This window comes from Enoplosus armatus, chromosome 8 (assembly GCF_043641665.1).
Source record: "Enoplosus armatus isolate fEnoArm2 chromosome 8, fEnoArm2.hap1, whole genome shotgun sequence".
NCBI classification, from domain to species: Eukaryota; Metazoa; Chordata; class Actinopteri; order Centrarchiformes; family Enoplosidae; genus Enoplosus; species Enoplosus armatus.
Genome location: NC_092187.1, coordinates 708,795 through 780,883, shown reverse-complemented (window position 1 = coordinate 780,883; position 72,089 = coordinate 708,795). Strand labels below are relative to the sequence as shown.

Genomic DNA, 72,089 nt, shown 5'->3' with positions numbered 1-72,089 from the left:
CCCCCCCAACAGACACACACAAACAAAAACTTCATAGAGTTAAAAAAAAAAACATGCAGACCCCACATTCATTTCAATGAGACCACTGACTGCTTTGGCAGAATGGGTGTGCCAACGCAGGATCACGGCGTAGACCAACCAATTACACGCAGGTACACATTCCTGGTAGATTATTAACCTGAACAAGGTAATTGCACTGAAAAACAGAAGGGAACTTGGGGAGATCGACCCTTCAGAGAGCTGGAGTCACTCCAGAGGTGTATATCTCCCACAAGAAAGAAAATCTCATTGATAGCTTGATGTTTTACTGAAAAACGTCATATAACTAATTGCAGTTGATACTGTTGCCCTGTTTAGCTTGAGATTTCTTTATTTCCAACATTATCTGTGAACGTATGGAAAAATTGCTGTTTTGCAAAATATCATAAACCTGTATCAGTAGTGGTTTTGGTAATCATTAGACACATCACAAACGTTTGAATTTCACGTTGCCATTTTCCCTCTGCTCTCCAAGTGGCCTCTGTGCGACTGATGATGATGATGATGACTGATGATGTATCCTGTATCCTGTCTGCCTCCCTACCTGTACTGGATCCTTCCTGTAACCGTATAGTTCATAGTGGGTGCTATTGGGACAAAGTCTAAGCAAGAGGGCTAAAGATAAAAATGTTATATAGATAGGGGAGGAGTGGCAGGAAAGAATATTACCTTTCAGAGAGATATATAAGACCCCGGGACTCTCCTCTGTCCTTCACTCTCAGCTGCCAAACCCCACTGTGCCAGGACGGACCACTTCTTCCCCTGATTGATCAGCAATGGAGCCCCTGATTAAACACCAGAGTTCTCAAATTCTTGGTTTCCGTTCAACAGCCATTCCCAGACCTCTACAGGTGGAGAGGGCTTATGCCCACAGCGTTAGCGGAGGGGCAGGTGGCCATGGGACCAGGATCTCAACCGCCACCTATGGCAGACGGGTTGGCAGCAGCTTTGGGGGTGGGTATGACTACCAGTCCTTGTCCTCTGGGTCCACTTCTGGAACCCTGGCCATCACGAACGAGAAGACAACCATGCAGCACCTGAACGACCGCCTGGCTAGCTACCTAGAGACGGTGAGGAATCTTGAGAAGGCCAACAGCAAGCTGGAGATAAAGATCAGAGAGGCCATCGAGAAGAAGGGCCCCTTGGAGGGGAGGGACTACAGCAAGTACAACGCCATCATCACGGAGCTGAGGGCCAAGGTGAGTCAATTAATCATTCATCAGAACCTGAACACAAGAAACCACCTAAAAGTAAAAATGACAATAAATATTCTTAAGAGACCTTTTTTGCAACAAAAAACATGAATTCATTCATTTTGCATGAATGGTTAATTCATATGAATGTACAAAGTGATGCCTCGAGACACACTGCATATATATTTTGTATACAGCCTCGTCATCACTCGTCAGAATATCCTCAACATCTCCAGAAAACACTATGTTAAAAGTCTCCTGAATGAGTAGTCTGTGTGCATAATCATTAGGATGCATTATAAACTAATTGTATCATTAGAAAGGTTGCTGAAAAAGGGAAGAGTGGCTCTACTGCAGTCCACTTTAGATGATGTGGGACACTGTGATTGGCTTATAGACATCCAATCAATTACACTTGAGCATTTGGGTGAAGTTAGATGGCAGTAATCAAGATCTGGACATCCTAGAAACGTTGTGTCCATTGGAATGGACCGGGGGGGAACTGAACGGTCTTCATGCATAACTTTTTATTGACAAAGACCTCAGTGCTCTGTCCACTTGACATCACCTCCTCACCTTGTAAATGTCACATCACGTTTGGGCAAAAGTCATTCCAGGCTGAAGCTGAAAGACCAAGCGAGGCTCTTTTGCATTTCACACACTGAAAATAACAAAGCATTTAATTTCTTTCAGATATTTGACATGATCAAGGGCAACGCGCACCTTGCTATCGCTCTTGACAACGCACGCCTGGCTGCGGATGACTTCAGAGTCAAGTGAGTGTTCAGCTTTTTCACACAAGACGAAACAGGTTGTCCATCCAGCGTGAGCGCATCTCATGAACAGTGTGTTTCGGCAGGATGGAGTATGAGATGTCCATGCGTCAGACAGTGGAGGCTGATGTGGCCAGACTGAGGAAGGTTCTGGACGATACCAACATTATTCGCCTGCACCTGGAGGGCGACATCGAGTCTCTCAACGAAGAGTTGATCAGCCTGAGGAAGAACCATTTGACGGTGAGGGACATTGGTCCCAAATTATTTATATGATGACAACCGCATTCGGCGTAATCGAACTAAATGATAGGATGGTAATTGAAAGAGAAACCTATTCAATAATCAATACTACTGTAAATAGGACTGTAAATACTCAGCTTGTTCCTTAACCTCTTTGCACAGGATAACCCCATTAACCTTGCTCAGGAAATCACTCCCTGACTATTTCCCCCTCAACAGGATGTTGCAGAAATGCGTGCCCAGATCACCCAGGTTGGCGTCCATGTGGATGTTGATGCTCCTAAAGGACAGGACCTGGCCAGGATCATGGAGGAGATGAGGGCTAAGTATGAGAAGATAGCCCTGAAGAACCAGGAAGAGGTCAAAGCATGGCATGAATCTCAGGTAATTCGTCAATGCACATTTGTCACGACACATTTTTGGGTTAACTAGCTGTGTTTGTACAAGTGCAATCTCTAAATGCTGTACGCATTTTTATCATGCCTTTAGATCACTGAGGTGCAGGTCCAAGTGACAGAGAGCACAACAGCTCTGAAGGAGGCAACGAGTGTGATGACTGAAACCAGGAGGAGGTATCAGGCGCTGGACATTGAACTGCAGTCTGTACTTAGTCTGGTAAGAACACTGTGTGCTGGTTTGAACTGCAGATTATACATTCACACCCGGCAACTTCTTTGGGAATTGTTGGACAGTTTGAGAAATACATTTAATTAACTCTTCTTGCAGAGAGTGAGAAGATGGATACCACTCGCACTTCTGTCAGTTAAATATGAAGATACATCCGGGAGGCGGTTAGCTTAGCTTAGCTCGCTAATTCATGTGTTGCATCTCGGTTTGTTTAATCTGTCCAAAAAACAAAGTGTAAGAACAACAGTGGTTTTACGGGGTGTAATGTGTGAGCTTTAGAGGCGCTTGGTTTGCTGTTTTCCTCCTGTTTCCAGTCTTTGTGCTAAGCTAACCGGCTGCTAGCTGTAGTTTCGTATTTAGCATCTAACTCTGCAAGAAAGCCAACAAAAGCGATCGTTCCGTTTCTGAACTGCATCAATCAGTCGCGTAATCAAGCTTTTTCTCCACCTCTTGACAGAAAGCGTCCCTGGAGGCCACCCTGCGTGACATCGAGATGCGTTACAACATGGAGGTGGAGAAGTACAACGCAATCATCCTGAGGCTGCAGGAGGAGCTCACTCAGATCCGCACTGGCATCAAGCACAACACACGGGAGTACGAGCAACTGCTCAATATCAAGGTGAAACTGGAGGCCGAGATTGCGGAGTACAGGAGGCTGCTGGACGGTGGAGCAGACTTAAAGTGAGTATGTAGGAGAGGGGGCAGAAGGTTTGGGTGAAACAGTAAATACTGCATGTGAAAACGTAGCTGAAGCCCTCGCTGAAAGCCAAACAGTCAGCTTTGTTCGTCTCAGGGCCTTTTTTGCAAATTGAATTCAAATGACGTTCATGCAAACATGAAGTGACTTTGATATGGAAAGTAAAAGTAATTCATCTTCCGTCAATACAATACACTTCCCATCACTTACAGCATGTGGACACCAGAGAACTCTGAGACACAAAATATATTTGATAACAAAATAGTGACACCAAGGATCTTATTCCAGTGTGTAAACTAGGACTAAGTTTAATTTTATTCATAATATGTTGTCTTCAACTGCGGCTCTCCAAGTGGCTGAACTCTTGCATAATGATGGCTGAAGTCGTAGTGAGCTTTACTTTCTGTTTACTGTGATTCTTTACACCCTCTTACACAGAGTGAAAACTGTGACGACAGAATGCAAAAAGTTTTACAAAACGTTTCATCTTCTTTGCGAACTCGGAACTCCTTTGGCGTGACAGACACTTAACCAAGGCAACACTAATAACAAAAGAATAACCTTAAACTGATTTGTTTGTTTTTCCAGACTAGAGGATGCAGTTGATGCGAGAACGGTCCAGACCAAAGTGGTAACGGTCACTCAGACTCTGGTGGACGGCAAAGTGGTGTCAGAGAGCAAGGACGTCAAGTCCAGTGAAAAGCTTGCTGTTAATTAAAAACCAACAGAAAGTGCACCATCATGCCTGTGACTGTTTTATTTTTTTATTTTTTTGAGCTTTGTGTTAAGGAGCAAAACAATCATTACAATCAGTTATGCATTCATAGCCTGCTGATTATGAGACATTATTTACAGAATTCCCTTGAAGGAATTTGACGTTTTGTGGAAATATGCTTACGTACGTTAAATATGAAGCGACAGCCAGCAAGTTAGCTTAGCTTACTGGGGGGCGGGGCAACAAAATCTGCAATATAACACACTGATGGAAACATTGATTACGCAATGGCCGTTTGTTTTCAGGATAACGGGCTGTCAGACAAATGGACAAATGGGCTTTCGGTCCAATGGGATGTTTTTCGGACTATGGGCTTTCGGAACAATGACATGGCACCACTATGAGTGTGGGAAATCATTTCAGCTTCTGAGGAATTCACTTTCTGACCTGTAGTTCTTTAGCCTTGTCCCATAATAGGCGGAGGGCCATGTCTGAGCAGTCCTGGGTCTCTGCTCTCTGTTTATTCACATTAGTCACTCATGTTAATGGGCCGTTTATATGTTGTTAACAGAAATAGAAATGTGGCAACAGTAACAACATTTTTTGGACATATTCAATTGCAATATTCCACAGACAGCACCATAAATGATTCAGCCAGTTTCTAATCAAGACTGGTTTCCCAACTGCATCTGACAACAAGGCAACAGTTTCCTAATTTGTGCCAGTTTTCAGTGCAACGTTGTATGCCCTGCTGCTGCTATTGTGTACAGTGTGTGTGACAGTGTGTCTGCTATGAGTGGCTCCTCTTGCCAGTCTCGGGTCCCACTATCTGTTGTTACGGGGGCAAAGTCGCACGACTGTCTTCCCTGAAAAGCCTCTGCTGCAGCTGGGCTCCGCCATCCCCTGCAGCCATATGCGTCATAGTCTGGCCCCCGCTGACAGAAAGCTGGGCAGAAAAAAAAACAGAGAAACTGGGAATTCCACAGAAAGAGTAGAAAAATAGGGATGGCAAGACTGAAAGACAGGAGATGGATGGGGAGGTAGATTTGGAAACAGCAGTGCATGTCTCTACTGCATGCCAGTAATTCCTCAGGCCCCACAGAGAGCTGGGTGAACAATACCTTTCTCTCTGCATGAAGAGAGGAGGCCCTTTGAGGACTCCCTTTGCTTAGTCATTACTCACCAAAAAACTACAACTATTAAATCCATCATCAGAGCCATTTTAGCTTGACTAATCTTTGTAAATACAACGACATTGGCTCTAAAGGCCTGGTCACCCCAGAGAGTGGCACAGTGACTAGAAGCTTGGTGAAGTGGAGACTACTCGCAGGGCCAGTTGGGAAAGAATTACTGTAACTGGCGAGCTAACCGCTAAATAGCTACCCACCTGGAAAAATGCTAGCACTAGTCAGTTACAACAGTTCTCCAAGCTTCTTTCTGTTTTCTCTGTACTGGCCCGTGTTCTCAGGATTGTACATCATTTCAGTCAGTGAAGAGTTGAAGCTCTAATTGTCTGCAAATGCCTTTTTAGTTGGGCAGTTTCTACTCCGACAGGGGAGCGTTAAGCAAAACTGGATGGTGCAACACAGCTAATGCGAAATGATAGCTTCCCTCCATTTCAGATTTACTGCTCTGAGGTCAGTACTGTCAAGGCAGCTTATTGGTTAATGTCACACATTTCTAGGTGAAAGTTCACCTAACGTTGAACTCCATGTAAAGAAAGATTTGCAGATTTACTTTGATTATAGCAACAGTCGTACATATGGCATATGACCATTGTATTAAAAGAGACTTTAAAGATTCTGAGCCTGTACTTTAAATGTCAATAAAAATTAAATAAAACATTACAGTTTACTGCAGCTGAGGCAAGGAAACCCCCTTCCCCAAACTGATCCCAATTCTCCAATTAAAAAGGTTCTTAATCTTGTGATCTGTGAGGGCGGCGACGTGTGATTCTTAACGTGCCACCCACGTGTCTGCAGCCAAGCCACAGATACGTTTCACAGATTGTTACAGGTGAATTGTCGCAAGCTCATTGCATCAAATACGGATGCTTTAAGAGCAGGCCTGCAAAGGGTCATCGGCAGCTATCACGAGTTAAGATAAACAGCTTTAGCTGTAACATGACAGTAGGTCAGAGGCCGACAGTGTAAACAGCCTCTTAATCTCCTTCTCCCTTTTCTCTAGCAAAAAAGTTGACATAGACGAACCATGAATCATCTCTGTCACACACACATATATGTTTCCCTCTACCCAACACATCTGTTGGGTGTGTCTGGTGTGAGTCAGTCAGTCAGCCATCCAGTGCTCCCAACGCTCTGGGCCTCCTCCCAGTGGGAGCAAAAGAGGAGGAGGAGTGAGGGACCGGTGGTGGAAGGAGAAGGGTGTGGTGTGCGGGACAAGTTTGGGGGAGACATGAGGACAGCAGGACTGAGGGGCAGGGCAAAGTCATGGGAAAGGAACCGGAGAGAGATGTAAGCAGTGACAGGAGCAGTCCAAGAACGGATAAAAGCAGCAGCAATTAGCAGAATAAACGCTCTACGCTAGATGCATGTAACAGACTGCCCACAGGAAGTGTTCGTAATCAAAACCTGCGATCAAAATCCAAACAGTGGCGAGCAAACGCTCCGCTCAGTGACAGCTTCACTCCCCAAAATGACTCACGACAGTTACTGTAAGTTTCGCCACTATTTCGAGCTGCAAATGTGCTTAGAATTACGGAGGTCGGTCGAGGGCAGCGAAGGGTCGACAGAGAAAAAGGGGCCAAGGGAGGGTGGGAAAAGTGTGTGTTGGGGGGGGGGGAGAAAGAGTGATAGATGAAAAGAGGGAAAACAGGGAGTGTGGGAGAGCAGACATGTGGAGGATACAGAGGAGGAGGCGCAGAGGGCAGATAAAGTAAGAACAGAACCTGGCAGTCTGCCACCATCCAGCCACTGGTTTTTCTCCCCATTTTTATTTTCCAGTCCTGTGTCGAGAGAGAGAAAGAGAGAAAAAGCCAAAGCTTTCCTCCTAAACTGAAGAGCTGAATTGGCTGAACTTGTTGAGTGACTCATTCGTCTGCTTTCTGTGGAAACTAAGCAAAAGAACTTGGTGACCAGAAAGTCCTAAGCTGTACACCCAAAGGAGTAAGATGATTACCGCCTACCCTCTGCTAAAAATACAGCGGTGCAGCTCTCTGGTGTGGATGAATCCAGTCTGAAACAGCTCTTGCAGAAAGATGAAGAAACTGGATTTCGACGAGTTGAAAGCATCCAGCGTTGCCCGTGATGTAGCAGGCGATTCTTTTTTTTTTCTTTTCAGACGAGTGAGCTTTTTTGGATTCACACACACACACACACACACACACACTCTGAAGCAGTTTCATTAACCTTGACATTTTTTTTTTTCAATGAGTAACCAACTCACATTCCAGAGCAAAGGGTAAATGATTACAACTGCATGTGGGACAGTACTGCTCTGTTCTGACATCAATGGTTGTAAAGTTTAGAAGATGCAGTGTAATAAAAGATGTCCGTTCACCTGTCATGCAGACCAGGGCACAGCTTATATGAGCTTATACCACCAATCCCCACCGGATATCACTAGGGTACATTACATTTCCATAGTTTAATAATTTCATAAGACTGTGTACAAAAGAAACAAACAAAAGAATGTTAAATAGATTTCTACAAAACTACAAATCTTGTTTTGAAACAATATGTCAAAATGCAGACTTCACAAAGTATTTCACTTTCAACAAAATAAAAAGTAAGCAAACTGTCAGCCGTATGAACCTCCAGGGTGGCCCACAGTTTTATACCCAACTGTTATACATGTTGATAACATCACATTGTAATATGCTACAAGTTTAAAATATGGAATACAAGCTACCAAAGCTTAGCTGTCAGCTAAGTCAGAGTAATAATACCTTAGCTGTTTACAAGCAACATGTTTATGAACATGCTAGACATATTTCTAGCATGGGAAAGGGTGGTAGTCTGAAGCAGTAATTGGCTATACATCTAGTTAAGCTCATTATGTTATGGTGCAGAACGCCAGACAACTTTTACAATGTAGCCCAAAATATCTTTAGACCACGGAAAGAATGCTGTTCACGGACGTTTTAACGCAATTCATTAGTTCAAGATTTATTTTCATGAAAAAAATGTACTTTGTCTTTATAATGCTACACTGCCAAGCATTCATATCTCCAGAGAACTGCTGTGATTTGTAGCTGAGATGGTTCTTCTTATTCAGACGTGCACAAGCAATGAATGTCTTTGACTTTATTACTGGCCATTTTTACAGACGTGGCCCACTGCTGTACTCCAGCAATTTAGCATCGCATTCCACACAGTTAAGGAACTCAAAAGAAAAAGCAGAGACCAAGATATCCTGACTTTAGTCTTAAGTATAGAGAGCCCAAGTGAATCTCTCTTCCAGAAGCAGAAAAACCTCGTTTAAAATCTCATTGACTTTCTCAATGAGGCAAATAACTACTCAATGTTTTTAGCTGCCTTTAACAACCAGCATTTCCCATAAGCCCTGGACTTTCGCGGGTCCAACTTGAAAAAAGAGACAGGTCCACTGGTGAAATTTATATAACAGAGATTACAGCTAAAAGTTGGGGAAATTACTTATGCAGACAGCGTTCAATTATATTGGATAAGGGCGGAACCAAGTTACAATGACATGAATACCTGCAGCGCCGGTAGAATTTCCATGGGAGCGGTAGTTTTTTATATGCTAACAAAGTAGTCATTGTTTAATTTAAATCATGAAGGTTTAAATCCCTAATGGCTGTTGCTGTAGTGGATGCTAATTTATCTTAGAATATAAGTAAACCCCAGGAACACGTTTTTTTAAAGAGGCACCTATTATGCTTTTCCTAATTTTCTGTCACATACACAGTGTTACAATGTTGGATATTCCTATTAAACGTTGCCAAATAATGAGGAAAACTTATATAAAAGCAATCCCTGTGAGCCAAAAGCTCAGTCTTCAGACCGCTCAGAACGCCCCGTTTCCTTCTTCATGTCTACTTACGTTTCTGTCTGACGTGACACAGGACACGGATTTCCTCAGATGGTCATCTGCTCAGGGCACAGCAGCGGCAACATGCTCATGAAGAAGAACAAAGGAGAATAAGCAAGCCCATGAAGAAGAGGGACTCGCTCATCCACCCATTCAGTCTGTCTGAGTTATTCGGCTGCTCTGCTCAGAATTACTCTTTACTGCTACTCAGGTTGTTCAGTAAGTCTCACAGAAAGTGCTTTTCCTGTTGAGAAGGAAAGTAGGTAGGTAGTTTCTTGACGGACAGATGGCTTTACATGTTGCTAAAGTCATCGTTAACTACTGCTAACTGTAGCTGCTGTTCGCTAGTTAGCTGTGCATCTAGCAGTCCTCTTAGCCATATATATATATATATATATATATATCTACGCTCTCAGTGAAACTGAGATGACTTACCATCAAAAAAGATTATAGAAATCCACTTTTCGTGTAAAAGTATGTTTTCTGTGGTATTTATTTCTGTGGTGGTTGTTTGTCCCTGGCTTCGCTTTGGGGGATGAGACTAATTGTGCTAATTTTGGTACATTCTTGGATTGCATTTGGTTTGGGCACTATTACATTTTTTGGAATGTAATAGGAAGTCCTACTGTGGTCATCACATTTTGATACGTTCTTCATGACAGCCATGACACTTTGTACAGAGACCTCTGAGTTTCCTTATTCATTCTTTTCGTCTAACACCAGATAATCCACTTACTGCAGGATGTTGTTTGAGAGGGAGCTCTAATTATAGAGATTGTTTGGGAATTTTTTTTTTTTTTTTTTTTTGGCAAGAGGAATTCCATCACAGGAAGGGAGAGTCTGCATTTAAAGAGCTTCAAAGACTGGAATGACCCTCTGTCATAACAGCATGCCCAGGAAGGGTGATACACAAACATAAATGCAGACACACCTGCATACTTCATTTTCCTGCACACTGTCAGCATTCAAAGAGCCTATGTAACATAATCTTGACAAAGCCTTGGCTGGCTTCCCCATGTGAAATCTAAATCTAAGTAAATGAGACAGAGTGAGAACACAAGGGGTGTGACTTTGGGAACTAAACTACTGAGGCTTCTCTCTAAAGGTTTAAAAGAGGAATTAGGTCTCCACACAGTGGATAAGCGCTAAATAACTTCATATACACACAGGCTGGCCCATCAAATTCTCATACCGTAATGGGAAAATGGATAGTTTGTTCAAAATAATGTTTTTTGATATGTAAATCTATTGTTAAATGTATGCAACTGAAAGCTAAATGTCATCAAAAGATACTCATTTAATTTCTGTCCTAGGTCTAAACTGTATAATTCCTAGAACAGTAGCTATTTCATTGTATGTGCATGTTTGTTAAAAACTGCATGACGTGATACACCATTTCGTTTTACTCCTTGTATCGTAAAAATTGGTAGAATTGGTAAGAATTAGCACTTTTACACACTTTATAGCTTCTCTTAGCTAATTGATTTGGTTCACCAGCCTCTACTTGAGGTTCACTCAAAAAACACAACAATGTGAACCTCGTGGTGGCGCTTTAGGAAAAGTCAGGGATCATCGTCACTGAAGTCAGTGGGGACCAAGAATATCTGTACAAATCTCGTGGCAATCCATTCAATAGTTGTTGAGATATTTTGGTGTGGACTAAAGTGGTGACTTTACAGTCCCTATACCCACACCACTAGAGCAAAAAAGCTAAAGAAATATAACAATCTAAACAAAGATAAGAAACATATCTATCATATACAGGCGCCTAGGTATGAAGAACATACATGAAACAAAAGCTGGACGATAAACACACTATAGGGTTGTGGTCTCTCTCTTTGTTGTCTTCACATGAAGCGGCTGTCCTAAACACAGGTGGGACATGCTCAGAGCAACCTAACAGAGAAATAAGTCAGCCGTCAAAGCACACAGTAGGCCGGAGCAACATTATGAGGCTTCGCTGTTGTTGGTGGTCGAGAGAAGATTAGTGAGTGGGCTTGGCCCCACCATTAAAGCACTCAGCACAGCTCATTGTTTGTTGTTCTTTCTAAAAGGCCTTGGTCTTAAAAATACCTCAGCATTCCGTTCATGAAGAAGTACTCTCTTTCAAACCTTTTACTTGCTTATGTATTCTCAGAAAAGAAAAGGCCCTCGGATGCACCCCTGACATCACTGTTTAACCCGGGTGTCTACAGAGTGGGAATACGCTCAAAGACTCAGCAGCAATTAATCTTACTGGCTGGTGGTTGTGCCGCGGTGGGTCAAAGGTTGGGTTCATTCAGGGATCCTGTTGCACCGTGTTTACTTGGTTGCCACGGCAACACAGCGACAAGAGTCCAGTGTCAGAACAAGGACCTTTGGGGTTTGTTTTTACAGAGAGAAACAATCATGCCTAACAGCTGGAGAGCATATGGAGAAGCGAATAGTGAATAATGATGCTTTTACAATCATGCAATTTTGTGATATTACTATTTTTGCAGTTTTGTGTGTCATATATCTCCAAGTGCATTCTCAATATGTGGGCATGTAACTGAACCCATACAGTCTATGTAAGTGCATGTGTGTGAACTACCTTGTGTTTTTGTGTCTGCGTTCATATCCAATTGTGCATGGCGGTCCATCTACAGTGTTAACAGAGGCCAGCCAGTGTCTGTCATCACACCGACACCTCCCCATGACCTCACAAAGTGCAGGGGCGTGACAGAATCGTCACAGCCCTCTGCAGACCAGTCATGCAGGAGAGCTTCTTACCTCCTGAAGTACACACACACACATACACACACACACACTAAAGGACTTCTGCCTTTTAACTCCAGCTATCAGGTACCACTTTCTCCAAAATCCTCGGACGTTGATAGAAATGTGAAAGCTGTGGGATTGTACTGTGTGATTCGCGTGGGACTACCTCAGCTGGATCAAATATTAACATCCATCAACATTTTGTGGTCAACGTCCACCCTTTCCCCTATTCTTTTGCACATCCTCCCTAGTGGAAGTGTTGTCCCCAAGGGAGCTGGTTTTAGCCATGACTAACAGACAGGAAGAGCCGCGGTCTGTTCCTTTCTTCTGTAAGTGTTATACAGTGTAAATACAGGATGTGCTGCTGGATTTCAACAAGTGCCACAAGGCAGGACACACTCTTCTCTGACATGACTTTCATTTGGGAGACAGATGATGGACATATGTGAATAATGGGACTCTGTAGTCGAAAGTCAGTTTACACAGTTGTTTTACCATTTGCAAATATTAGTACTTCACTCTCCTTTGTGTCCGTGTAGTTCCCCACAGGTCTGGTCATTTCAATTTCACAGTATTTGCCTGAGACATTACACAAGGCAAAGCAAATAAAATTCTTAACGTGTCATGCCCTGGTGGGGGGGTGAAATCCACTGTTTGATAAATCCTAATTTAATCATCCGGATCTAAACTATTTTCATGATCCAAATCTCCAAAACAGCCCTTCTCAGACAGTCGGTGCATACCGATGAATTTTGCCAGTGGTAGGTCAAGCAGCAATAACGCAGCTCAGTGCTGAGTCTACAGAGTTCTTCCCAGCAGCTGGCTTATTTGGCCTCCCATTACTGTGATATGACCAAAAAAGGCTTTCGCTGCCTGCTGCTACTGGGAATGCGGCCTTTATCTCTCAACCACATGGAGTTGGACTGTTGCAAAATGCTGCTGAAGGCCAACACAGGAGCTTTGGGGGGGGGGAAAATGTGACAAATGGGATGGGTCGGGTGGAAGGTAACAGTGGTTGCATGTGATGATGTGACCTTTGAAAGCAGGTAGGTAAATGATGACACCTTTTAGACACAGGTCAGGTAATCATTAACTAATCCACTGATTTTTTTTGCAGGACTAACACTGTAAACAAGTTCTTTTATCTGTCCTGGCAAACACGTACAGCCCTGGAGATTACCTTGACATGACAGCTACAGCAGATATAGCCGCAACACATAAAGAGTTTAGCTGGGGTAACACAAACCCAGGCACTGATCTTTTCCTCTGGTCTGGGCTTAATATAATGAGAAACAACTTCAAAAGACTGCGAGACCGAAACAGAGTGAGAAGAAGTGGATTCGAAATTACAGTAGACAGGTTGATCAGCCTCTTAAAGAGCACCAAACTTTTACAGTCTTTGGCCCAAATGCAGTGCTCTTACGTAAGCAGGCTAAAGAGCAGTCTGGTCTTCCTGTGGTCCTAAGGGCCAGCTTTGCGCTTTTGGACTGAGGCTATGTAAGGGAGACTCCTGCAGTGATCTCATTTTAAAGGCATCTTCATTTATTTTTACTTTCTATTTTTTTAGTCGCGTGAGCTCACCAAGTTGACCCTTTAACGTTTCGTCCTGACTTCACCTAATCTGGCGCGTCTCTGTGGAGTTGGCTCACCTTTGCATCCTCACAGAGTTAACACCAAGCTGTCCTTATAAGAACAGAGAGGAGAGCCCGGCTCAGTGATGCTTCACTCTGGGAGAGCGCGAAAGGAATAACTGTAACATATATTCGTCTTTGTCTGTTGCATTTCCTGTTTTTATGTTGACATTAACCTCTCTCCTGTCGTTTCAGGTCCTGCCCTCCTGTTTCTTCAGCCCCTGATTATCCACACCACCCCTCGTATATATATACGCCCCTCGTTCCACTGTTTCACTTGCCAGATTGTCTTTGTTTCCCCAGTGTGTTCATCGCTTTCCAGCTATTTGTTAGTGTTTACTTCCCTGGTTTTTGGACTTTGCTTAGTTTCTTGGGTTTCGTATTTTGCCTGCTCTGTTTGCCAACTGGGCTAATCTCCTGTGTGTGACTGCCTGCTTAGAGTAAAGATTTTGCCTTTTTGAACTCTGCCACATGTGCCGCGTGTTCCTCTGTCCTGCCTCGAGTCATTACGATAACCTCGCATTTAGTCCATTACTGGCGCAAAATGGGACTCCAACCGTGAAGCAGATACGACAGCATTGGCATTTCAACTTTCCAGTTCGGTTCAAATTGACAGACGAAACAGACAAACGCGTATCCACACATCATAGTAATGGTGCCTCTGTTTTTAGCCTGTTTTGGTCCAGACTGAAATGTCTCAACTATTGGATGGATTGCCATGAAATTTGGGGACGTTCGTGGTCCCAGAGAATGAATCCTTAATACTTTGTTAATCCCCCGACTTTTCATCCAGCGCCACTATGAGGTTGACATTTTTTAGGTTTAAGTGAAAAACTGAATCTCAACAACTATGACATTTCATTGTTTGGTGTTGATCAGCATGCTAACATGCTAAGCTATGATGGTGACCAGAGTAATCATTACCTTCTTAACATCAGTTCAAAGCACCACTTCAATCTGCATTAATTTTGGTTTGTGTTAGACTCAAATCAGGGATAAATAAATGAAAGGCTTTAATGGGACATCTAATTCCTCCTTTCTCTGATTCATGTATTTCTTCACTTCCAGCAGAATATGAACTAAACTGACATTTCCGTGAGCCAGACCTCTAGAAAACCTCATGAGACCTGTTAGCTTGCCAAGTTTATGTAAAAAAAAAAAGAGGAAGAGGTTGGAAGTGGAAGACAGAGATGAGAGAGGTGAGGAGGAAAGAGGGGAGGGAGTTTGAGAAAGTGTTGAGATAAGGGAATATATAATCATGGTAGCTGTTCATTAAAATTACTTACTGCCGTCGTAAGCCTTTCACTTGAACCAGTTCACATGATGCGTAATGAAAAGGCAAACATGATGTCTCTCTGAAGGGAATCACTGTAAAGCCAATCAGCAACATGTTGTCAGAGCATGTGGACGTTCACGTACTCGTATTTCACCATACAGTTAGATTTTTAAAGTAACAACTAATTTTTTGCTGAGAGTTAGACGACAAGGTCGATACCACTTTCACATCTGTCAGTTATGTATAAAGCTAGAGATAGCTTAGCTTAGCATAATAAAAAAAAAAAACCCAAGAAGCTTGGTGAAGCAGCAAGTCTGGCTCAGTCCAAAGCGCATAAATACACCAAAACAATGAAGCTCCCTAATGAATACGCTGTGTCTCATTTTTAGCCATCCTAGCGGCCCTAAGAGTGGCGATGTCTGTCTTTCATGTCTTTAAATGCATTCAGGTCAAAATGTTGAATATGTTGAAAATAATCGAATACCTGCAAAACTTTGTTTTTTATTTTGTTTATTTCTAATTAGTAAATGTTGGCATGCTAACAAACTAAGATGGGGAACAATAGCATAATTCAATTAAATTGAACTTTTTTTATATAGGGCCAAATGACAACAAAAGTCATCTCATGACACTTTACAAATAGAGCAGGTCTAGACGGACTCTTTATAATGTTATTACAGAGACCCAACAGTTCCCACCATGAGCAAGCAACTTGGCGAAAACAGGCAGACACCTAACATAGCATGCTGAAGTTAGCATTTAGCTAAAAGCACCGCTAGCAGACACAGACACAGCAAAACCACAAATAGTTGTTTTCACATTTCATAATGGATTTAAACAAACGAGGTATAACATGTTAATGTGTGAGCTTTAGAAGTGCTGGTAAAAAAAATATTGAGCGTTTGTGTGAACCAGGCTCTCAAGCAAACAAGATATAACATGTTAATTAGCTTCCAGTCTTCATGCTAAGTTAAGCTAGTCACCTGCCGGCTCTAACTTCGTAGTTACCATGCTGTATCAATCTTCTCATCTAACAAGTGGGCTACGTTGAACCACGTGCCAGAGCGTTAGCAGGAGCGGCTGCTACAACACTACACTTCCACTATAATCAATGAAACCTGGCTACACCGGGCATGAGAGCGGCGCTTAAGTGGTGGTCACCCTGCCGGCATTTATTTTGCCCCTACCAGCTGGCGGTTGCGTAGTAACTGACATGTAAGTCTGTAGATCTTTACTTACCCATATCATACAAACTCGTGAAAAAGTTGAAGTTTCAAAAACTGAAGACACAATCCCGTTAAGGAAAGCTCGCCGTCTTGTTTTTCCGGTGACTCACGAATTGTATCCTTACTCAACCCAATGTTAGAGTATGTGATTCAAAGCACATTTTAGTGTTCAATTATGAGATAATATGAGATCCTCTCCTCTCATTGTGCAGTAGCCAAGCCATTACATTAATCATTTTGTTTGGGATCCTGTAACTCATATTCTCAGTCATTTTTACTTGGTGATAAATCAGCTGGGTTTATTTGCCCGTTCTGTGCGTGAGGACCAGTCTTCTCTCAAACATGCTCTGTGTTTGCTTGCCTTATGTAACACTGACAGTGGTGCCTTCTGTGTGGTTTCACACGATGATGCTACAGCAATATATCCCCATCAGTAAGCAATAAAGGACACCTGCAGGTTTAAAAGTCTTATGTCTTCTATGTGTGTATACACGCACATGAATTCTACCATACCACACAGGAAGTAGTTTCAGTGGATTACAAGCAGGGCATTAAGAGCTTTCCAGGGCAAAATGAATCGTGTTGAGTCCATAAATCAAATAATACAAAGATCATACTGTATTCTTCCAACCAAACTCTAATACCAAGATATTAAATAAAACCTAGAACAATTTAGCTGATTCATTTGTTCTGAGCGTGCTATAAAATGACAATATCGTTCTTTCACTGCTTGGCCAGAGCGCAGCCTGGCTTGCCTAAAGGGGGTGGGCAAATGTGGTTTGAGTGAATCTGAATTTCTGAAAGCCCTTCAGTTCAAGTGCAGCAAGGAGTCTTTCTGAGCGTCTCCATGCTGAGGAATCTAAGAGACGATGCTGCCAGGAACCACACAGTGGTCGTACTCAAATCAAGCCTGGTTTCACCCCAGAGGGATAATCACCCTGGCATCTGCAGGCAGTGCTGAATGCGGTTTGTCAAGTACTCGGTGCGCTCTATTTGTTTCGCTTCTAATACAGAAAAAATATGGTTAAGAGAAAACTTGAAACTTGAAAATGAACAATTCCTTAAAGGAGTACTGACTGATTTTCTTGGTCACTGAAGTGTTGAATTTGCCTAACTGTAGCCTTGCATCAACCATAGTTTATTTACCATCACCACGATCTTTCTAACCTCAACCATACTGTACATACCATGGGTTATGAAAGCATTACAAAAATATTTTCATTGCACATAATCACATTTAGAATAATGTTACTATCTGTAATGTTCGTATATTTTATTTGGACCATTGGCTCCGTGATACAAACTAGCTTACCGTTTGCAAGTTACTTCATCAGCTAACGTTACGAAGCAACCAACGCCAGATTCATGCCGTATAGCTAACTTACAGCTAGCTGGCTGAACTTAACGTTGCCTTAGCTCGGTTTACAGTTAGGGAGTTGTCCACCCCTGCCTTCCCCTGCTAGTAGAAAGCAATTGTCAGTTATACACTAGGGTTGGGCGATATGTTAAGTTTTTCCCGCCAGCCACAGTCAGCCCAACAGCCAGTGGTTGCCAATATATTCGCGCAGGTGTGTGTGTGCAGCGAGCCGGATACAACACCTGCAACCTCCGAAGTTTCAGCTGGGAGGTGTGTGCGAGCGGCGAGTTCGCTACCCTCCACAAGCTCTCTTCGCTTTGTCGATTCTTTTACGTGAGGGTCTAAACACAGGTGAGCTGATGATGTAGGCAGGTTTGATATGAGCCGAATTGTGAGCTGTTGTTGAAAGTGTCAGACTAGAATTCAATTAGGAGGCGATGACTGAAGCTTTGTTTTCAGATTTTTTTAATCTCTGTTAGAAGCCATTTGTATTGAGTTGAATCTAGGTTCATCTAAATAAGGTTTCTGGACATGTACTACTACATGCCAGGCCTCTGCTAAAGTTCAATTTTGGAAAAACAAGAGCACAGGAGAAAAAAATGAGTCAAAGTCGCTCTGGGAAATTTTCCACGAAAGAAAGTAGACACAACGCCTCCATATACACACACATACACACACACAGTCATAATACAATAATTTATTTCTATCCATCTCCTTTCCGTACCCCATGTGAGAGGTAAAGACACAAAAAGGATCATCCTTATAATTGATGATGTTCCAGATACAGAATAAGCTATGCCACACATCAAAATGATGTATTTATGGTATGGTATGGTGCAACGACAACTTCTACTTTTCACAGTCAGTACAGGAAACTGACCAAAGTCCAAAGTTTAAAGATCAGTCAAGCTTGACAGCGCACTCCTGTGCAGTGTAAATCCCAGCATTGTCAGGCTGCCTAATGGGTTTGTCTTGATCTATTAAAACACACTTTCATCTGTATTAGTGTCAAAAGCTCTCTCTCTCTCTCTCTCTCTCTCTCCCTCCCTGTATGTCTCATTCACACAAATATCCAACAATAAAGAGCTCATTTCCTCTCGGCCAGTATGCGACTCGGTGACTCTGACATGCATCTGTGCCTTCGAGCGTTGTCATGACAAATGAAAAATGATTGGGAAGTACCATGCATGTGACTGTCCCGATTACAGTTGCGAAAATGCATCAGTTGACTGGGTGAATAATGGATTTCTGTCTCAGTACAGTAACATATTTATCTGTCAGTGTTAAATTAACTTCCCCTTTTTTTTTTGGCTGCTGGTGACATGCCCAGTGTATGATTAGCCAGACAGAAACAGTAACGTCTGGAGTGAGCACTAAACAAAGTCAGGTCAGGTTTAAAAACAAACATTTCTTTTTCTGGGTGGTATATTAATAAAAACCATATCAAACTGACAAGTCTACAGTAGTTCAGGACCCGCAGCCACTGCTGGAATGTGAGGGGGAGTCACTGTTGTCAAAACAGTGATTGAACTGTTTGGGAGTTGCTAAGACGTTTTGATGACCAGCAGGAAAAAGCTGCGAGGAGTGAGAAAATGGTGGTGTTCTTTTCTCCTCTCTCTACAGGTTAACCCTCATGTTCACGCAGAGTTTGGCCCCTATAAAGACTAGCTGTCCCATTCAGTCAGACATGCATTTGCACGAACACAAACACACACACCTTGTCTTTCAGAAACCGTAGCAGGAGCTGTTGCCAAAGAGATAATGGGTTTGGGTTTTGGGCAAAACAGAGCGGTTGTGTGACAGTGGCACATGAAATAGTGGTGTGATGGATCATTTGATCATACCGGAATAACGGAATAACCATCATGTGCCGGTACATGAAATGACAACCCTGTGACACACTGACTCGGCAGCTAGTATCCCCTCAGTCACAGGGCACGTTCAAGCCACAAAACAGAATCCTCATCGAACTGGAGGCTCTGGTTTTGACCCGCTGATGTCTTTGCCTGCACTGCTCCCTAGTGATGATTGAGTGAAAGTGTTTGACAGAATGTGGAGGGCTGTTTGGTTGAGTTCAACCACAAGATGCCACTGTTATGCACTTCCTTATTTGCTCTCAGCATAATCTGTGTAACATAGGTAGGTAAGAACAAAATTTCCCGACCATTGAAACTAGTTGAAAAGCCTCCGATTTTCTCACACTATTATACTTAGCAGATAGTTTGCCCAGATGTCATGGAATTTAGTGCTGCAATTAGCAGTTAATTTTTATCAACTCATATGCTGATTATTTTCTCTATGAATTGTTTAGTCTATAAAGTACCAGAAAATGCCCATCACATTTTCCCATAACTCAAGGTGATGTCTTCAAATGTCACGTTCAATTTACAGTATTATAAAACAGAGAAAAGCTGGAACCAAAGAAAGTCTGGACTTTATGCTTTTGAAAAAATAGCTGTCAAGGATCACAGGAACCTGAGTGCAGTGCTGCTCAGTGGTGCGGCGAAAGCCTAATGTAATTCCACCTTTCCACCATGTGGTGGTGCTCTTTCCATACAGAATAGTTGTGTAGTCAGGAATATAATCATGTGTTTATGTGTGGACTTTCAGATGGGGCTTTTATGCATTCAGCTGCATCATCAGAATGTGAATGCAAATGCAAAACAAAAAATAAATAAATGTGACTTGTTGTTTATTGAACACAGTTGACACTTGTGGTGCATCGCCATCTGTGCCACTCGCTTCCTACAAACAGAGAGTTCTGCGAACCATTTGCCTTATTAAATTGCATTGATGTGCAATTAGCATGAGGAGAAAAAAAAAAACATTGGCCAGTATGAACTGGAATAATCATTACAGCAAGCAAAACCTGTTTCAGTCTTCATACGGGCACCTGACTATTGACACAGGTTTTGCTTTTTGACTAGAGAGAACTTGTCACCTCATTTAAACACCAGCCATGTTATGAGTCCACCTAAGCTGTGCGGGGGCAAATCTGGGATCAGACCTTTAAGGGGGCTCAGCCCCTAATGAGAACAGTGCCATGCTAACAATTAATACATTAATATTTTTCTATATATGATATTTTAATTTACAACAATACTTTTCAACGAATTACTAGGTAACACGAGTTCACCACAAAATAACTTGTAAGAAAATGAAAAATGGATGCTATTTACAAAAGTATTCAACCCCTTTCACTCAACCAATTAGGGTCCACAGTGTTAACTTTAGACGCAGCCTAATTAGTTGGGTGGTATTTTATCTTTGTCTTATCCAATAGAATCAATTCTGAGCAGGATTAGAATTAACATTCTAATTCTAATTATACACAGTAATATCTCACAGTAATATCTCACTGAAAACATGTCAGTAAAATAAATAATATCCTGACCTGATCGAAATACTGAGTGAAGTTTCAAAAGAAGGAAGAAGACAGACATCAGTCAGTATCAGTCCTCCCTCCTGTCCTCTGTCCTCCTCCCTCTGCTGCTTCTTGTAGGAGGAGGGGCTGCTGTCTCAGCCAGTAGATAAATTTGAATTCGTCTCTCATAGACAGCCATGGGAATTTAAGAATTCCAGTGGCCCAGTAACCAAAAATGGATGTAGTAACCGCTGAAAGACATGGTGAATGGACTACATTTACATGGTGCATTTTCTACCTTAACAGACAAAGTGTTTCACAATTCTGAGGACCCGAAAACAATGTGCCTGCCTACCTACACTGGCAACCTGACTGCACCTGGCCCCCGAAGTAGCTGCTAACAAAAGTTAGTTTGTAAATGTACTTCCCAGAAAAAATGAACAGCCGACTCCCAGACAATCTTTTAGTACACCCCCGAACGCCTCTGGCTGTGGTAGCAACCTGTCAATCACAAGGTAGCCACGCCCTGAAGCTCCTTTATCTTTGTCCATTTTACTCAAAATGGGACCATATTTACAAAATGAACGTCATGCTGTGTTGAAGAAGACTCGAAACTGTCCATTAAGACCATAAACTCGTTGGGAAAATGTTTAGTGAGGTATTAAATCAAGTGAGTCAAGTAGGGTCGTTTTCTCATAGACTTCGATTTTTGTAACCAATGGAGCCATTAGCCATTAGCAAGAATACAGGTTTAAGGTCTCTTTTACTGGAAGCCAGTTTTTACTTGGCTACCTGCATTGTTTGAGCCTGTCGATTTATGCTGCAGGGACAGGAGAATGTATTACTGGGCGAAAATGATTTTTGATATGACACATTTGTAGCCTAGCTTAACCTTTATTACACTTTCCTCCCATGTCTCCCATGATGACTAAGCTAGAAGCCTCTCAGACCTAGACAATCTGTTTCCGGCTTTTGTGTTCACTGAGTGCTCTGTGTCAAATCTGACGTCAGTCTCAAAGATAAATATTCCTGACCTTGCTACATATGAACAAAACGCTTGCCGCCCTAATAAATGAAATGCAAAGGTCTGTGTGCACCGTTTTTTAGCCAGCATTTTTATTATTTGTTTTGAAACAATCAACAAATTTTTTTTTAAGTTTTTGCTTTTTTCGTAGCCTTCTTTTTCATTTCACAGCTTGCAATATTTATCTACATTGTTTTTGTCCTTCGTTGTTCATGAGCCTGTCGTACCACAGGTGTGAAATGTTCATCCTGTCTAACTTGATCCCATAACTTTTGTTATTGTTTCCAGTCATGTCCTGTGCTGATTGTTTTACTTTCAGTCCCAAACCCATTTAAATCCTGATCAAATAGGATTTAGCTTCCACCCAAACAACTTGGTGAGGACTGAATTTGATTTGAAGGATAAGGCTGGTGGTATTATATGGTTTTCTTATTGCTGTGAAAAGACTAAAACCAACAATACGTTAGTCCAGCTCAACACACACACACATACATACATACATACATACATACATACATATACACAGTACTGTGCAAAAGTTTTAGGCAGGTGTGGAAAAAATGCTGTTAACTAAGAATGCTTTCAAAAATGGAAGTGTTATAGTAATAGTATAGTAATAGTTTATTTTCATCAATTAACAAAATGCAGTGAATGAACAGAAGAGATCAATAATCAATATTTGGTGTGACCACCCTTTGCCTTCAAAACAGCATCAATTCTTCTTGGTACACTTGCACATAGTTTTTGAAGGAAATCGGCTGGTAGGTTGGTCCAAACATCTTGGAGAACTAACCACAGATCTTCTGTGGATGTAGGCTTCCTCAAATCCTTCTGTCTCTTCATGTAATCCCAGACAGACTCGATGATGTTGAGATCAGGGCTCTGTGGGGGCCATACCATCATTTCCAGGACTTCTTATTCTTCTTTACGCTGAAGATAGTTCTTAATTACATTGGCTGTATGTTTGGGGTCGTTGTCCTGCTGCAGAATAAATTTGGGGCCAATCATGCGTCTCCCTGATGGTATTGCATGATGGATAAGTATCTGCCTGTATTTCTCAGCATTGAGGACACCATTAATCCTGACCAAATCTCCAACTCCATTTGCAGAATTGCAGCCCCAAACTTGCAAGGAACCTCCTGCATGCTTCACTGTTGCCTGCATTTCTTGGTGCTTCTTCAAAAGAGCTTGAACAGCTCATCTTGAAACCCCAGTCTGCTTTGACATCTTTGTCTGAGAGAGACCTTGCTGATGCAGTATAACTACCCTGTGTCTTGTTGCTGTGCTCAGTCTTGCCATGGTGTATGACCTGTGACATGAAACTGTCTTCCACAACCTCACCTTGGTAGCAGAGTTTGGCTGTTCCTCACCCAGTTTTAAGCCTCCTACACAGCTGTTAGCTGTCAGTTAATGACTGTGTTTCAACCTACATGTGAAATTGATGATCATTAGCACCTGTTTGGTATAATTGGTTGATCATACACCTGACTGTAATCCTACAAAATCCCTGACTTTGTGCAAGTATACCTATAAGAATTGATGCTGGTTTGAAGGCAAAGGGTAGTAACACCAAATATTGATTTGATTTAGATTTTTCTTTTGTTCGCTCACTTTGCATTTTGTAAATTGATCAAAATAAACAATTATTATTTATATTTTTGAAAACATTCTTAGTTTACAGCATTTTTTCACACCTGCCTAAAACTTTTGCACAGTACTGTATATATATACTGTATATATATATCAGGTTTGGATACACAGACAATACATGTTTATAGGATTAGTTCAGCATTAGTTTTGGTCTTACCTTTTAAATGTTAAATCTGCATTAAGTTATTTATGCCCACTAGGGGGCAGGCAAACTCCAAAACAAACCCAGAAAAACACAGCTGGTCTGTGGCCTGACAACTGTTATTGCACATTAAACACTGAAGTTATGGTGTAGTTCAGGACTGACTCACAAAAACAGATGTTTGCACACAGCAAAGAGAAGAAAAAAAAGACCAGGTGGGAGGGGGTTGTTTAGCACACTGTGTGCGCACACTTCTACTTAACAACTTTGGTGCCATTGAAGATGATGGAAGTCATCAACTTGAGATGTGAAAGTAAATCAGTCAAAAGAGGCTCTGATATGGAGGAAGGCTAGCATCATCCCTGACATCATCACAACTGTGTCTATTTTTGTACGCCTTTGTTTCTTCAGATTACTGCCCCTTCTCTTTCTCTGTGGTTCTCCATATATGGACTTGGTTTATCTTGTCTTGCTCAACTCTTCTCGAAGATGTTATCCTTTCTCTCCCTCCTTCCCTCCTCACCAAAAACTCCAACTTTGTCATTAATCTTCATTGATCCAGACTGAAACTGATTTCTGCCAAGACTGCTCAGAAGTGCCAAGTTTGCCACAATGGACGGTAGACACTTTTATTACAAGATCGTAATTGTACTTTTAGTTTCTTTTAGTACCATATTTTCTTATCAGATGCTTGGATGTTTCTTTTGGCTTTGAAATTAGCAGTAGATCATGGCTCAGTCTGCAAACTACCTCCCATCTTTCTCCATATTTTCCAGACGCAACACAAGAATTTTGGCAGAACCCGAGTTGACTAGAAGTTCATTTCACGGCATGTAAAACCAGGCGGGGGACCTTGCCTGAAAGACATACATAGAGGGGAGGGATCAAGACAAAGCAGCCTACTGGAAGAGAAACAGGACTGGTGGAGAGGGATGGATGGATGGTAGGGTATAGGAAGGGAGGAGAGGAAGGACACCTGGAAGGCTTGTCTGGGGCAAAATGCCTGCAACAACAAGACTGCCTCGCCACTAGAGAGAAAGAAGACGAAGAAGAAGAAAACACACGAGAAGAAAGGGGGCATGTAGAGAGTAAATACAAAGAAGGGGGGCTTTTGGAGGCGCATCAAGAATTTGCCTTTTAAGGGGTACTGTCTCACTCCTCCAAGCCTTGTGAGCTCTTGCGTAGCAGCCAAAACACTCTAGGGAGAAGAAATAAACAACAGCAAAGAGACGTGAGGAGAAGAAACATGAGCAATGCTAATAGTTTCAGCAATCTTAAAAATGCACGGGGGCCTCTCTGCTTGAAATGTCCTTCGCTATCCTGGCAGAAATCATCAAAACAACGACAAGGATGCATCTGACAACTGCACAGCTCCTCGCACCCTTTGTTATATGTGAGATATGGATTCTGCGGTGAAAGAGACCTTGTTTTACGATCGCGATAACCAGGCTATTGCGTTGTAAACAAGGGAAGGCTCAGTCCACTCTGAATCACTGGTTAGCCCAGCATCCTAACAACTCCCCTCACTGTTTGGTTTTCTTGGTTGTTTTCTAGACAATACCAGCAAAGTGTTGCCCAAGCTAAGGAGAGACTGCCTGTATCTGGAAGCAGGAAACTGCTGAGGAGGAGAGATGGGCGGGGGTGGGAACAGAGAGGTAATTGTGTATGTAAGAGTGAGGCAACCCTGGTAGAAGCCGGAGGAAAGGGAGAAAGAAGGAAGGGAGAGAAGTGTTGTTGGGATGGGAGGACTTGGACGTAAGAAGAAAAGCAACAAAAGGATGGAAAAAGGGTGAAGACAGAAGGAAACAAAGGAGAGCTTCACGGGACGGGAAGATGGATCCTTGAGCATTGCCATTTGAGTCAAGGTTGATATGTGTGAGTGTGATTGACTGACTCTGAGATAAACAGAGAGAAAAAGTTGGGAACTTAAGTGTGCCGAAGGAAGTTTGAGTGTTACTGTGTGTGTGAAACAAAAACAAAGAGCAGTGGGAGGGAGTGGAGGCAGAAAAATGGGGGCCGACTGAGTTCGAGAGAGAGGTGTTTTAAATAGGAATTGGGGGGGGGGGCAGTGAGAGCATGCAGAGAGTATCCTTACATCTGTCCCTCTGGCAGGCCTGAACGAGAGCCAGGAAAAGGGGAAGGGCCTCCCTTTCCTCCTCTCCAACTGACAAAAGCAGCTGCCCAGGAGTCCGGGCTGGAGCCTGTTTAGAGGACGGAGAGGGAGAGAGGAGGTGGGAGAGGACAGAAGGAGAGAAGAGAGAGAGAGAGGAGGAGAAGAAGGAGGAGGAAGAGGAAGAGGAAAAAGTCCCAGAGTCCGGGAACCGTCCACCTATATGGGTTGCGTCCTGAGTTCGGACTGGTGCGGAGAGGAAGAGGTACAACCGGTGCCGGTGGTCAGACGGGAATCTCTGAAGAGAAGGAGCCTGGAGAGGAGTGAGAGTGGCAGGATGAGGCTGACGAAGGTCAGTGTGCATGCAGTGTTCACATCAGTGTGTGATGAAATTATAGATAACTGTTGTCGGGGGGTTGTACATCATTCGTCGCAGGATGGTGGAGTGAAAAGCAACTGTAACTATTTATTGATCAAAGGTTCATCATGAGGTTCATCTCATCCACAGTAATATACCATGACTATCATTTATTTTTTTCATTTAGGCATGATGTTTTCTTTTAGAGAGCCCTATGTTTCTCTCAAGTCTTCCAAATTAAGGATATCAATAGCTTCATTGAAGGGGAGTCTGTCTACAGGTGTGTGTGTGTGGGGGGGTGCTACTGCGTAACGTAGCTGCGTGACGTCTAATAAACGGCCTCGAGTGATGTCACATTTGTTGGGAATGAATGAGTGATGAATTCAGCGGTCACTGTCTTCCCTGGTGTCCTGTTCTAAGGGAGGTCAGAGGTCAGTGTCAGCTAAAGAGCATGATCAATATCAGATCCAAGTGCCAGGAAATGACTGCACCTCACATTCTCCTTGAGTTATGCCGGGTCTCATAGACATGTGCAGCAGATCTGAAGTTTGCACAAGTGATTGGTTCAATTGGATTCTTACAAGGAGTGTGTGTGTGTGTGTGTTTTTTGTTTGGCTTTGATTTAAAAGATGATGTGGATGACGATGGCATCTCTGAGCCGAGGTCACATCTGCGCAGACACAATGGCCCTGTTGTGATGGCCTCAGCACTGCAGGGGAATTACCATGATGTAAACAGAGGCAGGCTAGCTGGCTGGAGGGATCTTGAAGTGCTGCTAGCCACCAAGAGAACATGGAGAACCGTGACCTCCGTCCACCAGTTTATAACACATTGGATTACATACACACTTCAGTATTTGTGGCTTTTTTTTTTTATCCAGATGTGTTGAATCATCTACGTTTGTTTGCATCCATTTTTTCAAAATGTGCATGCACGCTGTCTTCCATCTGCGCCCATTTTTCGTGTGTGTGTGTGTGTGTGTGTGTGCGTCCTCGGCTGCACCACAGTCTCAGCGGCTCCATATCACATGTTTAGCAGCGTGGGAATGTGGAGCCCTCTGGACTACGTCATCCTGCAGGGACCGACCCCACTGCAGGGGTGTGGGAACCAGTTGGATCCCACTGATGATCTTAGGATATGTTGTCTCGTCTATTTGGGGTCTTTTTTTTCATGAACTTGTTTTTCACTTCTTGTTTTTGTTATTTCATAGTTGTTGTCCACGGACCTGCAGACAATCACAGCCATGAGAAGATGCGAGTACTAGTGAGAACCTGACCAGAACATGACTTGGCTTTAATTTCTTTATAACCTGGCCAACGCCATACACATACATACCCAGTCAGACTTAGGCCAAGTACTTACTGGAAACACTATAACACGTGCTGCTCTCAGTGCGATTACATAATCTGCTGATGTTATGTCAGAAGCATGGGGCAGAGGTGTTTTATTATGTTTTTTTTTCTCCTTTTCCTTCAAATTCCGTCTGGATTTTGGGTCATTAATTGTTTGAGTGAGTATTGGTATTATTTTACAAATGATGGATTTTTCATTATTCACTTTTTAGCTATAGATTGGATTATAGCCTTTTATAATTTCATTTTCTCATTCACGTCATATTAGCCGAATTGACTCTGTGTGTTCATAATACAGCTTACCGCCTCACTGTCCATTCTTGGAAGGTTGTTGATGGAGAGCGGCTGAGCATCAATAAACAACCCTCTAAAAATTGAGTCTTGAAATAAACAGTTTCTGGCCGAGAGAGGCAATAGTTCATGTGGGATGGCGCTGAATTCATCTGGGAAAAAAATCAGTGTAGGCGAGCCTCGGACAGAAGTAATGGAACTGTCGCCTCGAGGTTATATCCCTGTCATGACATAATCTTTCTGATTTGTCCTATTGTGTGTTATGATCACACACAGACCATATTGGCATTGAAAGTTAAATGTCTTAATGTCTTGGCAGGCATCATTATACACATGTATTTAATTCACTTACATGTGCAGCCAAGGGTTCAAGTCTGAGAGTCATTAATGGACTTGCTTGGTAGTTGAATTTGAATATAAACTTACTCCCTGACAGCCTTCATTGCCATGACTCTAGAGAGTCAGTCTGTCAGTTGGTCCACAACTTTGGTCCAGACTGAAATATCAACCATTGAATGGATTGGCATGAAATGCAGTACAGACATTCATGCCCCCCCTCCTCAGGTTAACTTGAAATAACAATGACCAAAATGACATATGACATTCCCATCGGCCTCGGCTGTACTTTATGTTTAGTGCTAACTAGCGAAAGTTACCTGGTTGCTGATATGGAAAGAATACTGCTTTGTTCCTAAGTCTACAGCAAGTTTCATGGCTTCTAAGATTGCCAAGCTTACTGGTATACAGCTAGCGATGTAGAAATTGAAGTTCAACCTGCGGTTCGTAAATGGATACTTTGTGAAAAGTCAAATATGTCTGTTTGTTGTGATGTTGATGCTAGAAATAGCTGTTGTGAACATGGTTTTATATTCATTTGTCTAGCGGTCCCTGTTATTTCTTTTGGGCAACAAAGTTTAGATTGTCCATGACCAATACTGTGGCCTAAGGCATTCGCTACAAACACACACCCAACACAGGAAGGAGAACTGACCAGTTAGGGTTAAATATAGACCCACATCCACCCACATCCAGTAAAGAAAAGAATAGAAAAGAAATAGAAGTAATTCTCACATTCCTGTATGTTAGAACATTTTTATTCCCATCTAAACTCCAGACTCATGGGGTGGCCGTCATACCCTACTTTGCAGCGGCTTGATCCCTCCCAAGCTCTAAGCAGGATTTGAGGAATGCTTGTTGTTGTGTGGGCTAGCAGATGAAAGCTGGTCAAGGGAAAAAGGGAAAGATATAAACCATTTCCTCCCTCAGTAAGTCTGCAAACCCCCCCCCCCAACAAAATCCCAGCGCCGCCCTTAAAAGAAACACCTCACAGCAAACTATGCACGAAATCATTTAACAGTAACAGTAAACTAAGCTAGTAATGTTTGAGGACACAGGATTCTACGGCGTGGATGGCAAAGTGCCATGCAGCTGTCTTAAACACACATGCCCGGTAAATTACCGGGATAACCTTTCAGGCTCTGCCAGTGATTTTCACCATTCACACATGCAGCTAAGTTCAGGAACATTTCCGCCTTGCGCCTTTTCACACACGCCACGGCAATGCTTTCGCCAGGAGGACGTGACCTTTTACGTGCTCGTCCCTGCACTGTTACTGCTTTCGTACCGGCTGTTATTTGGTCTTGAAGCTGCGCAGATTTCCCTGAATATATCGATCCCTGCTCCCATTCCCACATGACCCCATGCATGTTCCTAAACATTTCGGGGACAGTCGGCATGTCAACAAATCTGCAGACCTACGTCACCTACTGCTTGTACTACTGCACATTAGAATTGCATGTTTTTTTTTTGCCCGAATGTTGACATGAGCTCATTCGTGTCATCAGTATCTGTCTCACCCACTCTTACCAATGCTTTCTCGCTCTTTCACTCCTTCAGCAGCTGCACCCTATCAGCCTTTGGCATAGTGCTGCCTCACACAATCCTTCGTCGAGCAACGCAGCAGCCCCCTTTTCTAGCCTCCTCCTCCCCATTTCCTCTTGGCCCGCGCTCCCACTCTGTCCACCTCTTTCTCATGTACCTCCACGACTGATCCGAGTCCTTGACAGGCTAGACAAAAACACACCTTGTAATATTTCATGCGGTGTTTACCAATATCAAGCACCTTGCATTGTGGTGTCCACTGTGGCCATCTAGTGTTGGTCTAGAAAGCTTGATTCAGGATTCGTTCTGTGCGTCTGCAAAAGCCTCATTCCCATCTTAAACAACTTCATCCCCCTCTTAATCCATCTCCATCTTTCTGCCAACATGACCCTCCCCCACTTTACTCACTGACTCAACCCCTCATTCCAATCCCAAGCACCAGCTTCCTGTCTCTCATGGTCCCTCAGTATTTTGTTAGTCTCACATTTGGTCTCCCTCGCCCCTCCTGTTACCTTTTCCACCTTCCGACTTTGTTCTCTGCTTCTTCATCCATCCTCTCCTCTTCAACACCCTCCTCTTTTCCCATCGCCCCGCCACGATCAAAAAGAAAGGGAGCCGAAAGTTCCACAAACAATTTAACTCCCCAAGACCCCCCTAATCTATCAGTCCTCCCTTTTTTTTTCTATCATGAGCCGGAAATTCTTGGGTTATGAGCAAAAGGAATGGACTGCATTACTGCACGTGTTGTTTGGGGGGGGGGTTGCTGCGTACGTCATAACTCACAGTCACGTTCTACAATGATTGGTAGGGATATACTGTCCAGCCTTCACATCTGCATGTCAGTCTAACACATATGGAAGTGACTAAGTGATTGGGGTGGGAGACAGAAATAATGCTCTGTGCATTAGGAGTCTAACAATGAAAGACTCTATACGCATACGTGGACCTATATAGAGTATAACCACAACCATAAGCGTGCACAGATACTTTGGCAAGGAATCAAATATTTGTACCACCATGTTTGACAAAGCAGCAAAAACTCTCTCACATGGTCCACCTCTCTTATGTCACCACTAGGTGCCGCTACAACACACCAGTCGCCACTCAGCAGCCGTGTCAATGTGCAGATGTCAGTCACAGCTCTGTTTGTGTGTGTGTGTGTGTGTGTTGGGGTTACATAGTGAGAGAACAGATGATAGCGAGTGACCAGCCTCTGCCAGGCGAAGTGGTCGCAGTACAACTACAAAACTTGACTGAACTATGTGACCAAGCCTTGAACAAAATATTCTAACAACATCCACTTTTACATACTCAACAGTGTTATATAGCACCCAGTTTAACATCCATTCAGATGACCACATTAAGAAAACATCAGACAAAAAAGCCACTGATCTAGAGTGTCTGGACTAAAATACTACATTATCTTTGACCCCATTCGTGTGATATTTGTCTGACACACATGTAATAATGTGGTGGCGTTGGAGAGGAGGGGAGGAGGAGAACCCGGAGCCACATTGTGCGCATGAGGGCCGTAATCAAAACACCTCAGTACCTGTGTGAGAGCTCGATAGCATACGCGTTTGTCCACATGTTGAGGTTTTGCATATGCATGTTAGATTTAGGGCACACTACATACTTCCCTAATGGCTTTTTGTTTTTTGGAAAGTCACACTCAGATCCACCTGAGATCATTTTGTCCTTGTTGTGAAGGATGTGGCTCATTCCAGTTATTTTACACCTGTGAATAAATTCCATTCATGAACAGTCCACTGTGAAAGTCAATCAAATGTGAGCAGATGAATACTATGAGGAGGGACGACTAGGGTTTTCCTAGGAATATTATAGTCTTTCGTGCAGCCAATCCGGATCGAGTAATCTTACGCTCCCTCCAGAAACTGACCAATCAAGGGGCGTGAAACTCGAGCAACAGCACTCCGCTCGCGCTTCTAGCTGCGCGCGGCTCCACCCAGCAAAAAAAAAAAAACCCCAGCACGGAGCGGTGGACCGGAGGAAAGAAAACAAGTGAACTCGGAGCGCAGGCCGTGTCACGGACGACCCTCCCGGCGGTGAGAGGCAGCCTTTAAACCAGAGGATATGCTCAGCGGGAAGGCGAACAGGGTAAGATGGCGAAGTTCTTGTGTTCGTGCTCACAGTCGGCCGTTTGCGGTCCCGGGTGGAGGAGTTTGGATGGATGCATGGCATGTGTCGGCTGTGCAGTTGCGCACTTTCTGAATGTGTTCTCTGTATGGGCGCCATAACTTTAAAACTATCAGTTTTAGTTCAAGTTTCAAGTTTTTTTTTTTTGTCTGTGTGGCTCTCTGTCGAAGTCTGAATATCTGTTATGTTGTCTTTAAAGTTTATACACAAACACCAGTTGGAGGTGAGAGATCTCCTCCTGTCTGTGCTGTCCAATAGGAGATCTACTGACCGTATGTTCAGCTGCAGTGTGCTGTGCTCTCTATGATAACCCCACATGTATAGACTATATAATACTGTTAAGTCAATATAGTAGTTGTGAGATTGATTGCAATGTGTTGCTTCCAGGCTTGTCAGATTGTGATGGCAAGCTATGGTTGTTTGTGTGTGTGTGTATGTATGTGTGTGTGTGTGTGTGTGTGTGTGTGTGTGTGTGTGATGGCACATGAAGAAAAGGAAGCTGTGCTGTAGTGTGTGCGCCTATGCGCCTGTCAACTCTGGTCAAAGACTTGCTGTGTGCTTCATACATCAGTGCTGCCCCTGCCTGGCAACATGAGGTAAGCAGCTCGGGATTAACAACAAGATAACATTGTCCAACCCCTCAAACCTTTCCTTTGCTGACAACAGCGTGATCATTAGCAGTTTTTCCTCCCATATTTAATGCAGACGAGTGGTGGTCAGCCTTCGTTTTGATTGGAGTGGAGAGGGAGCTCGTGATGAAAATATCCAACTTTCTGGGAGAACCTGGACAGGAAATGAGTAATGCTTCTCCTTGTCCTCCCCCAGCAACAAACACTGTTGCCCTTGGGCAAGGCACTTGACCCTTAGGGGCTCCACTGGTTATGCTCAGTGACCAACAGTACAATACTGTTGTTGTACTCAGTATACAGTGGGTGTTCTATATTTTTAATGTGCTGGTTAACACGCACATGCTCGCCTTGATGCCAACAGGAAGCCATATACTGTACCAGCCCATGTGTCTCAATGGAGGGTGGGATTTAAATAAACAAGAAGTCACAAACGCACCACTGAATGACTGTGTGTGTTGTAGTGCATAAAACTTACCGCAATGAGCAGCTATTACAAAATTAACTATTTGTGTTGTTTGGGTTGAACTTTCCTGTCACAAAAAGGAGACCTTTCCACTGAAACTGAGGGTCACCCTCTTATTACAGTAGACTAAGCTTGTGATTGTCAATGGAGAAACCTGCCCTGCACTCACACCATTCATTGGTTGATTGGTTAGCAAATATTTTGATAATTAATTAATCATTAAGTCATTTTCTTGTCTTACGTGATAGTGAACTAAATGTCTTTTTAATGTTGGACTGTTACAAGTACGTCTCTTCAATAGCCTGTGCGAAGTGATTGTCCCATTAGCAACTGAGTTAACAGGCTTGCTAACTAATCAGTTAGGAGAGGAGAGCATTTTCCCCAATCAATAACTCTTTGTTTAATGAAATGATGTACAGTCCTGAAAACAAATACCAGGGGGGAGGAAAACGGCCCAGTACAGTGAAAACAGTACAAACATAGTGTTAGCATGTTCCCAGCTTGCTTAGGTCACCAAAGGTCTTGAACCACATATTTTGTATGAAGTTTGCTCTGCCGCTGTCATAAGTGTATGGTACTGTGTAGTGTCATGGTTAAGTAACCTGAAGGGGCCTCAGCGTCCTTCAAGCTTCAAGTACTTGTGTGTGAGGAGGTTCTGGGTGTCCGGTGTGAAAGATAAGCTGGGGACCTTGAAGATGTCACAGTTCCAATGATAAAGCAAGGATGACTTGGCTGGTGGTTACAGACACATGAATTCTCCATGCACTCCAAATTCAGTCATGGAGTTCCACAAGGTTCTGTGCTTGGACCAATACTATTCACCTTATATATGCTTCCTTTAGGCTCCCAGACTCTAGGTGGACGGTCATCTGCTTTGACCGGTTGGGTTGGAGAGAGAGAGAATGACGTAGAGACACAGACAGACAGACAGGCAGAGATGTATGGCAGCACCAGCAGTAGCCATAGCAGCTATGATTATAATAATGGAAATATGACAATAAATGATAATAGTAGTTACAGCTGTAATAATAACTGAGATATGATTAATAATAGCAATAACAACTTTAATCGTGACAGAACTACGACTAAAAATAATAACTGTAGTGATGAGAGTCAAGCAGGCCCATGGCAGCAGCAGCCAGGCGTACCAGGACCACGATCCACAGGAACCTGCGAGACGAGAAAGCACAAAGAAACTCCGGGGAAGATATAAAGTTAGTAACATGCACTGGTGGGACATGAATGTGTAAAGATGGAGGGGGGGGGGGGCAAACTGGGAGCTGATTCCACAGGAGAGGAGCTTGATAGCTGACTGAAGGCTCTGGCTTATTAGAAAACACTAAAAAAAAAATTGTCATTGCTATGCAGATGACACCCAATTATATCAATCAAGCCAGATGAAACTAATCAGTTAGCTAAGTTCCAAGCATGCCTTAACATAAAGACCTGGATGACCTGCAAGTTTTATTAAGTTAAACTCAGACAAGACTGAGAAGAGAAGTTATTGTTCTTGGCCCTGAACACCTCAGAAACACATTATCTAAAGATGTAGTTACTCTAGATGGCATTGGCCTGGCCTCCAGCGCCACTGCGAGGAATCTCTGAGTTGTTTTTGATCAGGACATGTCCTTCAACTCACATGAAACAAACTTCAAGGACTGCCTTTTTTCACCTACATAACATTGCAAACATCAGGAAGATGCTGTCTCAAATAGATGCAGAAAAACTAGTCCATGCATTTGTCACGTCTAGGCTGGATTACTGCAATTCCTTATTATCAGGCTGTCCCAATAAGTCCCTTAAGACTCTCCAGTTAATCCAGAAAGCTGCGGCAGGTGTACTGACAACAACCAGGAAAAGAGATCATATTTCTCCAGTATTAGCTTCTCTGCACTGACTCCCTGTAAAATCCAGAATAGAGTTTAAAATCCTTCTCCTGACCTACAAAGCTCTTACTGGTCAGGCTCCTTCATATCTTACCCCACTAGAGCACTAGTGCACTCTTCTTGAGAATTGAATTGAATTGAATTGAACTAGTCGGTCAAAGCAGCTCCCAGAATGCAGGGTTGCTTGTGGTTCCTAGAGTCTCCAAAAGCAGAACAGGAGCCAGAACCTTCAGCTATCAAGCTCCTCTCCTGTGGAACCGTCTTCCAGTTTGGGTCCGGGAGGCAGACAAACTCTCTACTTTTAAGAGTAGGCTTAAAACTTTGCTTTTTGATAACGCTTATAGTTAGGGCTGGCTCAGGCCTCCCTGGACCAGCCCCCTAGTTATGCTGCTATAGGCCTAGACTGCTGGGGGACTTCCCATGATGCACCAAGCTTTCCTCCTCTCCCTCTCCATCTTTACATTCATGTCCCATTAATGCATGTTACTAACTTTATATCTTCCCCGGAGTTTCTTTGTGCTTTCTCGTCTAGCAGATCGTGGATCGTGGTCCTGGTACGCCATGGGCCTGCTTGACTTTCATCGCTACAATTATTGTTATTAGTCATAGTTCTGTTATTATTAAAGCTGTTATTGCTATTATTAATCATATTTCAGTTATTATTACAGCTGTAACCACTATTATTAGTCATATTATCATTATTATTATAGTTGCTATGGCTATTGCTGGTGCTGCTATGCATCTCTGCCTATCTGTCTTTCTGTCTGTCTGCTTGTGTCGGTGTCTCTATGTGTGTCTCTCTCTGACTCTCTCTGTCTCTCTACCCCTCCCCATGGTGTGATTATACTAGACTTTGGGTAACATATAAAGCGGAGAAGAAGGTATTGATATGTTAAGCTTTGTTAAGCCTCGTATAGAGGGAGCTGTGCAAAGTCTGGTAAATTGCTTCAAGTGATGCCACTTGAGGCATAGTGTTGGTTTAGGCTGAACAAGTTTGACAATGGAAAGAAATCTGGGAGTGTGGAGTTTGCCAGACCACTGTCACCTGCCTGTCATCTCTGCTTGAGGCTAGCGGTTTGAGGCTACAATAGCTTCCACCAGCACACCACACCAAAATCTGCACAGCCAAGGGAATCAGGTTGTGTTGGATTGTGGGTAATGTAGGCGGCAGGTTCTGACAAGGAAGAAGAATGCACGGAATAATAAAGATATCTCTGGTTCTGCGGCATCGGTTTTGATATGTCCGACGATGTGTGCAGTGCTAAATCAGTGGAGTTCTCTGATCGAGAATTCAAGCAGCAGAGTAATTGATAAAGAAAACAATTGTTACTTGCAGCCATAATTCATTATCAGTGAGAGGGCAAACCATGACATGCAGTTTGGCTTGGTGGTTATGGTGCCAGACACAATCATATTCATACAATATGAAATTAATTATATATAAGATAGGTCACCATAATCATATGATCATACTTTTGGTTGTGCAAAACTGACGCAAAGCAAAGTACTTGGCCTAAAGATCTAAGCTTCCATTACTGACCATCTGCAGCTGAAGCTGAGGTCACCAGTGTCCAGTCTAGTCAGTAATGTACCCCTCCCACACAATGCCCATCATTGTCTAAATATCAAGACTATTTTTAGAAAGAAACAAGAGGGAAGGAGCAAGAGAGTTTCCAGGAATGTGAGTCCACGAATGGCTCTCTCTTTTTGTGTATTTGTTTTTACATTTGAACGCATGAACCTCACATATGTCTCCAGCCGCTCCCTCGTTCAATCCAGCTACTGTTCTGTTGACAGCTGGCAGTCGTGCAGCAAGGAAGGGGAGGGGTTTCTGGTTAGAAAGTATCTCTTTGACTTCAGAAAACTGGTTCCTTTTTCTGCCAGAAGGCTAAAAATATTAGAAAAAGGACCCTCTTGTGCGTAGCAGATGTTGGAGAGGAGGTGGGGTCTGTCCTGGCACACAAGGGGACACAGGGACGGGAAGAGGAAGGGGGAAAGGCCGTCTGTTTCCACCGACGGGTCTGCAGGGATACACGTCTGCACGTGAGTCAGTGTTTGTGTGTGTGGAGTTTTGCTTCTCGAGGCCTCAGGTAGCTGTTTACAACATGTGTCACTTCTGTGGAAACGTAGGCAGATCCCAGCTGGTGGATGCTTTGTGGCTCACATGGTCACATGTGCTGTATGCTTGTGAGGATTCGTCCATAAGTACTTGTCCGTGATGGCAGATGGATCCAGTTTGGTTAACCTCTGCGGTTGTGCCTATGAGCATCTCCTTGTTCACTTCCTGCTAAATAGACAAATGATTGTATTCTCATTTTGAACGTTTCATCTCTTCTGTTTGTCAGCTCTTTTCTCTCAGGCAGCAGAAGTGATCTAACCGTTACGCTTTCTTTATTAGCTCAGAGTGCTGAATACCAAATAACACATGTTTTACCGGAGGTAATAGTTTGTCTCTTAAACTCACTCTAATTTCTCTCAAATGAATGGAGTAGATGCTTTTTGGATGGTCAGAAAACAAAAAGGAGGGAATGAAAGAATGGATGACACAGATATACAGCATATTTGATTCGCGACCTGGACATATTTATTTAAATAATTTACGTCAAAAGGTCAAGTGATGTCCGAAATACAGTGAGGCTACGTTAGCTTTCTGTAGCTAGTGTCTTTTCCCCAAGCTAACGCTGCTGAGCTAATATTCACCCTGTGTGTATTAACTTGTGTCAGCATTGTAAAAAAAAATGTATCCACAACTTACTTTTTGTGGCAGGTATCAATAATAGTGACTCTGCCAGTCTTGACAACACTCAGCCATACAGATGAAATAATTACAGGTGCCATTACTAAGTCCATTTGGTAGCTTTTGTGGAGCTTTTGACCATATCACATCATCTTCATCAGCAGATGGAGTTTGCACCCGATAATATATAATTAGATATAATTACTGTTACTAATAACAGTGAACATTTCTGTAAAGTGTACTTAATTTATTGATGTTTTAGATACTGTATTTGTTTATTCAGCGTACTTTTTCTGCACATGGTTGTTGCAGAGATCAAACCTGCAAACCTTTTTTTTAATATATAATATTTCTTTGTATGCCTTTATTGGATAGCCGAGTAGATAGGTGACAGGAAATGAAGGGTGAAAGAGATGCAAGAAAGGTCGCAAACCAGGGACGCTGCAGTTCATGGTCAGCACCATAACCCTCAGGTCACCAGGGCACCGCAGCACACCAATTATTGTCAGTTGCCTGAAATATATAGCGGTTTCATCTACATCAGGGAAGACTTGCCATGAGTGCAGCAGTTTATATTCGTGTCAATCAACATGAGACCTTATACAGCCCTCAGGAGCAGCCATGTATCACGTCAGATGCCTGACCATGACTGCCTGTGGTCGGACTGTATAGTTGTCTTGATTGTGTCTGAAAGAGGAAGAATGCTGCCAGCCTCTCGTCTGTGTGTTTACCTCACAGCCCGCATCACCACTGCAGTTAAGCTGACAGTTAAACTCATACACACACACACATACTACACAAGACATACTATGTACACTGAATACACGCATAAGAATAAGTTCGGAGGAAGAGGTTTGGTGTTCTTTTGTGACTGTGTGTGCATATCTAACATGCTTGGTCTGTAGGCAGAGCTAATGAGCAAGGAATACATGAGGTAGTTAAATTGGTCACGAGGCGAAGGAGACTTTGTTACATGTAGGATTCAGGAAAGGGTGGGCTTGGAGTAAGGAAGGAGAGCCAAATCACGGATTCATCAAAACAGGATCAAGATAAGACAACACGAACCTTTAATGAAGTCTTTGTGGATTGTGGTTTGTCACTGGGGGAAAAAAAGCATGAATGAGAATAGGCCAAGTCATACTTGGTGAAATAGAGTCCAACATAAGAAATATACAGTTTCCTAAAGTAATGACTACACAGTTTTAGAGAGGGACGTCAATCCTCCAACCACACCGCATTACATAGCAGACCATCAGCCCACCACCAGCCCCTGAGCCACCCACCCGGTCCACCTCCGCCATCCAGGGCTGCTTGCACCGGAGCAGGCCAGCAGCTGCTGAACACTGCTGGCAGAGGGTGATGCCTAGCAGGCAGCTGTCCAAACACTGTCCAGTGCCTAGAACAGCGTCAGAGCAGCAGGATCATGGAAAACGTGTGCAAACAGCTCCACTTTCTTTGTTACCAAGGAGGAAAAGCACACAGAGAGGAAACACACACAAAAAAACCTTTATGTGGATGTATCAGTTTGATGATCCAAAGCTGCGGAGACATGGACACTGAGCAGCCTTAGCAGCATGATCGTGTTCTGACGTATAGCTCTTATTATTTTCTAATTATTTTAGTATTTTCTCTCAGATGAGTGAACAGAGAAACACTTTCTGCCCCAAATCCTACGCTTTTGACTCAATACCTGCCAATTTCCAGAATATATGTGCTGCCTCTCAGCATGACATCGCGCATACTGTTTGTTCACATGCCCCCCCCCCCCCCCAGTTTCCTCCTCCCATTATGTATCCATGCATGAAAACATGCTTAGCAGTCTCCGTACTTAGCCCGCGGTTGTTAGTGTTCTCATGTTCAAAGCCTCCGCGGAGTCACGTCAGGCCCAGTCATCTGCGGATCTGATCCCATGTTGGGAAACAAAGAGGGGCTGGGCAGGAATGGCTACCACACACACACACACTGATATACACACACTAACACACATGCTAATTCCCATTGTGACACATGTGGGCATGAGAAAGGAAAATCACCGATTTATTTTACTTTCCCCTTCCTCCGCTCTCTTTCTAAGATTTAGACCAACATGCTTGCTCTTTTTTTCTCTTTCCCAAACCTTCACACACATACACACACACACACACACACACACACACACACACACTAAGGATTATAGTTGGGTTTGGGCGGGAACCACAAGGATTATTACTGGAAGACAGTTACACAACCAGAACAGAAGTTCAAGAGGCACAGGGAGTAGAGATTGGATGTAGCCATAGTTGTGCACATACATTCATACACACACACACACACACACACACACCTCAACTATGCACCCTGGTCTGTCATACACACAGGTCAAAGCTGACAGTTCTAAGCTCCTGTCATTATTCCAGTCCACTAACTCACAAGCCATTACTTTGTTTCCTTCTTTCGTTTTGTGAAAAGAGTCCAGTTTCTCTGTGAGTCTTGTTTTCATCCCATCAGATGGAATCATATAGAGGGTTAACAGACTCTTGGATGAAGTTCAAACACGGATTCTTGCATTGTTTCTGGGTGTAGGCTGATCCACAGACTGCATTGCCGCGTCTGGATCTGTCTCCAACTGAGCGTTCGTCTCACTTTTTCCTTGCGTGTGTTTGTGTGTGTGCACAGGGGTCAAAGGGGGAGCCCCACGTCTTCAAGGAAAAGACCTTCAAGAAGAAGCGGCAGTGCAGCGTGTGTCGGCAGAGCGTCGACAGCGTCGGCTCCTTCTGCAGAGGTAAATGTTGCTCGATCATGTGTTGTCACTGGTGTTACAGTTTGAAATTACTCTGAAGGGCTAAGACGGACATCGCAAGCAATGTCACTACGGGCTAGAACGGCAGCAGGACGCGTCACCCTGTGAGTGAACCAAGGGCAGCACGTAGTTACCTGTAGCATACACTGGATGCGCCATTCTGCCAAAAGAAGCACTCAAAGTCCTGCTGCCAAATCTGGAGAGCGAATGTGACAAAATAGTTTCCTAGAGTTTAAAAAAACAGTGCGATGCGTCAACATTGTAAGCCCACATGCAAAATTTTAAAAAGGCACTGGTGCTTTGACGCATGTCGTAATCTCGGCATGTCTTTCCCTTTGGGATGTAAGAGATTAACTGTGCTGTAGTAAAGCAGGATGATATCATTTTTACTGGGGTCGTGCTCTAGAACCTGACGTGCAATAAAATCAAATGGAGGTTATAGAACGCAGGTTGACCTCATTACTTCATATGCAGACTACTAAACTACACATTTTGCATGTTGATATAAATAACTGGAAAATGCAGCTATGACAATACTCCTTTTGTCTTTTTTTTTCTTTCCTCCATCCTTCCCTACACTCTTTCCTCTTAGTATGCAAGACCACCACCCACAGGAAGTGTGAGGCCAAGGTAAGGATCCGCCTCGCATCCGCCCCTTCTGAGCATGGTCCCAAAATACAGATCAGTTGTGATACAGTGCTGGACAGGATTGGAAGTGATGTGAAAGTTTGTCAGCTCAAAATACACTTTTATCACCGTGCGTTTCCGCCCACTAGGGGCCATATTGTCATTTTATGCGCATTTTCAATTTGAGTAGAAAAGCCAGAAATCCGAGAGAAAAAAAGGTTGAAATATTACAAAATAGTTTTTTATGCTTCACTGAGGTGGAAAAGTTCGTATCAATACAAACAAAATGTGACAAAGAGCCATGTGACTCATCTGTCAGTCAAGCTTTCACATCAGGTCTGTGTGGAGCCCTGGGGAGACTTGTTCTTCAAATGAATCCGTGAAACAAACATAAATGCAACATTTCCATCATGTTTTCCACATGGTTTTTCACCGTTTGAGGTCTGACTCTTTTAATCGCGTCGTCTCGATTTCCCCCTTTCTTCTGCAGAGGTTTAATGGCACTGAACTTGAGAATTAGCGCCACGACAAGTCAGTGACCGGGCAGATGTCTCGTGAAACAAGGTCAAAACACTCCAATAATAAATGTGGTAAAGGAAACTGCGTAAAACATAATGCTGCCAAATGTGCACATTAAATAGACAGCAGCAGTGGTAACCATGGGAAGGAGACATTTATGGTTTTATTATAAGAAGAACTGGATAAATGAGAGATATAAAACATAACAGTGAAACTATTTGAAGTTGACAGAGTGAGCATAAATGTGCGGTCATCACCTGCCACCGCCGTGACCCCGTTAATTCAAGGTTAAGCCCAAATGCTGACCCGCTAATCTTGCTTCATGGGACCCGTGGGAGATTGATGTGACTGCGCTGGACTATAACATAGAGGAATAGCGTAATAGATTTTTAGTTCAGTTAGTTTAGTAGATTGTTAGTGAGGTGTGAAGAAGACCCAATGATAGTGGCTCTGTGAGGGCAGAGGTCTCGAGGTCTCTGGTAATGTGAAGGCTGCTCAGTTTGCATTCCTCTGAGAGAGCTGCAAGTTTTGCTCAAAGCCCACACTGCTGCCTCTGGGTCATTGATAGAGGGATGGTATCATGAATAGACAGAGGGATGCAGAGGGGGAGAATGCCAGCCATGGCCAAAGTGACAGCGAGTGGGTAGAAGCTGAGGCAGGCAGCAGACGAAAAAAGAGAAAGCCAAGGGCGAAGGCATGTGGCAAAGACGGGCCTCAGTCCTCCAGCATCACTCCGTCCTCGAGTCCTGTATCTGGAGAGGAGGAGGGCCCCCCCGAGGATGAGCTCAGAGATGAAAGGGCGGCTTTGAAACAGTGCACGCAATAAAAAAAAAAGTGAAATCAGATTTTCCAGTACAACTTGTGATAGGGTTGTCTTTTATCCTTGCTTAGAGTTTACAAGGTGGTTTGCTTCCGGACATGTTGTTTTTATTAATATATTTGACTTAAAGGATGATCAATACCACCCTGGTGTCCGTACGCTAAATAAGAAGCTACAGCCGATTAGCTTAGCTTAGCAAAAAGGTCTGGAAGCAGGGGAAAACAGCCAGCCTGGCTCTGTCCAAAATTGAAAACAAAACGTGTCTAGGAATTTCACAAGATATTACTTAGTGAGCTTCAGAGGTGCTGGTAGGCTAGCTGTTTTCCCCTCGTTTCCAGTTTTTATGCTAAGCTACGTATATATTAAGCATACAGACACGAGAGCGACTGACTGTGAGTGACTCTCGGCAAGATAGCGATGAAGAATATTTCCCCAAATGTTGAACTATTCCTTTAAAACAAACAGGGATGAAGAGAAAAATGTCACTCTCTCCTTAAGTGCAGATATTTGCATTCCTTGATTTGCAGTAAATGACAGAAGACATGTTTCAAGCCATTGTGAAACAGCAAATAATGAAATAAAACTTGTAGTTGTTCTACAGACATGCCGGACAAACTTAATTCGTTGTTGAGACTGACTACATAAAGGAGCAGCACGTTGTTTGATAACCTTACTGCAACTGTGTGTGACGATGTGTGGTTGTTGACTGGTTGTTGACTGGTTGTCAGACCGCGATAGCCATCGCTGTTGCCCAGGAAGGGAGGGGTGGGGTCGGATAAGGCAGGGAGTGGGGGTCTGGCTGCTGGGTCCATCTCAGCTGTTATCTAACATCGTATGTAGGGGGAAATCTGAGGCATTCGTCTGTACTACTGTGAATTCTCAAGCGCGTGCTTATTTTGTGATGATAGAGACATTTATGGATGCAAATAATCGATCCCAGCTGATTAGCTTTAGCCTTCCTTCTACAGAGAGTGCTAAACAGCTGTTCTTACCTGTGTTACAAGTGTTATTAGTTCACGGTACTTCCGCACTTGCATGTCATCACATTTGGAAGTTATTACCTTGTGTATGAATCTACCACCTCTACCCTCCTGCTCCATGAGCACATATACCATGTTTGGGTGTGTTTACGTGCACGCACACACATCTAGAGGTCATCTGCAAGGCGTCCGGTTCTTGCCAGGCTTCTGTATACATCTCCGTAAGCATGGCGGCAAAGCCGACTGGTGATTGGCTGACGGTGAAGCAGACCGAGTGTGACCACTTTGCTTTGTGAGTTTCTTTGAGCGGTTAAAAGCCATCCGTTCATTGGGTGTATGTATTAGGTATTAATGACCTTTTGAGCTAATTCTTAGTTAGGCAGAACAATTCGTCGAATTGCAATTTTCGTCACTAATATTGCTAATGCAATGAGAATTGTGATCATTTTCTATAATCTGTGGTCTACATAACAGATAACAGATATGTTAGTACTACAGCATTTACTGCCAAAGGCGAACTACGAAATCATAAAGGTTTCCAGTTGCCAGATACTTAATGACTGACTGGCTGACAGAATATTAGTGTGACTCCAACCGGTCAAAGCAGATGACCGCCCACCTAGAGTCTGGTTCTGCTCGAGGTTTCTGCCTCTTAAAAGGAAGTTTTTTCCTTGCCACTGTCGCCAAAGTACTTGCTCATGGTGGGAACTGTTGGGTCTCTGTAATAACATCATAAAGAGTCGGTCTAGACCTGTTCTATTTGTAAAGTGTCATGAGATGACTTTTGTTATGATTTGGCGCTGTATAAATAAAATGGAATTGAATTGAATTCACTTTAGAGGCTGACCGATGAGTACACTAGCAGACTCCAATACTGTCCATTTCATCGCACTGACTGGAAAGGAGTTAGCCATCCTTTTTATTCAATTATTTTTAGTCAGGAAAATGCATTCGAGGTGAAAGAGCAGTAGAGGAAACAGTCTGTAAGGTACCTTTTCTTTCTTGGATACTGTTTAAACCCTGTTCTTTCTTCACTGGAGCCATTTTCCTCAAGGCCATGGTACTTACATGTGATTTATTTCTGACTAATAGAAGCAGAACATAGGAAGAGATGATGAGATGGAATGATGGCAGAAAAAGGGTACCGTAATCCCTGTTTTCCCAACAAGCATCTCAACATCACAGCGTACCCAACATCCCCCCACTCCCCCTCGCCCTGCAGACCTCTTGGTCAAATCTCTTCCTGGTTGTTGCAGTGAGCGATTGCAGTCATTGCTGTTGAAACATGTTAGTTTTTAGCGGTTTTCAGTGCCAAGGCTGTGAGACTTGTGACAACAAAGGTTTAGGTATTACTGAAGTAACTTTCCGCATCATTTCACTACGTGGTGGAAAGCATGACAGAAATGTAGTTTCTGGGGAATTTAGTGACATCAATAGTGAGTAATCTCTGGTTAGAGTTTTGTGGCCTCGAGCCCAGGCCTCTGGTTTCTCTCCTGTAGGCCAGGCCCCGCACTTCACAGTATACCCATGTAGTCAGTGTGAGCCGTCTGTTTTAACATTACAGGGACTGTGACTGACTCTCCTGACTAAAGGAGTTGCCACTTTATCACAGACAGCACTGGTAATTGGCGGAGATAGGCTGCCATATTTTGAGTTCAAGCTGTGTGTGTGTGTGCGCGCGCGCACGTGTGCGTGTGTGTGTGTGTGCAGAACCATAAAACCATAAGCATGACAGCTAAGTTAGCCAAATTGGGACTCCGCCAGTCCACGTGTGTGTGTGTGTGTGTGTGTGTGTGTGTGTGTGTGTGTGTGTATGTGCGTGTGTGTGCGTACACCAGCAGGGGCATAAGCTGCACTAATTGGCCAGTGGGTTTGGCCTTGAATCTAACAGGAAGAGACTGTTTGGATATCTCTGTTACCATGGATCTTAAATATTGACACCCACACTGGTGCAGGACATGAGTCACAGATTTTAGTGATATCCACTGTCACCATTTGTACTGGCTATTAATTTCGGGGCATTTCACATTATGACAAATCCACAAAAAACACCAAAAAAAAAAACATTTAAGCTTTGTCGATGTAAAGCTGGAGTCGGAAGAAATGCGTAGAAATCCTGGAAGGAAGTAATGCTGACATCACAAAGCGTGTGTCAACCGATCGACACTTTCGCTCCCCATCTGTTGATATTGATCTCACCAAGTATAACGAAACCTTTCCTGTAGGGGTCCACCAGGTGCGTGCCTGTGACTAATGGGTCCGTGCTGTCTTTGTGTCTCCTTGTTTTGTCTCCCGTCCGTCTAAACTCACCTCCTCAGGCCTCAGTGAGAAGATGAACGCAGCAAAACAAAAGAAAAGGAAAATTATAGGAAGACGACATAGACGTTCGCCACTGAGCCTTCTGGTTTGTGAGCTGTGGTGAATGCATTTTTGTGGTATATGGTAAATACTGTTTAGGCTGAAGGGTGCTGCAAATATAGTACGAGGAGGGGGGCGTTGCGCTTTTGGGAATTGTGTCTGTGCCTGCTTATCAACGGGAGAGGCATTTAGGGGAAGCTCAACCGCAGAGGGCAGGCAGGGAAATCACTGAAGATCTGTAATAATGTTGGTTGGTTCACTGGAGATTTTTCCGTCGTTGATCTCTCCCAGTCTCACCCCGACCCCATGACTTCCTGCTTTGTTTATTTACCCGCCTTTGTTTTTGTCTGGCTCAGAGCTTTCAGAGGGTAAAGATGGGCGATGTATACGTTCTCCGGCCTTCTACGCGTACTGTACAAGCAACACGTGTGCATTCCTATTTGTGTTGTTCCTTCTGCATAACTTAATGAGTTTATCTGTGTATGTGTGTGTCATGAAAACAGCCTCCATAACAGGGAATTGCATCCCGCATTGGTCATTAAAGCTCTACCGCAGGGATCCATGTGACCCTCCCTCTCAGCTGCTTGGAGCGAAAAAACGAAATGGCTGGAGACAGAAATCCCTTTCTTCCCTTTTTTTGGGGGGGGGGCAAAAAGAAAGTGTGGGAACAAGAGACACAAAGAGTGAGAGAGGCAAACGTGCTGTAACAGTGATGAAAAATAAAACATAAAACATAGATAAACACTTTGTTAGCCGGCCTCACACAGAAAAGAGCTGTGATATACGTGACTCCTAAGTCCAGAGGATAGAAGCGTTTCACAGGTGTTGTTTTTGCTAAGCCTGTCCTCGAAGTCCCCTCTTGTTAGTCTGGGTACTTTCTGCTTTTGTTTAGGAAGTCCACCTTGTTATGATTACGAGGCATTAGGCATGGGGGGGGGGTGCATTTGAAGCATAGTTATAAAGCTAAGCCAGGTAACTCAAAACTGTCGTACAATTAGTGCCGCAGGTTTGAACACAAGAGAGACCATCCTTTTTTAACTGGCAGACATAAAAAGGTTCAGTTAGTTTGGATGCCTTGCCAGATATCTGAAGCTAGGTCTTAAAACAGAGACGCTTAATTGCAAGAGTGCGATAAACTGTACAGCACCCCCAAAGCTTGCATATAACTCACGTGACAAACAACTTTCCATACAATTTTTCTTCGGGTGGCATTCCAGTACAGCTGCAGTCATGTAAGCAAGTGGGACTTCTATTATCTTGTCAGAAGCAGGCTTTGAAACACAAAATGTGTGGGCAAGAGCAATAGTAGTGTTTTCCACCCACATTAATTATAAGGGCTTTAGTCAACAGGTAGATGCATGTGAACTCCAAAATAGAGCATGTGATTGTCAACCCCCCAGTCCCAACATCCCTGTTACTTCTTTTCCTCCTTTTCAGACTTATTTTAACATATGTTCCTTTTACCATTCAGTTACTTGGAATTGGAATGTGTAGTTAGCTTCTTCGGTGCATTAACATGTCTGACTGGTCAAATGAGCATGGCAGTGTTTGGTCTTGTTTGTTGTTGAGTCAGTTGTCTTTAGGTGCTTCATTGATGCTGACGTAGCTGTTGCATCCCCATTGTTGTCAGCAGTCAGAGAAAGAATGGCCACATCTACGCCCCCTGTGTTCTTCTCTAGCTCCCTCACTGATGATGGTGTTGGTGAAACGCACAAGGTCACGGCCAGCATCAGGTTCCAAGGCTGTTTCGTTGTGGCTTTTATCAGTGCTCTCTGATTGGGTCTCCCAAGGGAGCTGAAGGAATGGGGGGGGACTATAACGCCTAAGGCTAACCATCAAAGGAGTGCCGCATTCATATGTAACCAAGGAGCAGATATGGTTTGATGAGGATCAGGACTGGTTGCAACGGTCTACTTTGCTCACAGATGTAGTGACTATCACATCTTAGTACCTGCTCAATCCGGAATAAGTTAGAACAAGCTCGTTGTGGTTCTTTGTGTTTTTTTTCCAAGGATATTTGGTTACTGATGGTCACAAGGGATCAAACCCGTGACCTTCCAGTTTCAAGACACTTTGTGACCGGGGACCACGCAGACATGAGAAGGGTGGAGGTTCAAAAGGAAGGTGCAGTGAATGAAAATATTTCAAGAAAGCCAGGTACGAAGTAGAAATGTGAGGGGAAGACCAACAGGAAGGTGTTTGTTAGAAACCGATTAGAAAAGAAAAGGGAGAGAGGAAAGGGAAGGAAGTATTGAGATCGAGAGGGAGGGGGAGAGAATAAACAAAGGAAGAGAGAGGGCGATTAGGAGAAATTGGAGAAAGAGACTAGAACAAGGAAAAGACACAAGAGAGATAGGGACAAAAACAAATAAGATGAGGTAAAAAGTACAAAATGTGGAAGAAAGAGGGTGACATGAGTGAAAAGAAAGTAAAGAGGGAAGTGCAGGGATGAAAAATGGAGGGATGCAGGTCAAGAAAGAGGGAAACTGGAGAAAGAAGGGAGAAATTAACGGACAAAATGAGAGGGAAAGGAGGCAAGAGGGGTGAAACGAGAGGGGAGATTTGTGTGTTGGCCTGGGGGAGATGGAATCTGGTGTGGCCTCCCTGAGCAGTGCCCCTTCTCTGGGCTCTGGGAAGAGAGGTATGTAGAGGAATAAATGGAGAACGGGGAAAGATTATAAATGAAGGAAGAAAAGGTGCGGAAACATCAACCCATTCAGAAATAAAAAGCAGTAAAGGGTACACAGTCAAAATAGTCTAACTTGTAGTCATGACAACTGGAAATGTGAAACAATGTGGACTACTTCCAGGATTGAGTGAGTGAGGAGAAACTGGAACCAGTGGATGACTCCAGAAGGTTTTGATTTTTCTTGTTCGAAGCATTTTCCAACAGCACCACCAGATTTCATTCTTAGTTTTATGGCATGGCTTTCATTGAATGCACAACAAGCCCCACAAAGAGGGGTTGGCTGTCCCGGTGACATACAGTCCTCGCCAAACCTCCCGGTTTTTCCAGGACTCTGATTTACATTGTCATCTCTTGGCATCCTCCTGGGATAGCAGATTCACCCAAAGCACGTATGCAGTTTTACCCACTCTGACAATAATCTAAAGAAAAAAATCTCAGCATACCACAGGCGTTTATACCGTGAAAGGGGAAGAGATTTTGGTCCAGGTCCCCTACACCCGACTGGAGACGTGCAACATGTGCAGCCTCTGCAAAAATAACACTATCCTTCACTAACACTCAACACCTATCTGCTCTATTTGCCTGTTGCAAGCTGCTCTGCCCGCAGGTTTTGGCAAAATGCAAATTGAAAATAGAAAGATTGAAAGGCTGGCAGTTATGCTTGCTATGACCAGAAGAAGAATGCAGTGAAAGAGAAAAAGAAGCACCTTTTCTTCTAATGAGAGTGAAGGAGGAAATCTAAGGAACTTGACCAGGACAGGAAGGAGGTAATTGCTTGCTTGTCATGGTAGATTTAGAGAGTTGTTTAGCAGAATGACAGAAGTAGGGTACAAGCATGTCAAGGGCCCAGAAATGAGGCCCGGCAATGCAATATTTGAAGAGAACGGACCTGATCGAAAGCCACGTTTTAAATCTTGGCGGATGAGTTTCATATGTTGCTGCTGCAGAGTGAAACCTTTAGATGTGCTATCACAATGCTTTGTTTCACATGCTCTGATTTAAGAAAAAAATAAAAATAAGAATAAAAAATAAATCAAATGAAACTGAGGAACTGAGTGAATTAAGAGAAACTAGATCCCGGCCTGGCCTAAATCTGGTTCAGACTTGAGAGTACAAAAGAACCACAACACAGGATAAGATTTGAGATTAATTTCCCCACAGAGATGGAAAGAAGCATGAATTCTCAGAGTGAGTCATACAGGAACATGGTCCACTCAGTCATTTGATAGCCGATGTTCCGCATGAACCCGTTTCCTGCGACTTCTGTCAAACACGGCAAGCTTCAATTTAGCTCGTTATCTGTTCCTCTGCCTTCCTGTTGATGTCTGTAGTTACGTACAAGCGACGGTAAGGGACTGAGCTTGATGCTGAAGAAAGAAGGGAAGGAGGAAAGATTAACACACACTTTGGTGACACCCCCCCCCCCCCCGGGTTCAGGTCCTGTGTAACCTCCCTTTTTTGCACAATGAGATATACACAAGGCCTTGCCCTTTTCCTGTAACCAAATAAACAGTCCAAAAAGGGCTGTGCGGCGGCAACACTGCTGTGTGTGTGTGTGTGTCGTGTGTGTGTGTGTGCGCGCGCGCACGTGTGTGTCCACATGTTGCGAGTGTTACATAAGCATGACTGTGCCCCCCCCCCCCCCACACACACACACACACACACACACACACCTCATTAGGGCTGTTGTTCAGCTCCTGCTTCCTTTGGTCACAGTTCAGTGACATGGAGGCCTATAACAGACATGTGAATGGGATGTGTCCCTCTGTATGAGTGTGTTTCTGTCTCAGCACTGCTCCAGCTGTGTCGCCGTGCATTTTCACATTTGCACATACTTTACATTTTGTAAACATGCTCTCAAACATCAGCTGTACTTGTATTTACTTGACACTTGAGTGCATCTTAAGTAGCTTTGCAGGCAGTGTTTGTGCTCTATTTGTCATCATATAGCTGTGTAGACTGAAAGCAGGGGGGGAAACAGCTAGCCTGGCTGTGTCTGAAGGTAAAAAGAATATACACCTACCCTAACCTCTAAAGCTCATTAATATACACACATTATATCTCCTTTGATAGAATAGAATTATATTTCGCAGAAAGACACGAGAGCGGTATCGACCCTTCTCGTCTAACTCTCGGCAAGAAAGCGAACGAGCGAAATGATGCTACTTTAAGGTGGACTACAGGTTCAGTAGTTCGCCAGACTTTTGTTTTTATTTGTGGATTTTTCCACCTTCATCTTTTTTTATCTGTGGAAGCATTTGCTCTTAATCACCTCCCAACTCGGTCTCCTCTTGTCTGCCTTGAAGCGAAAAGACTGTTCTGTTTCGTGTATGTGTGAACCAGCCTTGTATTCACGTGTGTGTGTGTGTGTGTGTGTGTGTGTGTGTTCCAGGTGACCTCGGCATGCACCCCAGCTCCCTCCAATGATGTGGTGAGTCTCCTTCATACCCCCATTTCTTTTCCTCAAGAGCGTTCTATGTTCTGTACGAGACCAGTTCTCCCTGTTTGTCTAGCTTCAGCTACAAGGTATGGCTTCCCAGAAACCACCGTATGGTTTCTGAATTCCTTCTGGTAAGCCGAGCCCTCAACCCGGTTTGAGCTTGGTTCATTCCTGGAGCACTGTAGGATTCCAGTCCCGAAGAAAAAAGAAGTAGCTGATGTTGCTACAGGAAGCAGTAATGTTTATCCATTAGAGAGTCTGTTTGTTTAATTAACTCTCCGTTCCTTCCTCTGTATCCCATCCTCTTCCCGCCCTTTTCTCCCCTCTGTCGCCCCTCCGTCCTTGCATCCAGCAGCGCAGAGGGACCGCTCCTTCTCGACACACCCAGCACTTGGTGAGCACCCTTCGACCTCCCACCCTCCCTCCTCTTCCTCCTCACCCCACACGTCTTCTCTGCATCTTCGTGTTTTCAAGTGTCATGCTAATTATCTATTTCCAAACCTGTCAGGGAAAAAAAACCAAAAACATTTGTGGCGTCATTGAATTTGATTTTGCACAAAATAAACAAACCACACCAGTGAAAACAAACCCTAAGCTTGTGACCCCTAAAGGCTGCAAAGTTCATCACACACCATAATAAGAAAGTGTTCGACAAGTTTCTTCCGAGGGTTGTCCTTAAAATCAAAAGGTGTGTAAGCTATGTGTTTTAGATGTGTCTTTGTTTTTTCCACAGGGCTCCACCAAGTCTCTGACATATACTAAACAGAGAAACACACTTCCAAGGTAAAGGTCATCTCACTGATTTATTATAATACATGTTATTGAAGTGCCTGTTGCTTTGTTCCAAAGAGGACTAATGGAAACCTCTCCTTCATTCTTCAAGGTTTAGTGTCAAATCATGTGAGAGAGCTAATTGGCTCAGTTTCATCAGACTGTGTGTCCTCTTTCCCCTTTCCCCTCCATTGTCCCCTCCATTTTCCCCCAGGAGCTTCAGCGTGGACCGCGTGATGGAGAGAGTGATGGAGCGCCACTACGACTTCGACCTGACCTACATCACAGAGAGGATCATCTCCGTTTTCTTCCCCACAAAGCTGGAGGAGCAGAGGTACCGCCTCAACCTGAAAGAGGTGGCTGCCATGCTGAAGTCCAAACACCAGGACAAATTTCTGGTGAGGGCAACGGAATGCAGACAGCAGGCAGCTTTCACAAGGTGTCACGTAGTTTGCTTACAGCAGTGAGTTTACCTCCCTCTTTGGAGCATTCGGTTTGATTCAGCTGAAGTATTAGTTTGTGTCTTGTATTGTATCGTTTTGTCTGTACTTTTTTTGTTGAGTCCTGAGTTTTGCGTTTTTAATGTTGAGTTTGTGTTTTGTGTTGTCTCTATCTGGTGGTGTGTGACATTGATTTATGCTACATACTTGTCCCTATACAAAACATATTTTGACATATATATTCACAGGAAGCCACAAAATACATGTAGCAACCCCACAAATGAGTGGTTTTGGGTTTTTTTCTGTCACACTGATGATAAATATAATTCTAACCGCAACTAGCCACTGTGATAAACATCTTTTCTGCTTCAGCTCCTGAACCTCTCCGAGAGGCGCCACGATATCACCCGACTAAATCCAAAGGTAGAATTCTCCGTCTTGTAGTCCTCGTAACTCGAGTGTCAAGATGTTCAGCTCGCAGCCTTCAGTCAAATCTCCTTAAACGACATGACCTTTCTCTTCCTTCTCGAACCACCAGGTGCATGACTTTGGCTGGCCCGACCTCCACGCCCCACCGCTGGATAAGATCTGTGCCATATGTAAGGCCATGGAGACGTGGCTGACCTCCGACCCCCAGCACGTGGTGGTCCTGCACTGCAAGGTCAGAGTTCACAGGGGGCCACCAGGGTTTTTCAGACGGACGTCCCACTGTTACCCAGACGGGCAGATGTATCCAAATGTAGTAATGAGTTTTTTTAGTGAGGTAGCAACACATATGGAATTTGAAGCTGTGCAAATGTGCTCGTTTTTTACTGATCAAAGCAGAATTGTAGCACACAGCTTTAGAGAATATTTCGAGTCATATGATTCGAGTCATATGTAGTGGAAGAAGCATTCTGATCCTCTTCTAAAAAATAGCAATATCACACAGTAAAGGTCCTTTGTTACAAGCAATGATGCTGCATTGTCAAATTTACAAAGTAAGAGTACCCTGTTATGTATTGTTGTATCAATAAATAGAATATAATTGGATTATTGAGCTAATTAACCACCTGTACTATTGGGCTGTTTGATCTATAGCGATTCACCACGTTTCTTATGTAAAATCTTAATCTGCAAAACTAGTAACTGAATAACTACCAGATGAATGCAATGCAGTAAAAAAAGTACAATATTTCCCTCAGAAATGTAGTAGTAGTAGTAGTTAGAAGTATCAGGTACCTCAAAATTATATTTAGATGTACATGGATACATTTGAGAGATGCGAGTCAGTTCCAATTTTCACTTGCGTTTAATCAGCCTGAATCTCTCCGTTCATTATTTCTGATATGAAATGCGATAAATTCAGTTAGATATTGCAGTTAAAACATAACATGACTAAAACCAAAATTGCAGAGTGCACCGTATAATTCAATAAGCTACTTCCATGCATATATCAAACTTTGTCAACTCCACGCTTAACTTCCACATCGTTACATGTCGTTTGGTGATTCATTTATGGCATCCTCTTATGAAAATAGTGGCAAAACTGCTACCAAACAGTGACCAGCTTGCACTGAGGGCGGCCGAGTTCCAGCGGCTTGCCTGGATGTTTTATTTATTGGTTTTGGTCAGGAGAATTTACGCACTAAAACCAGACTACTTCTGTGGTCTGCTGCTTCCAGAACATTCCAGCTGCAGGCAGTTCTTTCCCAGCTGCAGATCACGCCATCATGCCAATGAAGAATCTTCCACTGAGAGACACATTGAGCAAAACGAGCTCAACTGTGCTCAGTGTGGAGGTGCAGCCTTCTTACTGGTGTCTGGAGGGGTCACATTAGGAATTTGGGGCTGGAAGCTCTTTGGAATGCATCAGGAAGTGCAGAGCGCTCGGTGTGAAAAAAACACCACAGGGAGCTTTTTAATTTGAATTCAGACTGTTTGTCCACATCTTTCTATGTCCCTACCCCGTCTCTGTCTCTCTCTCTCTTGCCTTTTCTCTTTCTAACTGCGTGTATCCCTTTCAAACGTCAACCCTGCAGTCAAAACTGTCAGCTTTTGCAAGCTGTGAACATCAGCTAACTTAAGTACCACAGTGCTGGAGGATGAGATCAGCACATCATGACTCTGCCCATGTTTTTTCCCCCTCCCTCCCTCCTGCAGGGCAACAAAGGTAAAACAGGCGTGATCATTGCAGCCTACATGCACTACAGCAAGATCTCTGCAGGGTGAGTGTGTATCAGAATATCCACACATAGAACACATTAAACATGACATGCAAAAGCATATTGGACTTAAATTCAGCTGTTCATACGTACATGTCTAAAAGCTTGTTACAGCCGTATATCCAGCGGCTGATGTGTTGTAGTTCAAGTATATGCAGCACAATGATTTCCATTCAGAGTTTGTCTGCTAAATGAAGCACCGTGCACAGGAACAGTGGAAACTGGTTCATCCTGTGGCCAATGCCAGCTGTATCCTCTCCATGTACTTTCTGGCATCTCGAGAGTCTGATGCAAGTCCCATGATGGAAATTGTTGGCTTAAAGCGTGTGTGTGTGTGTGTTTGCAGGGCGGACCAGGCTCTCAGTACTCTTGCCATGAGGAAGTTCTGTGAAGATAAGGTGTCCTCTTCCCTCCAGCCTTCCCAAAACAGGTAGATGTCATGAGATGAAGTTAGTGGGGATTGGGAGGGGGGTGAAGGGTGGGGGCAGTGGTTTGGGGTATCCCACATCATACCAGAGGTTATTAAATGCATCCCCTCTCAGCATTCTATTTAAAGGAAAAGAAAGAGAAGATCTTTTTCACAGAACATGACATTTTGACATGTCACAATAGGACAAGCACATGTGTAAATAATAAAATGAATGCTTCAGTTTCAGGGTCATTGCTTACTGGGACACTTGAATAGAACAGAGCCATTGCTAATATATGTTATCATGATAGGTCAAAAACAAGTCAAAATAAATGTAAAGAAGCTATGTGATAGTCCTTGAGTGTAAATAGAATTATTAAAGTAATGATGAAGTGATGATAACGAAATGAAATGAAGAGAAGATCAATACCACTCTCACGCACGCCAAATATGACGCTAGAGCCAGGAGATGGTTAGCTTAGCATGAAAGCACTAGGCCAGGGGAAACAGCTGGCCTGGCCCTATCCAGAGTTAAAAAAAAACTCAAATGTATTTGGTCAGATCTTCCCCAAATGTCCAAAAGCTTGATAAGAGTCCAGGCCTCAAGACATGTGCATGCCAATTTTGAGTCATAGTCGTTGTACTACCTACTGGCAACAGGAAGTAAGCCTGATGCGACAGTCATCATCAGAGTTACATGAAATTTGCCTGGCGGGGTCTACTCTTGGTCTACAGGAACATAACGTACAATTAGTTTGTGTTCTCTAGCGCCACATGGTGGACACGGGACAGTGACAGTTAGCTCCTTCATGCAATGTCCAATATCCATGAAAATGCAATGCACTGTGGCATCCCACTGTGCACAAATTTGCAAGGGCACGTTCTACGCTGGTTTCAGCTTTACTTGTTACTATTCTTATGCCGATGAAAGTCATGCTGCAGGCCACACTGTACGTGGTGGGGGACCCCAAATTTGAACAGTTGTATAGTCGGCCCACGTCTGGCAAAGATCGACAAGGCGGGCAAAAAGTGAAAACTTTGAATGGCTGGTGCGCCCAAACCGTGAGTCCGATTGACTTGAAATCTGAGCCACATACTCAGCTCACCTTTCTCGGCAGAAAAGCCTCTGGACCATAAAAGTATGTGACATGGATTTTTGTTCATTTGCGTAATCCAAAACAGTAATATGACAATCAATTTTTTGTATTTACTGTATCAACACCACATTATCTTATATCATGAGGGTCTCTCACACTCCCTCCCTCTTTTTCAGGTATATCTATTACTTTGGGGGCCTTCTGTCTGGGGCGATCAAGATGAACAGCAGCCCTCTCTTCCTCCATCAAGTTCTCATCCCATCACTCCCCAACTTCCAGGGTGAAGGAGGTGTGTTCATTCTGTTTAGCCTAATCAAGATATATATCTGCCTGTCCCTAATGTACAGGTATTAGTTATGGGTACATCTCTATTCCATTATTTGATCATTCCTTACTCCTCTGTATTTTGATTTTAGATATAGTGACACAATTCCCACTTTTAGCCCACTATATTATCTTATTATCTATATACATTTCGATCATTCTGAATGATTCAAATAATGAATACATGAGAAAATGATGCCAGTTAAAAATGGTTCATGTTCATTCAGTGTTTGAGATTTACAAACTGTGGTTGGGCACATCTGTACACAGTATAAATATATAAGCATATGCAGTGTAAGAATGTTTTTAATGCGTGTGAGGATGGATCTCAAGGGATTGAACGGAGATTGCATAGATGAATATTTCACATGTGTTCTGTCATGTGGTAGTAGTGACCGTTATTAGTAGTGTTAACTGTAGGCTTGGGGTTATTTGGACATTACATCACTTATGTAAACACAAATACAAACTCCAAGGCATCAAAGGTCGCTGCAGAGCTATTGAGCAGTGACACCTGATCCGGCTGTGCCTCTGTCATCAGAACATGACGGGTGTCGCATTTTCACCAAAAAGGCGTTCCCTCCATTCCATGCATCTTTTCCTGCGTCTCTCTTGCGTCTTCAGGTGGAGGGGCTAAGACATAATCAAGTGTATCGAGACGTACCCTCTGTCTCAGTCCTGCTGTCTGATCGGACTGTGCCTTTGGATGCAGAGAAACTGTATATGTGATGTTTGTCACAGCAAGGTTACTGACTGTAGCTCTCGTAGAGGGTCAGATTCACCCTCCATCCACACATCCCACTCTGTTTATCTTTAATCTGATGATCAGGTCCAGAAAGGAGGGGGCGGCAGTCAGCACATTCCTCTCTCTTCATTGTGATAATGTTTGCTGTGTCTAAATGTCTCCCCTCCTGTAGGTTACCACCCTTTCTTGAAGATGTACCAGTCCATGCAGTTGGTCTACACGTCAGGCATCTAGTGAGTCTCCCTCGCGGTCATATGGCCCACGGGGGCATATTTGTTTGCTCTGGGCTGTTTTCTTCCACAGGGCTGAGGTTTCAACATCGTCACAGAGCGATTCAAGTGACAGGCGTCAAGGAAATGACACAAAAGGCCCCTATCTTCTTCCGTCCAGCTTTCAACTCATATCTCGCAGCTTTATTGTTTACCTCAAGGCCTTCCCAAGTTAATGCATGTGAATATAGCCCCTATCAAGTGAAGACATGATCAAAATGGGGATAAAATCAATCATTTAAACAGATGATATGGTCACAAATTGTCTTTGTATCATCATGTAGTCTGTGGCAACATACAAACAAACAGTCTGTCACAGTGTGTCAGCTTGTCTGTTTCAGGTCAGACTGGATGCTGCTAAATGTTTTAGTTATCTAACCGGCTTGTGGTGCTCTTTGTGTTGTCTACAGTGACCTCCAAGGCACTGGAGGCAGGCGCCTGTGTGTGACCATTGAACCGGCCCTGCTGCTAAAGGGGGACATCATGGTGAGTTCACATGGGATGGAAATGACAAACAGAGGACCCCTGATATTTGTGGGGTTGTAATCATGACTTAATAACGTTTTGATCTTCAACAGACATAGACAAACAGAAGAAATAGTTTACAAATACATAGAACATGAAACTGAAAAATCTTGGTAAAGTTGCCATATTCCACCTCCACCAAACTTTGGTCTGGAAAAAGGTTTTGTAGCATTGTTAACAAGGAATCATAATTTGTCCGTTTTGTGCAGTCAGTCATTTGGACAGTGTAGGAAAGTCTGGAAAGTGTAGGTGTCGCTCATTTTGGAAGACAAAGCCTTAAATTTCCTGCTCAAACTGCTCATCATCCACATCTGTGTATCTTCTGCCCTCTCTGCCGCCCTCTGCAGGTCAAATGCTACCACCGGCGAGCCCAGAGTGCCGACAGAGACACTTTGTTCAGGTTGCAGTTCCACACCTGCACCGTCCATGGATCCCAGCTCTGGTTTGGCAAAGGGGAGCTGGATGAAGCTTGTACTGGTAAGTTTACGTGGGTGGCAGAGAAGTCAACGGCTGATCAAAGTTTTGAAATCACAAGGGACAGACAATATGGCAGAGGCAGACTTGTCACAATGCATTGATTTAGGGCAGGGGTGTCGAACTCATTTTCACCGAGGGCCACATCAGCGTAATGACTGTCCTCAAAGGGCCAGATGTAACTTACAAATGTAACTAAATGTAATCGAATGTAATGTATAATAAATGTAACTACTCCTTAATGTTAAATAACTCTGAATTTATTACTTATTCAAGTCACAAACATTGCAGTTGCATAGAAAAAATATGTTTGTTTGTTGCTCTGTTATAACATAAATCCTTTTAATTTGTCAGCTTATGAAACCCACATAACTCCATCAATCATGGATCAAACTATCCAAGTGAATGAAGAAAAATAACATAATAAATAACTCTGAAAAAACTCAGAAAAATAACACAATAAATACCCATTACCCACCACCCATTGGCGGTGAGCCGTCACTTCGCGGGTATCATAGTCGACAGGCATTGTGGGAGATGTAGTTTTTGGTCAAAGCACTCTTTGGACCTATTTATTTTTAGACACTCAGACCTTTTAAGCTCTCGCGGGCCACATAAAATGACGTGGCACATTTGGCCCGCGGGCCTTGAGTTTGACACATATGATTTAGGGGGTCTGTACCTATTCCACATTGGTACTGCAGTATTCGATGGAGATTTTTAGAGTCAGCTCTGCTGAACATTATAGAGTCTTTCAGCTCATTGTTTTGGTTTTCAGCAACTGTGGTTCACTCATCAGCATTTGTTTTTTGGCCCTAAAAACCCACTGGACACTGCCTGCCCAGCACCAAACAGCAGGCAGACAAAGTTAGTCATAAGGTCCTCCTATTTTTTGTCGACACAGCAGGTGATAAAGAAGTGAGTTCTTCTCTGGGATTTCTAAGGTGCAAAGTAAAATAATGCTTTTGAATTGATGAAATCTATTTTTCACCATAAAACGTTTTTATTTATTATTTACATCACCATGACCTCAGATAACTCCAGAGCCCGTACCAGCCGTGGCAGCGTGCTGCAGAGAGGGACGAAAGGAAAGCATATAGGCTACATGGGTAGTGTCAAACAAACTGCCCATAGGAATCGATCAGAGCTAATTGAGTAGAGAACATGCGTCGCCCAGAGTGGCGAATAAATCCCTAAATAGTAGTAGCTTAATCCTCACCCGGGAGGCGAGTATATCCAGAATGAGTTGTGCTGTATGCAGGGAGCTAGTGTCTCTAACTATCCCTCAGAGAGAGTAAAGGAGGCCTGGTGAGCGCCGGTCTATTGCTTAAGTCCGTAATGAATATGCTCATTACCTCGTTTCCTCCTGTTTCACTTTCTCTGAAGTGACAGAATACATGTAGCTGAAGCATTACAGATGTACATAAACCCGCCATTGTGGGCTCATGCAACTCAGAACACATCTATATATCAGTATATTTGATATCCCCACATCCCTGAAGCACTGATATACTTTCATAAACCTTGGTCTCACGAGGAGATTACATTTACATATAAGAGAATTCAAAACTTCCACATCTTTGTTTTTATGTTAGAAAAAGAGCTATTTACCACAACCTTTCAGAATTTCAACATATTACTCCCTCTGTGTTTGATTGTATGCACATGTATGTAACATTTAACAGCTGGACTGGATATATATTGCAGACATCTGTAATTCAATTCTTCCTAGTCAAAAAGAACATTTCGGGTATCCACAATGACAATTCTTCTGAGTGGTGTCATTTGTCCTCGGAAGAATTGTCATTGTGGATATCTAAAATGTTGTTTTTGACTAGGAAGAATCGAATTACAGATGTCTGCTATATATCTCCAGTCCAGCTATTAAATGTTAAACAGCCATTTTTAGATATATTTAATGTAGTTTTGACTAGTGCAATCAAATATGTAGATATCTTGAAATATAATTTAATACAAATGTATTTTATAGAATGTCATAGTGGATATTTTTAAGAATACAATTATGGCGAGGACAAATGCTATTATGGATATGTAAAATGTAATTACAGATAGGAGTGTGGTTAAACATTAAAACGGCTTGCCTTATTTATTGAACATTTTTTCCTCTTCGTCTCCCCAGATGAGCGTTTTCCGTCTGATGCCACAGTGGAGTTTGTCTTCTCCTCTGGACCTGAGAAAATCAAAGGTTGGTTCACACTTCTTCCAATTCTTCTTAATACCTGTTCCACTTCGAAAGTTTAGCATATATAGCATTCACGCTAATAATAATAATAATAATAGATATGCATCTGAATATGAATGGATATTAAGAGTGTCTTTCCTCAGGCCGTGAGTACCAAAAGAACGACCCGGCTGTCACAGTCGACTACAACACTGCTGACCCGGTGGTTCGCTGGGATTCCTATGAGAACTTTAACCAGCGATACCAGGACAGCCTGGAGGGTAACACACTGACTCTTCGTATCCCATCTCAGCTTGATTTCATGTGATTACTAATGTGGGATAATTACATGAAGTTGGCACTTTTTGCCCTAAACCTCCAGCTCTACTAAACCTAACCCTAGACCGTGCCAATCCTTGTTTTCCAAACAGAGCCTTGATTTCATGTAGAAATGAAAGGTCAACCAAACCGCAGCTTTTGATGTGTTGCTGGTGCTGTACATAGGTAATGAGTCCGTTTGAGAGCTGATCTTACCTCTGTCTTTTGGTCTTAGATATTGCCCACACCAGAGGTCCTTTAGATGGCAGTCTCTACGCTCAGATAAAGAAGCGCCGAGGTCCTGGTTCTAGTTCTCTCACCAATGGCAGCGGCCCAGCGGGAGGCCTTGCCGAAGACATGCCAGATCATCTCAACGCTCAAGGTTCTGACTCCGCCCTCTCAGCCCAGTCCGTCCACTTGAACCAGTCATCCATCCATCCCGACCACCAGGAGGAGCCCATTCGCCCGCCGCCCCCAACCAGACAGGAGAGAGAGGAGCTTGAACGTCTTCTCGGAGGCATAGAGGGAAACCGAGATGGAGAGCGAGAGACCGCCATCTTGGATGATGGAGATTATTTGCCCTCTGAGAGAACTGGGACGCTGAGGCTTAGTCGGTCCTGTTCCTGCCGGGATGGTTACCGGTCCCAACGTTGTGCCGAGCCTGGCTGTGACCGCACCCTCCTCATGCCTAATGGTTACTGCCTTGATCGGGCTCCCAGCACCAATGGGCACCACGGGGCGACCCCTTCTGCTTGCCCCAACCCAGCTGCTCCTCCTTCACACATGGATCTGTGCCAGCACTACAGCCCCCACTCCCACCAGTCCCTTCCACCTCCAGATCTGGTGTGGGACGGCCAGAGTGGCCCTCCACACTGCCTACACCGCTCCTGCTCGGAGGCTTCCTCATCACGACATATCTGCCCATACCCATCACCAGACCTTACCCCTCACGCTCACAACCATCCTCATCACTACCTTCCCTCTGCCCCGGGTCGCCTTTGCTGTCGAGAAGAAAACTACAGTCTCTACCACCACCATCCCCACCCACACCACCCCAAACCCTCCACCAGCCCTACTTACAATGATATAATGCTAATGGATGGTCTGCCATCCCCCGGCTGCCCTTGCAGAGACTGTAGCATCAGGAGAGAAGACTCAGCAGCTTATCACAGCTTGAGGCTGGACCGCGGTGACAGCTTCCACTGGGACAGAGAGGCAGAGCTCCAGCAGAGGGAGGTGGGGCTTAGGAGGGCCAGGGAGGCAGAGTTACCCAGAGGGTCAGAGCTCCACTGGGAGAGAGATCCTGGGCTGAGACGAGGCAGAGAGTTGTCCCTCCACTGGGAGAGAGATAGGGAGGCTGAGCTGCAGTGGGAGAGGGACAGAGAGGCTGAGTATTGGCACAGGAGGGCCACCATAGCCTCCTATGGCCCACAGGGTCACGATCTTCCAGCCTTCACATTTGACCCCTTGCCACCGGGTCACCTGGCTTATCCAGAGGGGTCGAGGTCCCACGCTAATTCTCACCTGGACCTGAAGTACAGCAGCAGCAGCAGCGGTTACCGAACGCCCCGCCAGGTGTGCTTGCCTTACCAGCCCTCGCCGTCGGAAAGCAGAGGCTATGCCTCAGGCTACCAGTCTGAGTCCACGTCCCCACTACCTCCTGCTTCCTCCATGACGGGGCCCTGCAGCCATAGCAATGGGCCGGCAGAACATATGCATAACCACCACCATCACCATCCAGACTCACAGCAGTCATACTGCTCTGACTCACACACTGGTGAGTCACGTTAAAACAAAGACATTCCTGTTGTTGAGGAAAAGCATGTTTTCCCTCAACAACAGGAATGTCTGAATTGGGAGTGTATAAATTATCCATAATCAGCAACAGCATGCACTGACTAACTTGTGCTTAACTTGACAGATGCCTTACAGATTACTCACAAATTGCCTCATCTCACCACCTTTTCTTGATTTTTTTACTTGATTTAACCCCCCAAAAACCAAGCATTGAATTTTAAAAAAACATTAGCAGCAAAGGACGTACTATGACTAGGCCTGTCGCGGTTATTACATGACCGCCTGATCGCGACTGAATCATTTTGCACAATCATTAGAATATAAATAAACAGTGCCAGGTGTGAGAGTCTCCCTTATGGGTGCAGCAGTGCGTTTGACAGCTCTGGGTGGTTTCGCTGGAGATCATTTACAGACGGTCTTTTACTGCTTCATTTCAGTATGTTTAAAACCAGATCAGAACTGCCAATGTAATCGGACCAAACAGCTGATCTGTCATGTAATATTTGCTAAATCGTTATTTAGTTGACAATTAATAAACTGTCTTGAACCACTTTTTTGTCACATTAGGAAGGCCTACACAACAAATTTAGAACAAGCTATTTAAAATAAACCTATGTACAGCAGAGTGGGAGATTTATTTGAAGCAGGCTTATATTAGAGACATGCCTTTATTTCTAATTTCCTCCGTATATTTGGTCAGATTTTAGGACGAAGCCTCCTTCCTTCTTTTCTTATCTGCTCCCGTTTATCCTGTAAAAATTGTTCCTGGATCTGTTAAAAGCAAATTAAAAGCCCTCTTGCGTTTCAGTGGACAGAATCCCCTCATTTCCTAACAAGGCTTTTATTGTAAAACATTGACAGGACTATGAAAAATTCAATGATTTCCCCAAATGAGTTCCCATATGATACTTCAAACTTACCTATTGCCAACTTATGGCACCCGTATGTTACTACAAAATACAGTTTGGCTGGGACATTAACACGCTGACGCCCACAGTGACTGAAATTGGGCAATAACACATGAGATGAGTAGATAAGTAATCTAGAACAAAAAAGTGTTGAAAATAGCATAAATATATTGTTGAATTGATTAAATTAAAGTGACGGAATGTGCATTACGATTAGTTGGCATGCGTATCATATAACAGGCAACAGGAGTTTATCCACCCTTATTTTTTTCTGGCTTAGGTTATAATATTGGTATAAAATGAACAGAAAAATGCAAGTTAATTGTTAATTATTTGTATGACAATTAATCATCAACTAAAATGTCCCGATGATTGTGACAGCCCCAACGATGAGCCCAGCTGATAATGCGATTTGCGATCTGATTTTTGTCTCTTCCTTTCCAGATGGCCTTCGCAGCTCTGGTGAAAGTGTGGGCTGGAGGGATCACATCACCCACAGCTCCTTTAAGAGGGTCCACAGAGACGGCCGCGCTGCATGCTCCACACCGTCCGACATGTCTGGGCCGCCCACTCCTGTCCACACCAGCAGCCCTCTGCGCACACAGGAAAGGTACTGCACATTCAATCCTTCACCGATACATCCGAAACACCTGGGGCTGAGCCCTAAAGAGAGGAAGTGATCCACACGCAATTCTTTTGCAATTAGTTAATTAGCCAATGGTATCCTGAAGTCTCTCACCTGGATTAAATCAAACCCATTGTATGGGCCTAAAAAGTGTCATTTCATAAGAAAGTGACTCATGCAAAAGGCAAGCCAATATGTAATACTGGATACAGTACGACACATAAATAAACACTATTTAATTGAAAAACTATGCTGGGTTTGATTTAATTCTGCCCTTTGTGTGTGTGTGTGTGTGTGCCAGCACAATTCAAAACATGCGAGTTTCTCGCCGGTCGCTTTAAAAAGTTGCTCAGAGAGTCTCAGAAGTCGCTCAGTCCAGCGAGAAAGTTGGCAAAAAAGCTATTTAAGAGATTTGGCTATTGTATGCTGGCAAGATCTGAGCCAGGGGAAATATTAATAACTAGGCCTTTGTGGTGACGTGGGCCCCATTTACACCTGATATTAACATGTGATTTGTATGTGGATACAGAGATCAGACTGCATTTACGCCTGAGATCTGATCACAATGCAAGCCAGGCCACCTCCAGGTGTGATCCGGCTGATCTAATTTGCAATTCCAATCACACTGCTGCTGCGCGCATTTACACCTTGCATCAACAGGTGTGTTTCCTTGTCCAGATAAGATCCAGATCCACATACAGATCACATTCTACAGTAAAGCAAAAATGGGGTATTGATGACAGTAAAAAAATTCAGGAAGTAGGTCAGAGCAGAAATGTGAGAAGCATACCACTAGATCACGAGCAGGTCTATAACAGTAATACTCATGTCTGCCCATTTAAGCCCCAGTCCAGGAGGAAGAGAGTGTGAGATCCGGACCACCGACATCATCAGCAGTGACTGTGAGGCTTCCCAGCCCCACTGTTGTGCTGATATTATCGTCCAGGAATCCCCGGAAAGCCAAAGAAGCAGCACAGAGCCATCATCCCTGCCACAGGCCGTCAAAGACGTGCAGTCACACGCAACCACGCCTATACAAGCAGGACCCCACAACCACTGCACTTCACCAGCTGCCCCGCCCCCTGCTGCTCCCCAAAAGCAGCACTGTGGCACAGATCCGCCGTCAGTTTCGTTAACGCAGAACGCTTCTTCTTTTGACTCTGCAACACCAATTGCATCAAACCAGGGACTCTGCCAGGCTCCTTCGTCCCCTATTCATGCTTCGCCTGCACCAGATACACACTCCCAACCTGGCTCTCTCACACTCCAGACCCCCCATCCGTCAGAGGCTGCTACTCTGCCTTCCACTGTGGCACAGTCACTGTCCCAGCCTCTGTGCCAGACCCAAACCCAAGCCACTGGATTGGCAAGACCGACCCCAGCACAGGTCATCAGATCTTCTCCAACCAGAGAACCTCACCCAGATCCCCCAAAACCCACCATCATCCCGACCCCCAACGCCACATCTGGCCCTGCATCCCCAGCTTCATCATCATCCCCCCAGCCTGCCTCCAGTAGTATGGAGGGCTCCCCAGTTTCTGATACCCCAGTACCTGGCTTTGCCACTTTGGGTAGGAGGTTGATGTTGAGTGGGTCTGACCCCCACCATCTGAACCACATCCAGCAGCACGGACCCCCACACCACCACTACCCAGGCATGGAGCAAAGTGCTGCTGGACACACTCTGGCACTGGACACTAACAAGAGGCCCTGCTACTCCACTCACACTCCACAGCTCTACCCACCCTCCTACTATCCCACCATCTCCATCCCCCTTCCTCACCCCCAGCCGCCTTTGCCAGAGAAGCGCCACCCGCCCTCCCAGCCAGGTTCACCCAACGACGGTGTGGGAACTCTAAGGCCAGCCATGGGCCTCGCCCCTCCCTCCACTGCTAGCACCGCCCAGCATCAGCACCATGTCACATTTTCTCCAACCGTGGGGGAAATTGCACCCCCTGCAGGCCAAAATGATGGAGAGGCATCTGTGGAGACGGAGATCGCGAACAGGGTCAGTGTGAAGTTTGTCCAGGACAGTTCAAGGTTCTGGTACAAGCCTGGCATCTCAAGAGAGCAAGGTAGGTCTGGACTGCGATGTTCTTTTTTACTAACTTTAACCAAAAATCGTATTTGCTGTGATCGAACACTGTCATTTGTGAGAATTACAGTATATGAAATTCCTAACATTTTGGTTGTGTTTGGCCGTAGCGATCACAGCTCTGAAGGTGAGAGAGGCAGGAACCTTCCTGATCAGGGACAGTAACTCTTTCCAGGGGGCCTATGGCCTGGCCCTGAAGGTGGCCACACCTCCTCCCAATGTCAACAACCACAGCAGCAAGGGTAAAAAAATAAAAAAAGATTGTTTACATCACATTTACACATTTTTGTTCTTTCTTTTCAGCAACAGCGCAATCAGGCCATTCAGGCGATTTTATGTGACATTTGTCTCATTCAGAAGCTGCTTTGTGCTTGGTAGACAACGACATTTGCAACTTGTTTACAGTAAATCCCTGCTGTTACAGTGAGTGACCCTCTGGAACAGCTGGTCAGACACTTCCTGATAGAAACAGGCCCTCGAGGAGTCAAGATTAAAGGATGTCAGAATGAGCCCTACTTTGGTAAGTTTTCCTTCTCCAGCTTCAGGTTGCCTTTCAGTATTTTCTGTACCACGAATGGGGCAATTGTTTTTACATACATCTTGTTATTATTATGATCTGTTATCCACAGGGAGTCTGTCTGCTTTAGTCTACCAACACTCCATCACACCCATGTCTTTGCCCTGCGCGCTTCAGATCCCAGAAAAAGGTTGGTACTCCTTTGTTTTTTTAAAGGGCTGCAGCTGATTCATGTCGTCATTATCGATTAATCTCCCAATTATTTTCCCCATCAATCGTTCACAAAGACAAAGACAAACAAACGCAGAAAATCCTCACAGTTGAGAGGCTGGAATTAGGTAACATTCAGCATTTTTACTTAAAGAAACGATGAATAGATTTTGGAAAATAGAATTTTCTGTCGATCTACTAATTGTTTGAGATCTGTTTTTTTTTTTTTTTTACATGACAGCAAAGATAAATTATTCTTGGAATAATCGAATCAAATTTGAACCGATCACACAAACCTTACAGTGACGACCTATATGTGTTAGATGTTTAATCTGATATAACTGATTCTGATTGTTGTCAGATCTCATAGGAGAGGTGCAGGAAGTTCAACCAGTGAGCAACATCAGCACGGCTGCTGACCTGCTGAAACAAGGAGCGGGTGAGTTGCTGCGTCCTGCCTTCGCTTCCTAAAACACACTGTTGTGGGGGCTTGTTGAGGAGGTCAGCTGTGTGTGATGGGTAGAAACTGCTCTGAGGTCTGTCTTTCCACCTCTCTCTGTCTGTCCCCCTCCCCCTCAGCCTGTAACGTCCTCTACCTGAACTCCATGGAAACGGAGTCACTGACCGGCCCCCAGGCCATCGCCAAGGCAACAGATGCTTCCTTGGGTCGCAACTTGCATCCCGCTGCCACTGTGGTCCAGTTCAAGGTGACGTCGCAGGGCATCACGCTGACCGACAGCCAGCGCAGGTAAGAGGTTCCCCCCAGATTAATACTTAACAACTTTTAACTTTAGGACACACAATTTGTTCTCACTATGACCTCATTCTCACCTTATCCTTTAGTGCAATGACACAAGTGTCCACTTTGTTACAGTCATGAATTGCTGTCCCAGCAACACCCACTAGTCATTATTACTTAATAAACAATGATGATGGACAACACTGTAGCTGCAAGTAAAGGGCTAATGCGCTATTCTTTCATTACATGTTAGTGATGACTGATCTAGAACTTAAAAGACCTCTTCTGTCCTGTCTCCTTGTCCTCCGTCTGTGTCTTTCTTTTTCCAGGGTTTTCTTCAGGAGACATTACCCAGTGAACAGCGTAACCTTCAGCAGTATCGACCCTAAGGACAGGAGGTAGACTTGTTGCTGTAGTTGGAACCATTACTGACCTAAAATCAGCAGAAATCGTAGACACATCACCACGTTCAGTCATTCACTGCACCCACGATCACTTCGCTGCATTTGTTGCTGGGAAGCCCTCGCATGTATCGGTATGTTGTGAGCATGCTGGCTGTGGCTGCGGCTGCAGCGGCAGCTGCGGCTGCAGCGGCGGCTGCAGCGGCTGTAGGTGGGCTAACTCAAGACGACACCGCTGTGAAACAAGTGCTCTGTTTGTGTTTGATGAATGGGAGAAAGCGAGAGTGTGTGTGCATTTTACAAAGGGTGCGTAGATTCTAGTCAGTGATATTAGAGCCTCTACATGGCATCAGCAAACATGGTTTAACAATGAAAATCAAGTTCCACGTGAGCCCGTATTACATAATGCTAATTCTTTCATTGTAGTTGACCCTTCAGGCTGTTACAAGACATGGTGTTGCCTTACTTACCAGACAAACTCAAAGTATTGACCTCCTTTTCGCTTCCTCTCACGCTCCGGTGTCTCTTCCTTTTCCCCTCACATCCTCTTTCTCTTCCCCTACAGGGTGTTTGGTTTCGTGGCCAAGAAGCCGGGCAGCTTGGCCGAGAACGTTTGCCACCTGTTTGCCGAGTTGGACCCGGAACAACCTGCATCTGCCATCGTCAACTTTATCAACAAGGTCATGTTGTCACAGCGCCGATAGAGGGAGGCCAAAGAGGGGGAACCAAACTCAGAGCCGGCAAGCAGTGACATGCAGCATTTAGTACTGACAGTTTGGTTTTCAGCTTCAGCGATATCGAAGAAACGCTTGAAAGGAATTCCTTTAAATTTGGGCACAAACGTCCACTTGGACTCAAGGTCAATGAGGTCAAGATCACCGAGACCCGACAAAACCACCAAACTCAAGAACTGACAACCATATTTCACAGTTGGACGGACACTGAACAGGTGACACTTTTGACTCAAAGGGTCAAAGGTCGTTGTGACCTCGAAATAGGTTTTTAGCCATAATTTAAGAATGAATTGTCAACATGTGTGTGTGTATGTGTGCGTGTGTGTGTGTGTGTGTGAAATCTGCACTCACCCAACGAGTCAACAATAGCTCGCACAGTACGGGCTTCCCTCCATCTCGTCCATTCGGCCTTTTAACTTCCCGCCTCGTTCCGAATTCCGAGCGTCGTCATTAATCACGTGACTGCAAGCAACGCGTTGGTGATCCTGTGAGTGAGTTCCGCCTGCAGCTCATAGAGAGGCTTTGCTTCTAAATATGGAAGGAGGAACAAAAGCACCACATTTTGTGTAGCTACACTCTATAAGAATCCACCTTTACATAGTAATCAAGCACATGTGTACCTCTTTAGCCAATACATCTTATGATAATCCTTCATTTATCAGTTCAACAACGTATATTCACTGGAATCATACATTTGTAGCATCAGTACGGTGATGACTTCCATTTAGCCATTTTTCCATTTATACCTTTTATTCAAGTATTCACTAAGGTCACTAAGTATTCACTCTAATTCTAGTTGTACATTAATGAGCTAGTGCCAGTGCTTGTGTTTTCTGAGTGTGGGCCCTGACGCTTTGTCCATCAGTTGGTGTGACAAAGTGTCCTTATTGTAAGGTGTAAAGACATTTTGAAAGCAACTGAAACTCTTAGACCACAATCCCTACTGATGGTAGGAACTGTTAGACCACAAAACAAAGAAAAACTAAACGAAACACGGTCATAGTTCAGGACAGTCACTCTGCCGTGCCGTGATAATGATGTCGGAGATAGAAGAAACATTTTTTGTGTTCACTCTGGATTTAAAACAGGACGAACCGAGACGCAGCGGTTCACCACATTAACAGACTAACAAGTGACAATTATAGATGAACTGTGCACACTGCTGCACACTCCATTAATAAGCTCAGTAAAGCATAAATGCAACATTTTCATTTGGTAGGTCTCATCATTCATTTCTCTTCTTTTACTCACTTATTCGAAATTCCAACTCAATCGTGCGCCAATCAGGATTTCGCTGAATTTTGAGTCCGAACCTGATGACACTTGGTGGGTTATTTGGTCACTGAATCAAATATGACCAAGCCACACCCAGACCAGGCCAGGCCAGACCAGGCTAGACGTTGTGAGTGTTAAACTGTGTTAAATAAAAAAATACCTAAAGAGGTTTTTTGTTTTTTTTTACTTTGATGGCTGCTTTAGTCATGAATATTTCATGTTATAGAGAAATACTCATGTGTATTGTAGCCAAGTTTTCAGCCGGAAAAACCCGGAGTTAACTGAGCCTGTTAGTAACCAGCTTCACGATACCGGCTATCCAGGATCCAGTGAGGCCAGGTACCTCGAAGTTGAACTCTTGATACGGGCCCCTGTGTGAATGATGGTTAAATACAGCTTTTATCATTTTGGTCCAACTGGCGTTCAGCTCTGTGTCGAGCGGTTTCAAAGAGTCTTGCGCTCTCCTGGGGGGCAATGCGTCCAACATTTAGAAGTGCCTTTAAAAACAGCGGGTGTTTATATTTTGCTTTGTTTAAAAAAAAAAAGTGACCAAAGCCCTGATGGTGTAATTTAGTTTCTCTATCTAGAGGCGTTCAGGTATTCATGTACAGCATCTTCACAGCCACTCTTGCCTTCAACAGCACCTTTAGAAGTGCACACATTTTTCATCATAATCATCAGTTGTGTGTTTGTTTTTTTTGTCACTCATACAAGCGAGCGCGAGACATGTCTCTCTGATGAAAGTAAACATGAATGTGAGTTGTTGTTTTTTTAACCTTTAATGAGTGTGTGTGTATGTATGTATGTGTGTGCGTGAGGGGGCTGGCGTGCGCGTGTTTCGGTGAATATGTTGGGTAAGGTATCGTTACGTCCACTTTTAAAGAAACGTATGTGAAATGGGGGGAAAAAAAGCTACATGTGGAAGGACGTAGTGTTAAGCCACACCACTGCCGTGAAATGTTTGTCCCGTCACCGCTTCACGTCTTGTGACCAAATTCATTCTAAAAACGCATACGTACATATATGAAGTGAGCAAAAAGAAGACAGGCAAACACAGACTGCAAAGACATTAGACGTACTTAACCAAAGACGAAGCACTCTTGTATTAATACGCTTTTTATCCAACTATATTTTTGTACTTATAGCTTCTTGTATTTTTACTATGCATTTATTTAGTGTTGCCAAAAACTTAGACTTGTATTACAGCTATAATATATTGTTGTCTGTTTTCTTGTTGATCCCTATATTATGTAGTAATATATTTTCACATGCAGTTATAGGACAATGTATGAGACATAAAAAAAAGGAAACATTTTGTTTGTTTGAAAGGATATTATGCCATTTTGTATGCGGGGAAAAAAATGAAGAATATAATTAAAGTGAAATGATGTGGTACCTAAAGTGCTTTTTGGGCGAGTGGTTCATTTTGAGTCAATGTCGTAGGGCTGATGATTATTTTCATTATCGATTAATCTGCTGATTATTCTCTCAATATGGTTGCAGATTCATTCCTTGTAGATCGATTCATTGGTGAATTGTTTTGCAGCTCTAAATGAAAAAAAACAAAAACATTCTGGAACAAGTATTGGTGTTCATTATTCATTTTATTTATTCACAACTTCCTTTAATATCTTTCACTAGAACCAAGCGTGACAACATATACTGTATTTAAAAAAAAAAAAATCCTGGTAAAATCTTTCATTCATAAAGTTACACAAACAACTGTCCCTTTAAAATAAAAAAAAGCCACATCACAACTGCTGTCAGTCACACAAAAACAAACCTACAGAGGAATTTGAGTACGTTTCCGCCAACCCCCGCAAAGATATTTAAAGGTTGATAAGCCGCAAAGGAGTTGAGTAAAACACACAGATGAAGGATAAAAAAAAAAGGCCCCTAGCTCTGTTAGTATACTTATCAATACACACACACACACACACACGCTTTCAGCCATAATCTTTAAATGCTGTTTGCTGTTGCACATCTGGATTGTTAAGGGCACAGTGGAAAGGATACTGTATAAAGATGCTCAATATTTTGTTAATGTACATTGGTGGGACAATATATTTAAGGCTACCACTTTTGTCTTTCAGTAGCTTAACCAGGAGTGTAAATGATTAAGAAGTTATTAACTAAGACACAATGTGAGTGAGTAATTAGCGATGAGGTCATATCAACACTTGAGGTTCACTGATACCCACTGATAACAGTATTCCTCTCTATTGTCCTTATATGGACCTATACC

The 72,089-nt window shown here is 43.7% G+C and overlaps 2 protein-coding genes across 3 annotated transcripts; both read left to right on the top strand.

Annotated features, from left to right (window-relative positions):
- The first annotated feature begins 815 nt into the window (after positions 1 to 815).
- Positions 816 to 4,290, top strand: LOC139288417 (keratin, type I cytoskeletal 18-like). The gene is made up of 7 exons (XM_070909701.1): positions 816 to 1,238; positions 1,926 to 2,008; positions 2,092 to 2,248; positions 2,468 to 2,632; positions 2,738 to 2,863; positions 3,333 to 3,556; positions 4,161 to 4,290. The coding sequence occupies exons 1-7, from the start codon at positions 816 to 818 to the stop codon at positions 4,288 to 4,290; spliced, it is 1,308 nt and encodes a 435-aa protein (XP_070765802.1).
- A 21,722-nt stretch (positions 4,291 to 26,012) lies between these two features.
- On the top strand, positions 26,013 to 71,426 carry tns2a (tensin 2a). Of its 2 annotated transcripts, none has more exons than XM_070911190.1 (27): positions 26,013 to 26,171; positions 40,229 to 40,334; positions 40,945 to 40,982; positions 50,738 to 50,776; positions 51,141 to 51,179; positions 51,519 to 51,568; positions 51,771 to 51,954; positions 52,369 to 52,419; positions 52,535 to 52,657; positions 54,139 to 54,203; positions 54,547 to 54,630; positions 55,883 to 55,995; positions 56,948 to 57,008; positions 57,455 to 57,530; positions 57,917 to 58,046; positions 60,184 to 60,249; positions 60,390 to 60,506; positions 60,779 to 62,320; positions 63,693 to 63,858; positions 64,717 to 65,948; positions 66,079 to 66,210; positions 66,393 to 66,488; positions 66,598 to 66,675; positions 67,057 to 67,134; positions 67,275 to 67,443; positions 67,764 to 67,832; positions 68,401 to 71,426. In XM_070911190.1, the coding sequence occupies exons 1-27, from the start codon at positions 26,043 to 26,045 to the stop codon at positions 68,537 to 68,539; spliced, it is 5,172 nt and encodes a 1,723-aa protein (XP_070767291.1). In that variant the 5' UTR covers positions 26,013 to 26,042; the 3' UTR covers positions 68,540 to 71,426. The 2 variants fall into 2 exon arrangements, with proteins under 2 accessions (XP_070767291.1, XP_070767290.1); XM_070911189.1 differs by having other exon boundaries at positions 51,138 to 51,179.
- The last annotated feature ends 663 nt before the right edge of the window (positions 71,427 to 72,089 follow it).

Coding starts and splice junctions, on each gene's coding strand:
- LOC139288417 (XM_070909701.1), top strand. CDS start 816: ATGGAGCCCCTGATTAAACACCAGAGTTCTCAAATTCTTGGTTTCCGT. Junction 1,239..1,925: donor TCACGGAGCTGAGGGCCAAG/GTGAGTCAATTA, acceptor AATTTCTTTCAG/ATATTTGACATGATCAAGGG. Junction 3,557..4,160: donor GACGGTGGAGCAGACTTAAA/GTGAGTATGTAG, acceptor TTGTTTTTCCAG/ACTAGAGGATGCAGTTGATG.
- tns2a (XM_070911189.1), top strand. CDS start 26,043: ATGGGTTGCGTCCTGAGTTCGGACTGGTGCGGAGAGGAAGAGGTACAA. Junction 40,335..40,944: donor CGTCGGCTCCTTCTGCAGAG/GTAAATGTTGCT, acceptor CTTTCCTCTTAG/TATGCAAGACCACCACCCAC. Junction 63,859..64,716: donor CCTCTGCGCACACAGGAAAG/GTACTGCACATT, acceptor TGCCCATTTAAG/CCCCAGTCCAGGAGGAAGAG.